This window comes from Liolophura sinensis, chromosome 2, assembly GCF_032854445.1.
Source record: "Liolophura sinensis isolate JHLJ2023 chromosome 2, CUHK_Ljap_v2, whole genome shotgun sequence".
Taxonomy (NCBI): domain Eukaryota; kingdom Metazoa; phylum Mollusca; class Polyplacophora; order Chitonida; family Chitonidae; genus Liolophura; species Liolophura sinensis.
In genome coordinates, this window is record NC_088296.1 from 26,058,186 (window position 1) to 26,130,274 (window position 72,089).

General features: G+C 42.6%; 1 protein-coding gene across 1 annotated transcript; it reads left to right on the forward strand.

Moving 5' to 3' along the window:
- Positions 1-5,437: 5,437 nt before the first annotated feature.
- Positions 5,438-45,640, forward strand: LOC135462616 (uncharacterized). Its single transcript, XM_064739839.1, has 22 exons — positions 5,438-5,494; positions 10,110-10,809; positions 11,141-11,266; positions 14,789-14,925; positions 16,310-16,451; positions 18,739-18,867; positions 19,122-19,230; positions 19,864-20,058; positions 21,035-21,280; positions 22,545-22,768; positions 24,222-24,318; positions 24,837-24,968; positions 25,594-25,701; positions 32,145-32,261; positions 33,929-34,014; positions 40,079-40,204; positions 42,318-42,413; positions 42,760-42,848; positions 43,054-43,142; positions 43,348-43,436; positions 43,642-43,730; positions 45,496-45,640. The coding sequence occupies exons 2-22, from the start codon at positions 10,138-10,140 to the stop codon at positions 45,638-45,640; spliced, it is 3,243 nt and encodes a 1,080-aa protein (XP_064595909.1). The 5' UTR covers positions 5,438-5,494; positions 10,110-10,137.
- The last annotated feature ends 26,449 nt before the right edge of the window (positions 45,641-72,089 follow it).

Consider the following 72,089-nt stretch of genomic DNA (forward strand, 5'->3'; position numbering starts at 1 on the left):
ACCAAAGACAATTATTTAATTATGCACGTCGAGGGAACTACTCTTAGTTTGTTTTTAAATTAAAAAGGGCATCTCCCTGAATCAGACTATGTATGTGTATTCAGAGTATAATGAAGTGACCTTTATGTACGTTGTTAGTGTCTGTCGATGTGCATATTAACAATATAATTAGCTCACAAATGCTAGACCACCTTTGGATGGAGTCAGGTATGTGTAAAGGAATCAGGTCTTCATCAGTAAAACCAAATAACTGCTATGAAAACTGCCGATCCTATAATATAGGCCTATCTTCATTTATATTGTAAAATCAAAGCTGTTGGCATGACAGCCAGCTTTGTCTCAAAACCAGAAGAAAGGAAATTAATGATCTCACTGCCTAGCATCGAATTGTTACCACCAGTAACTACCAACATGCATCTGTTCCTAGTTTTGTCCTGCCTTGCTTTTCTTATGGTTGATTGCAGTGGAAAAGGGCAACATTTATAACACTATACAACTACATTGAACATTATTGTTTTTAGAATACAAATTTATGGAGTTTTAATTGTGTAAATATCCAAAGGTAACTTATAAAGGTTTGCCCAGTTTTTGAAGATATGTCATCAGAGTGAATCCGTCACTTGTGTTTACAGTAGAAATATCATTGTCTAATTCTCAAATTTGCACTGTTTCATCGTGTTTCCCATCCAGTCATGATGAATCATTGGTACTGTTTGCTATTGAATTTAAATTTGTTCAATTTTAATATGTATTTATTATATGTACGATGTACATGTAGTCTTCACGAGCAGTGTATCAGTCCGCTTGTAAATAATTCTTCATATTTTTTCATTCATTTATATAATAAAGCCATGCATGTACATGTAATGTTTACAATGTCATTTATGTGAAGGCTTGTAGCATTTTCATAACTTCTCCTGTGTATGTCATCATTACATTATTCTGTTATTTATCATTGCAGAGCATATTTAGTGTTCTGCTTCTGCTTTGTTGACAGTAAACGGTGTAGTGTACATGTGTTTCTGTAGATTGTTGACCTTGACATGTCCTCTATTACCATCACTGACTTAATTTACAGTTGGTCGATTATATATAGGAAATGTACATCAGTGATGAAGTGGCTATCTTTTGTTGGAGCTAGCAAGGTATGGTGGGCCTTCATTTTGTCCTAATGATTGGCTTTAAAGTGGGATACATTAACATGTTTTCTAATGTAGAAACGAGTTAAAGTATGGAGTACTTCATGAACGAAAGACAAACTCAGAGATGATTCTCCTGAAGTGTGTTCATATCCTGGATTGAATCAGTCATTTCTCAAATGTAATCTGACTTAAAATTGTAAATGTCTTCTCACAAGAACCATAAAGTAAATAATTGTCTTTTTATCTGTTTTCACAATGTTTTAACAGCACACAGCTCAGAAAATATTAATTTATGAACTTAAAGGGACATACTGCCGAAAGAAATTCAGAATTTTTGATTTGGTTCAGCTTAATACAAAAATGAGTTGCATTTGAATCCTAACTAAAGCTTCTAGCCAGATATTTTCAAAAAAATGTCAAGAGAATTACAGGGAGGTTCCCACACTCCTGTGTAGCACATGTAATCAGTACAATGGATTGAAAGTGAATTACAAGTCTAGTAAACCATATACGAGCCTCCTTTCTGTCGATAGTGTTTTGTAAAGTATTTGTAATTCTCAATGATTTCTAAGGCAGAACTGCACTTAAATGGTAGACCACATAATTACAACACGGCTCTGTGACTGACAATTTCCATTTCGCTGAACATCTCCAGTCTAGACAAAATGAGGCTTGCTCATAAGTTTACAAAAGTTTTAGTCTCCAGTCTAGACAAAATGGGGAGGTAACTGACTCCACCCCCCCCCCCCCCCCAAAAAAAAAAAAAACAAAAAAAACTGGCTCTCTAAATACTTAAGTGAGTTGATGGTTGAAGGATTACCCTGGGTAAAACTGAGCATTTGATTGTTTACTCAAAGTCAGATACGTGACAGTAGACCTGTAGAAATCTGAACTTTATGTAGATGACGTCTGAAATAACAGCATAATTTTTTCGACGTCGGCAGTATGTCCCTTTAAGCTTGGTTGTACCAAAAAATTCAAATACAGTTGTATAAGGTTTAAAATATGGATAATTGGTATACAGCTTTTTGCCACACATGGCTTGTTTTGTTAAGGTATGTGAAGTGCATGGTCGGTTGGGGTACTGCACGAACATTGTGCTCAGCTGCCATGATGGATGCATGTATGGATGGCTTTCTGCAGTAGAATACCTATAATGAATCTAGACGTCCCTATGGCCAATGGATTCTGTATATTCCACATAGTTGTTCTTATTGAAGCCACATATTTATTCTGGTGATACCTAATAAACATTTTGCACCGGGTGAGCTCAGCATAATAAGTGAAAAGACCAGCAGTCATCTTTTCATACGTCTAGGTTTGTGATGTGCTTAATAATAAATTAATAGTAATGTACTACTTGAGCAAGCCCCTCTTATTTGTCTTGGTTTTAATCTAGAGACAAGAGCACTTGTCTTATTTTGGTGTCGTCATGGACGGTGTGAGCATTGCAATGTGTTGATGTCATCAGGGATTGTCTTGTGTTGGTGGCATCAGGGAAGGTATGAGCATTGCGTTGTGTTGATGTCATTAGGGATGGTGTGATTTGCCTTGTGCTGATGTCATCAGGGAAGGTGTGAACATTGCCTTGTATTGATGTCATCAGGGATGGTGTGAGCATTGCCTTGTGTTGATGTCATAAGGGATTGTGTGAGCATTGCCTTGTGTTGGTGTGATAAGGGACGGCGTGAGCATTGCCTTGTGATAATGTCATCAAGGACAGTATGAGCATTGTCTTCTGTTGATGTCATCAGGAATGGTGTGAGCTTTGCCTTGTGTTGATGTCATCAGGGACAATGTGAGCATTGCCTTGTGTTGATGTCATCAAGGAACGATGTGAATTGCCTTGTGTTGATGTCATCAGGGACAGTGTGAATTGCCTTGTGTTGATGTCATCAGGGACAGTGTGAATTGCCTTGTGTTGATGTCATCAGGGACAGTGTGAATAGCCTTGTGTTGATGTCATCAGGGACAGTGTGAATTGCCTTGTGTTGATGTTATCGCGGACAGTGGGCATTGCCTTGTGTTGATGTCATCAGGGACAGTGTGAATCGCCCTGTGTTGATGTCATCATGGACAGTGTGCATTGCCTTGTGTTGATGTCATCAGGGACAGTGTGAATTGCCTTGTGTTGATGTCATAAGGGACAGTGTGCATTGCCTTGTGTTGATGTCATCATGGACAGTGTGCATTGCCTTGTGTTGATGTCATCAGGGACAGTGTGAATAGCCTTGTGTTGATGTTATCGCAGACAGTGTGCATTGCCTTGTGTTGATGTCATCAGGGACAGTGTGCATTGCCTTGTGTTGATGTCATCAGGGACAGTGTGAATTGCCTTGTGTTGATGTCATCAGGGACAGTGTGAATTGCCTTGTGTTGATGTTATCGCAGACAGTGTGCATTGCCTTGTGTTGATGTCATCAGGGACAGTGTGAATTGCCTTGTGTTGATGTCATCGGGGTGGTGCTTTTACTACACCAGCTTTGTCCTGATGTATTTTGCCCTTTCTCTCGTTACGTGTAGGGTTCTAAAGCATCTAATCAAGTCTTTTCAGCGTATCATAGAGATTGGCCACGTTTTGTCTGTATCATATAGATTGGCCACTTTCATTTGGTCATAGTGTTTTGTATATGTATTACAATGATGTGTTCATTTGTCATACCATGCACCGGTACACCAGTTGTCATTTGGTGGAGTTATTTTTGTCTGGTGCGCTACGAGTAGTCGGCTTTTCCTGTCAGATTTTGACAAACCTTTCTACTACATTGAGTGCTGTGATCACTTTGGTTTATAAAAAAGACAATAAATTTGACATCTTCCCAACTCTTGTCACTGGTTCTTCACTTCAGTGTTCCTTCATTTCTCTGGGTCTTTACTCTGTCTGATAGCACCGTTGGTAGAGCGTCTGCTTCATGAGCAGTAGATCCAGGGTCAATCCTGGGTCATGTCACAAGTAAGACCTTAAAAGAGGAAGTTGTAAATTCCCCGCTTGGCATTTCGCATGAAGGGATAGTGCAACGACTGGTTGACCCGTATAATGACTTGGGCGGGGCGGCTTGCTTGCCTTGGGTAAATCCCCTCAGTGTAGCAGCACTAGAAAAAAAGAGGGGTGGAAATCCGTCTTGCAACAAGGAGGCACATTACATGCACTCTTAAAGATTCCTTCGTGGTCATATGACTGAAAAATTGTAAAGTACAACGTTAAACCTGAAGCACTCACTCACTTTCTGGGTCTTGGAATCACTGACCCAGTTTACTGTACGTAACGTAGTGTCAGGAAACTGGTGTCGTCATTAATGACCCTGATAGAGCCTGTGTTCAGGCCATTTGGCTTCATTTTGACACATATGAAACTCATGCCTGGCATGGCACCTTACACAGTTTGTCATGCAATCGCTGCCTTGCTGCTGATGAGACGCAGACATTCAAGCCCTGTACTGCTGACATAGTTCTGACTTTCCATGGCACCTTACACATTTTGTCATGCTAAAAGCTGCTGATGAGATCCAGACATTCAGGCCAAGCACTGCTGACTTAATTCTTTTTTCCCATGGCACCTTATACATATTCTCATGCTGCCTTACTAAAAAATACCAGTTACAGAAGTTGTTCCCTCCTGTAGTGGTAATTAGATGCACTAGCTAGATCTAAATGTCTGAATACATGCACTAGGCCTACATGTCTACAAGTAGGTTAACATGGATGTGACATCTGCCTGTCGTTTCCTCGCATGATTAGGCCTATATAGGCGCATGACATGCATGTATGTTGCCAGTTTAGATATGTTAAATGTTGAAATTTTCTTTCAGCAGTTTCTGAAATTTATCTGCGAGGCAGATAATGTCAGAAATTGTTTAAAATATTTATTTATTTGTTCATTTGATTGATGCTTTACGCCGTCCTCAAGAATATTTCACTTATATGACGGCGGCCAGCATTATATATGGTGGGAGGAAACCGGGCATGAGCTGGACAGCGACCGCATTGGTGAGAGGCTCCTGGGTCAAAGTGCCGCGCTGGCGGGCTAACCACTTCGGCCACCCAGGCCCTCTGTTTGAAATAGACCATGTTTATTTGTTGAGGTATGTGATTATTATATATTGTTGAAAAGATAGATCAGCATTTAATTTAATTGAACTACACTTTACACGTACATGTGTTCAGAATAAAAAAATAAGGTATTAAGGCATTTAACTTACTGAATTACCTGGCAATATGAAGATTTGTGTTTGAGAACAGATGAACGGCATGCTAATAAGAGTTATCTCCCGTGTCTTACTTCACTACGGTAAAGAGAAGAAGAGAGATGTTCGTCTGCAAGCCTTATGTAGTGTAAACATAAGTTGTAAACAGTAAGTCGTCGTCATGTCTTGTAAATTTGTGTCTTGTCATTGTTATTTTATAAACACAACCTTTTTCAACTTTTTGTTGCGTTATTGAAACGCGTATGAAAATAAGCAACTGACTCGCATAAAACTCAACATAGCAACGGGCACTTTTGAATAATGAAGGACTCCAGGGAATACCCAAATTTCGATACCTAACTGCCTAAAGCTCTGTCCCTATTGTGATCTGTTAATAAACATGCCGGCAATAAATAACTTCCTTCAGTAAGTTATTGCTCTGCACCTCAGTAAGTGCAGAGTTAAAGTCATCAACAAACAGGTATTTTAGGATATCTCTCTCTCCCTTTCTCTCTGCTGATATATTTCACAGACATCAAATGGTTTGATAACGATGTAAGAACCTACATCGAAACGTCAACAACACAATAAATCCAGGAGTTGTTAATTATAAGTAATGCCTCTGTCAAATGAGAAACTCTATCAAATAATCAGGCACAATAACTGTCAGACAGAGTAACTGTTAGACATAGTAACCACCAGGCACAGTAGCTATTAGGCACTGTAACTATCACACACTGTAACTATTAGACAGTAACTATGACACAATCAGGCACTTACTATCAGTCACAGTAACTATCAGACACAGTAACAATTAGGGACCCTATCTAGCACAGTAACTACATGTATCAGGCAATGTCACTATCAGACTAACCATCAGGCACTGTAACTATCAGCCTCTGTAACTATCAGGCACTATCAAACAATCAGGCACAGTAACTATCAAATACAGTAACTGTCAGGTATGATAACAGTCAGATGCAGTAATCATAAGGAACTCTATCAAACAATCAGGCATAGTAACTATCATATACACTAACTATCAGGCACAGTAACTGTCAGACGCAATGATCATGAGAAAGTCTATCAAACAATTAGACACAGTAATTTCCAGGTACTTTTACTACTAGGTTCTATAACTATCAGGCACTGTATCAAACTATCAGGCACAGTAACCATCAAGCACTGTATCAAACTCTTAGGCACAGTAACCATCCAGCACAGTATCAAACTATCAGGCACTGTAACCAAGCACTGTATCAAACTATCAGGTACAGTAACCATCAGGCAGAGTATCAAACTATCACACCCAGTAACCATCAGTCACCGTGTATGATTGGAGGTGACTAATACCGATGGATGCTGCATGGAAAGCCAATTGTGCACGTACCAGAATGTAACAGATCATCTACAGAACATCCATCATAATTGGAAAGTTACACTTGGCTGTCCCTAATGCATGTTAAATGTAAATGTAGGGTGATATCACTTCTACCACAAAGTGGAGTACACCATGTACACAGTGAGACAGTTTGCGAAATGAATTTTGTGAGTGTTAAGTTGCAGCTGTGTGTGTGTGTAGATGTGTGGGTGTGTGTGTGTGTGTGGGTGGGGGGGTGTGGGTGTAAATCTGGTGACGTCACTGAGCTTACATGTGCATGTCTGTAGCTAGTGTTATATGTACGTGTAATATGATTCCCATTGAACAAAATTACATACATGTGTACACCATAAAAACGAGCATTTGATTGACGTCAGACATACATGTGTACAGCATAGAAACGTGCATTTGATTGACGTCAGACATACATGTGTACACCATAGAAAGGAGCATTTGATTGACGTCAAACATACATGTGTACACCATAAAAATGAGCATTTGATTGACGTCAAACATACATGTGTACAGCATAGAAACGTGCATTTGATTGACATCAAACATACATGTGTACACCATAGAAACGAGCATTTGATTGACGTCAGACATACAGTGTACATGTGTACAGCATAGAAAGGAGCATTTGATTGGCGTCAGACATACATGTGTACACCATAAAAACGAGCATTTGATTGACGTCATACATACATGTGTACAGCATAGAAAGGAGCATTTGATTGACATCAAACATACATGTGTACACCATAGAAACGAGCATTTGATTGACGTCAGACATACATGTGTACACCATAGAAACAAGCATTTGATTGACGTCAGACATACATGTGTACACCATAGAAAAGAACATTTGATTGCCGTCAAACATACATGTGTACACCATAGAAAGGAGCATTTGATTGACGTCAAACATACATGTGTACAGCATAGAAACGTGCATTTGATTGACGTCAAACATACATGTGTACACCATAAAAACGAGCATTTGATTGACGTCAAACATACATGTGTACACCATGAAAACGAGCATTTGATTGACGTCAAACATACATGTGTACAGCATAGAAACGTGCATTTGATTGACGTCAAACATACATGTGTACAGCATAGAAACGTGCATTTGATTGACGTCAAACATACATGTGTACACCATAAAAACGAGCATTTGATTGACGTCAAACATACATGTGTACACCATGAAAACGAGCATTTGATTGACGTCAAACATACGTGTGTACAGCATAGAAACGTGCATTTGATTGACGTCAAACATACATGTGTACACCATAAAAACGAGCATTTGATTGACATCAAACATACATGTGTACACCATAAAAACGAGCATTTGATTGACGTCGAACATACATGTATACACCATAAAAACGAGCATTTGATTGACGTCAAACATAGATGTGTACAGCATAGAAACGAGCATTTGATTGACGTCAAACATACATGTGTACAGCATAGAAACGTGCATTTGATTGACGTCAGACATGCATGTGTACACCATAGAAACAAGCATTTAATTGACGTCAGACATACATGTATACACCATAAAAACAAGCATTTGATTGACGTCAAACATACATGTGTACACCATAAAAACGAGCATTTGATTGACGTCAAACATACATGTGTACAGCATAGAAACGTGCATTTGATTGACGTCAGACATGCATGTGTACACCATAGAAACGAGCATTTAATTGACGTCAGACATACATGTGTACAGCATAGAAATGTGCATTTGATTGACGTCAGACATACATGTGTACACCATAGAAAGGAGCATTTGATTGACGTCAAACATACATGTGTACAGCATAGAAACGAGCATTTGGTTGACGTCAAACATACTTGTGTACAGCATAGAAAGGAGCATTTGATTGACGTCAGACATACATGTGTACACCATAGAAAGGAGCATTTGATTGACGTCAAACATACATGTGTACACCATAGAAATGAGCATTTGATTGACGTCAGACATACATGTGTACACCATAGAAACGAGCATTTGATTGACGTCAAACATACATGTGTACACCATAGAAACGAGCATGTTACTTGTAGCTTAGATCAGTGGATTCCAATCTCAAGCTAGGACCTGGGTGAGAAGACATGTGTCCAGTCTCATTCCTGGGTGAGCAGACACGTGTCCAGTCTCGTTCCTGGGTGAGAAGACATGTGCCCAGTCTTGTTCCTGGTTGAGGAGACGTGCCCAGTGTTGTTCCTGGGTGAGAAAACATGTGTCCTGTCTCGTTCCTTGATGAGAAAACATGTGTCCAGTATCGTTCCTGGGTGAGGAAACATGTGTCCAGTCTTGTTCCTGGGTGAGGAGACATGTGTCCAGTCTCATTCCTGGGTGAGCAGACACATGTCCAGTCTCACTCCTGGGTGAGAAGACATGTGTCCAGTCTTGCTCCTGGTTGAGGAGACGTGGCCAGTGTTGTTCCTGGGTGAGAAAACACGTGTCCAGTCTTATTCCTGGGTGAGGAGACATGTGCCCAGTCTTGTTCCTGGGTGAGAAGACATGTGTGCAGTCTCATTCCTTGGTGAAAGGGGGGGGGGGGTTCTCTGTGGCTCAGTTAGCGCGCTAGTGCAGCGTAATGACCCAAAAGTCTCTCACCAATGCGGTCACTGTGAGTTCATGTCCAGCTCATACTGGCTTCCTCTCTGGCCGTACGTGGGAAGGTCATCCAGCAACCTGTGGATGGTCGTGGGTTTCCGCCGGGTTCCCGGCTGGCTGCCATCATATAAGTGAAACATTCTTGAGTATGGCATAAAACGCCCATCAAATAGATAAAAAAATAAATAACCTGGGTGAAAAGGCACGTGTCCAGTCTCGTTCCTTTTAATAGTGGACATCTATTAGCTATTTGTTGTCCAGGCCAATTCATATATAATTGAGTAAAAACGGCTGGCCTGGCATTTGGTGAACAGCAGTAAATAGGAACTCAAGCGACAAACCCCGAGTCTGCAAATGTTGTAGAAGCTAAGATCGTACTGTTCAACGGTGCTGTGGTACATGTCCATGAGATAGCTGTGCTGTGTAGATTTTGATGAAGGGTCCAGCAGGGTGGAGCCATGTAGGACGAGGGAACAAGTAATGGAAACCAGTCATTGCAATTTTCATAAACAATAACATTTACGTTTTTTTTTTGATTGTATATTCTTATTTGCCATAGTATCTGCTCTCATTCTCTGATATCACACATGGCCTCGGGGTGACTTGTGCCTGTTGCTAGCCAGGATAAGATAGCAGAATCTCAGTCCGTGCAGATCTCCTATAGTTGACACTTGTTTTTTTTTGACTGAAGTTTATGTTCCTTATATTATGGCATTGAGAATTGTTATGGACAATGTATGCTTGTTGTAATTTAGGAAAGGGGTCAGATGAGGTCTGCTTACAATGGGGTGCTCAGGTAGTGTACCAGCTGAGTCTGGCAGAGACCTACATGCACCTCGTCATGGTGATCAGGTGACAGAACAGGCAGAACGTGAGCGTGAGGACAGATACTCTGATGTGGGTTTACAGAATAGGAACAACAGTGGACTAGAGGGAAGAGAGGTTAAAGGTGACCCAAAACAGCAGTCCAGTTGTGCCAGTGGTAACTCAACAGATCATGTGACTCCTGTGCAGCAAAATGCACCAATCAGTATAGAGGAAAAACAGACAGCTTCTGTGAAAATTAAAGGCTGTATCAATACAGATCAAAACAGCACTGGAATTCCAAGGGAAGTAACTGCATCAGTAGGGTCTGAAGCAGACAGCACGCCAACAATACAGGCTGATGATAAAACCAGAACAGGTGAGAGCCTGAAGGAAAACTTCCACACAACAGTGATTTCTGATCCAACCATAATATCTAACAAAGAAATCAAACGAGGAGAAACTGTGCCAGTTGTGGAAGACAGAGATCAGACCATGTGTAACACTGGCATTAATGGACTGAATCTGTGTGTGAAACCTGAAAGTTTTATTGCCAGTGTGAAGGACACTGTGAGAAGTTTGACACTGCCCAGAGCACTGCCTTACACTGTGGATATATATAGGCTTATGAAAACACTAACAAATTTACAGGTAGGTTTGTAATCCACACAGGATCACACAAAATGTTTTCGACTGGAGTTATATATACCAGTATTTTTACTTTTTACACACAACATACCCAACACTCTCTTCAATGTAAAGAGCTTGGATGTAGTGCTTAAATAGGAAAGTTGATTAGTCATTGTCTCTCTGCTGAAGTGAATTGATTCAGTATTGGGTCTCTTTTGTAGATGTGTCAAACAACCAGCTCGGTCCTCAACCAATCTAGGTACGGATGCTAGCTGTATAGCATCAGAAACCACAAACACCAGTCACAAACACCATTCTGACAGCTGCCAACCAGTCCTCTTTCTGTCTGTAGGTGCTGGATGTGTCAAACAACCAGCTGGGTCCTCAGCCATTTCGGTTACTAATGCTAGCTGTGGCCACAAACACCAGTCTGATCAGTCTGAAAGCTGCTAACAATGGAGCTGACACAGACTCTGCGGTGAGTAGCACTGTGTAGATGTGGGTAGACATGGGTGGATGTGTGTAGATGTGTTTAGATGTGGGTAGATGTGTTTAGATGTGGGTAGACGTGGGTAGATGTGAGTAGATGTGTTTAGATGTGGGTAGACATGGGTGGATGTGTGTAGATGTGTTTAGATGTGGGTAGATGTGTTTAGATGTGGGTAGACGTGGGTAGATGTGAGTAGATGTGTTTAGATGTGGGTAGATGTGTTTAGATGTGTTTAGATGTGGGTAGACGTGGGTAGATGTGGATAGATGTGAGTAGATGTGTTTAGATGTGGGTAGACATGGGTAGATGTATTTAGATGTGATTAGATGTGGATAGATGTGGGTAGACGTCAGCAGATGTGGGTATGTGTGTGTAGATGTGGATAGGCATGGGTAGATGTGTGTAGATGTGGGTATGTGTTTGTAGATGTGGGTATGTGTTTGTAGATGTGGGTATGTGTGTGTAGATGTGGCTAGATGTGGGTGGACGTGTGTTGATGTAAATGTGGATAGATGTGGGTAGATGTGTTTAGATGTGGGTAGGCGTGGGCAGATGTGGATAGATGTTTGCAGATGTGTGTAGATGTGTGCAGATGTGTGTAGACATGAGTAGACGTGCGTGGATGTGTGTAGATGTGAGTAGACGTGTGTTGATGTGTGTAGATGTGGGTAGACGTGAGTAGACGTGGGTAGATGTGTGTAGATTTGTGTAGATGTGGGTAGACGTGAGTAGACATGGGTAGATGTGTGTAGATGTAAGTAGACGTGTGTAAATGTGTGTAGATGTGAGTTGATGTAGATGTGGGTAGACTTGACTACATGTAGATGTGGGTAGATGTTTGTAGATGTGAGTAGATAGGGCTAGACGTGAGTAGACGCAAGTACATGTAAATGTGTAGCCTATGGCAGGTTGATGTAATACTCAATCACAATATATGTGGACAGGTTGATGTAATACTCAATCACAATATAGGTGGACAGGTTGATGTAATACTCAATCACAATATATGTGGACAGGTTGATGTAATACTCAATCACAGTATATGTGGACAGGTTGATGCAATACTCAATCACAATATATGTGGACAGGCTGATGTAATACTCAATCACAATAAAGGTGGACAGGTTGATGTAATACTCAATCACAATATATGTGGACATGCTGATGTAATACTCAGTCACAATATAGGTGGACAGGTTGATGTAATACTCAATCACAATATAGGTGGACAGGTTGATGTAATACTGAATCACAATATATGTGGACAGGTTGATGCAATACTCAATCACAATATATGTGGACAGGTTGATGTAATACTCAATCACAATATATGTGGACAGGTTGATGTAATACTCAATCACAATATAGGTGGACAGGTTGATGTAATACTCAGTCACAATATATGTGGACAGGTTGATGTAATACTCAATCACAATATATGTGGACAGGTTGATGTAATACTCAATCACAATATAGGTGGACAGGTTGATGTAATACTCAATCACAATATATGTGGACAGGTTGATGTAATACTCAATCACAATATATGTGGAGAGGCTGATGTAATACTCAATCACAATATAGGTGGACAGGTTGATGTAATACTCAATCACAATATAGGTGGACAGGTTGATGTAATACTCAATCACAATATATGTGGACATGCTGATGTAATACTCAATCACAATATATGTGGACAGGTTGATGTAATACTCAGTCACAATATATGTGGACAGGTTGATGTAATACTCAATCACAATAAAGGTGGACAGGTTGATGTAATACTCAATCACAATATAGGTGGACAGGCTGATGTAATACTCAGTCACAATATATGTGGACAGGTTGATGTAATACTCAGTCACAATATATGTGGACAGGCTGATGTAATACTCAATCACAATATATGTGGACAGGCTGATGTAATACTCAATCACAATAAAGATGGAGAGGTTGGTGTAATACTTAATCCCACTGTAGGTGGACAGGTTGATGTAATACTCAATCACAATATATGTGGACATGCTGATGTAATACTCAGTCACAATAAAGATGGACAGGTTGATGTAATACTCAATCACAATATATGTGGACAGGCTGATGTAATACTCAGTCACAATATATGTGGACAGGCTGATGTAATACTCAATCACAATATATGTGGACAGGTTGATGTAATACTCAATCACAATAAAGGTGGACAGGTTGATGTAATACTCAATCACAATATATGTGGACAGGCTGATGTAATACTCAATCACAATAAAGATGGAGAGGTTGGTGTAATACTTAATCCCACTGTAGGTGGACAGGTTGATGTAATACTCAATCACAATATATGTGGACATGCTGATGTAATACTCAGTCACAATATATGTGGACAGGTTGATGTAATACTCAGTCACAATATATGTGGACAGGCTGATGTAATACTCAGTCACAATATATGTGGACAGGCTGATGTAATACTCAATCACAATATATGTGGACAGGTTGATGTAATACTCAATCACAATAAAGGTGGACAGGTTGATGTAATACTCAATCACAATATAGGTGGACAGGCTGATGTAATACTCAGTCACAATATATGTGGACAGGCTGATGTAATACTCAGTCACAATATAGGTGGACAGGTTGATGTAATACTCAGTCACAATATATGTGGACAGGTTGATGTAATACTCAGTCACAATATATGTGGACAGGCTGATGTAATACTCAATCACAATATATGTGGACAGGTTGATGTAATACTCAATCACAATATAGGTGGACAGGTTGATGTAATACTCAATCACAATATATGTGGACAGGTTGATGTAATACTCAATCACAATATATGTGGAGAGGCTGATGTAATACTCAATCACAATATAGGTGGACAGGTTGATGTAATACTCAATCACAATATAGGTGGACAGGTTGATGTAATACTCAATCACAATATATGTGGACATGCTGATGTAATACTCAATCACAATATATGTGGACAGGTTGATGTAATACTCAATCACAATATATGTGGACAGGTTGATGTAATACTCAATCACAATATATGTGGACAGGTTGATGCAATACTCAATCACAATATATGTGGACAGGTTGATGTAATACTCAATCACAATATATGTGGACAGGTTGATGTAATACTCAATCACAATATATGTGGACAGGTTGATGTAATACTCAGTCACAATATATGTGGACAGGTTGATGTAATACTCAATCACAATATATGTGGACAGGTTGATGTAATACTCAATCACAATAAAGGTGGACAGGCTGATAAATAGTTGTATAAATGTGGAAAGGACAGATACGAACAACAGTGAAGTAAAGCTTGATGGATGATTAAAAAAAACTGTTAAGATGGAAGTTCCGTGACTTAAGGCTTAAAAGTAAGTTTATGCTGCTCATGTAAATTATGTACATTTTCATCTAATTTTATGTTTCATTTTAGAAAAGATCCATGAATGTACAGTGATTTAAGCATTCATTTGTTTTCAGGCTTGTGTCGGTAAACTTGTCGCTTCCAACAGCTCGTTGTTATACCTGGATGTCTCAGGTAACCATTTAGGTAAGGATTACCTGTCCAGGTGTTTGAGCTCAGCTGTGAAGGTGAACAGCACACTTGAAACACTCAGGTGAGTATAATGACAAACTTGCTTTTTCTCATTACTATACCTGGATGTCTCAGGTAACCATTTAGGTAAGGATTACCTGTCCAGATGTCTGAGCTCAGCTGTGAAGGTGAAAAGTGCACTACAAACACTCAGGTGAGTATAATGACAAACTTGCTTTTTCTCATTACTATATCTTGATGTCTCAGGGAATCGTTTAGTTAAGTATTAGCTGTCCAGGTGATTGAGCTCAGCTATGAAGGTGAACAGTGCACCACAAACACTCAGGTGAGTATAATGACAAACTTGCTTTTTCTCATTACTATATCTTGATGTCTCAGAGAATCATTTAGTTAAGTATTAGCTGTCCAGGTGATTGAGCTCAGCTGTGAAGGTGAACAGTGCACCACAAACACTCAGGTGAGTATAATGACAAACTTGCTTTTTCTCATTACTATATCTTGATGTCTCAGGGAATCGTTTAGTTAAGTATTAGCTGTCCAGGTGATTGAGCTCAGCTGTGAAGGTGAACAGTGCACCACAAACACTCAGGTGAGTATAATGACAAACTTGCCTTTTCTCTTTACTATACCTGGATGTCTCAAGTAACCATTTAGGTAAGTATTAGCTGTCCAGATGTCTGAGCTCAGCTGTGAAGGTGAACAGTGCACCACAAACACTCAGGTGAGTATAATGACAAACTTGCTTTTTCTCATTACTATATCTCGATGTCTCAGGGAATCGTTTAGTTAAGTATTAGCTGTCCAGGTGATTGAGCTCAGCTGTGAAGGTGAACAGTGCACCACAAACACTCAGGTGAGTATAATGACAAACTTGCTTTTTCTCATTACTATACCTGGATGTCTCAGGTAACCATTTAGGTAAGGATTACCTGTCCAGGTGTTTGAGCTCAGCTATGAAGGTGAACGAATCACTACAAACACTCAGGTGAGTATAATGACACTCCTGACAAACTCGGGGACAGTTCATTATGTACTGTATAAATCAAGTGTTTAAATGTTTACAATTTCCATTTGAAAAGATTTTACATGTTTCCTTTTTTCCAAAACAATATTCTGGCTTAGCGCCAGCGCTGGCTTAAATTGTTGACACTGCGTGTCAGGCCCTTGATGAACAGTGACGTCATGTGCAGGCCTTAGGTGAACAATGATGTCATGTGCTGAACCCAAGCTCTCACTGGTTCAGTAACACCTTTGAGTGAAGAGTATTGTAAGGTACCTGATAAAGGTCAGGGGTTTATTCTGGCCAATACAGTTTTCTTCATACACAAAACTGACTGCCTTACATATGTAAACTATAAGACTAAATATTTTCCAGTCAGTCAGTCATATTAATGCTTTATGTTGATCATATTTGCCCAATGCACCATGACCCTTGCTGTCTTTAGGCTGGAGGGCACAGGTGGCACAGACTTAACAGATTTGCTGGAGGGATTAACCCACAACTCCACATTGACACACTTGGATATCAGCAATAACCACATTTCTGACAGGGTGTCTGTTGGAACAGCGTTGAAGAAATGTCTGCAGGTATGTGTTTTATGTAGGCTAAGTGAATAGAATACAGTAAACATGGGATCATTTTTCCAGCTATGTACTGAGTAAGCCCCTGGTGAGTACATGTACACGTAGACCATATTCATGGATGTTTATGATTTTATCTCCATGACTACACAGTAGTCAGCTGAAGGCATCCATGAAATATTATTTACAGCGCATGTACCAGTGTATGAGTTTTTAGCATCTTAATACTTTTTCAACAGCGAAGCAATCTTCATACTGATCTCATAATTTCATGTATGTGTTACCCTGAGAAGGGATGCTATGCCAAGGCAATTTCTGTAGACTCAACAATCAGGATAAACAATATATGTTTATATGTGAGTAACACATGCATGTACTGCATGTACCACATTGTAGCCTGTAATGTACCACATCGTAGCCTGTAATGTACCACATTGTAACATGTAGTGTACCACATTGTAAGATGTAGTGTACCACATTCTAACATGTAATGTGCCACATTGTAGTCTGTAATGTACCACATTGGAGCCTGTAATGTTCTGCATTGTGGCATGTAATGTACTACATTGTAGCCCACAATGTACCACATTGTAGCATGTAATGTACCACATTGTAGCATGTAATGTACCACACTGTAACCTGTAATGTACCACACTGTAGCATGTAATGTACCAAATTGTGACCTGTATTGTACCACATTGTAACATGTGATGTATCACATTGTAGCCTATTATGTACCGCATTGTAGCCTGTGATGTACCACATTGTAGCTGTAATGTACCACATTGTAGCCTATAATGTACCACATTGTAGCATGTAGTGTACCACATTGGAACATGTAATGTACCACATTGTAGCATGTAATGTAGCACATTGTAGTATGTAATTTACCATATTGCAATCCCATCACATGTATGACCAGATGTGTGTGTGTGCATCCCTGTCACTTGTATGACCAGATGTGTGTGTGTGTGTGTGTGTGTGTTCCTCCCTATCACATGTATGACCAGGTGTGTGTGTGTGTGTTCCTCCCTATCACATGTATGACCAGACGTGTGTGTGTGTGTGTGCACCCCTGTCACTTGTATGACCAGACGTGTGTGTGTGTGTGCATCCCTATCACATGTATGACATGGTGTGTGTGTGTGCATCCATATCACATGTATGACCAGGTGTGTGTGTGTGCATCCCTATCACATGTATGACCAGGTGTGTGTCTGTGTGCATCCCTATCACATGTATGACCAGATGTGTGTGTGTGCATCCCTATCACATGTATGACCAGATGTGTGTGTGTGTGTGTGTGTGTGCATCCCTATCACATGTATGACCAGATGTGTGTGTGTGTGTGTGTGCATCCCTATCACATGTGTGTGTGTGTGTGTGTGTGCATCCCTATCACATGTATGACCAGATGTGTGTGTGTGCATCCCTATCACATGTATGACCAGATGTGTGTGTGTGTGTGCATCCCTATCACATGTATGACTGGGTGTGTGTGCATCCCTATCACATGTATGACCAGATGTGTGTGTGTGTCTGCACCCCTATCACATGTATGAGCAGATGTGTGTGTGTGTGTGCACCCCTATCACTTGTATGACCAGATGTGTGTGTGTGTGTGTGCATCCCTATCACATGTATGACTGGGTGTGTGTGCATCCCTATCACATGTATGACCAGATGTGTGTGTCTGCACCCCTATCACATGTATGACCAGATGTGTGTGTGTGTGCACCCCTATCACATGTGTGTGTGTGTGTGTGCATCCATATTTTAAACATGTGTGACCAGGTGTACGAGTACATCTGTACAACATGTACATTATCAAGCACATTATGTATATGTGTACAACACATACATTATCAAGCACAATGTGTACATGTGTGCAACATGTACATTATCAAGCACATTGTGTACATGTGTACAACATGTATGTTATCAAGCACATTATGTATATGTGTACAACATGTACATTATCAAGCACAATGTGTACATGTGTACAACATGTACTTTATCAAGCACATTGTGTACATGTGTACAACAAGTACGTTATCAAGCACATTGTATACATGTGTACAACATGTTCATTATCAAGCACATTGTATACATGTGTACAACATGTTCATTATCAAGCACATTGTATACATGTGTACAACATGTACTTTATCAAGCACATTGTGTACATGTGTACAACAAGTACGTTATCAAGCACATTGTATACATGTGTACAACATGTTCATTATCAAGCACATTGTGTACATATGTACAACATGTACATGTATGTTGACAGAAATCTGACTGTGTTCTGCAGTCCATAAACCTGAGGAACTGTAACCTGAGTGCAGAGGGACTGGAGAAGCTAAGGGAAGGGCTGAATGCAAACACGTCTCTGGTGGAGCTCGTTGTCAGTGGTAATGAGGTAAGACCTACATACATGTATCACTGTCAGCAAAGGAAAAGAAAGAACTAACATGAAGTATTGATCAGATGAGGGAAAAGGGACCTGAGGCAAATCATGAATGCTGGAAAAAAAAATAGTATTGCTTATTGACGTGAAAGAAAATGTATCTTCTCCTAATACTGGAGTCTGGGAGATTTGGAGAAAATGTAATCCTAAACAACCAGATGTAATAAATGATCCAGCAAGTTAACTCTGTTTTGTTTCTGATTCAGTTCCAGGCCCTGGAGAACTTGGCGAGGTTTTTGCTGACCTGCTGTAGTCACACAGGTTTACAACAGTTGATGTGTGAGAATAGCAAGATATCTGAACACACATTGACAGGTAATTTCAGGAATATAGCTATTAACTTTTCTCCCATCATTTTTATTGTATACAGTATTTTAATGATTGAAATAGAATACCTCCACAAAAGATGAAGAAAAACAAAACCACACATTTCCGCTGGAAAATTTCTTCCAGTCATTTATTTTGGAAATTTGGAAGTATAGTACGTATGCCTGGGGAGAACACTGTGTGTGATTGGTGAATGTGTGATGGGTTATTTATTTGGAAGGTGTTGTATGCCTTACTGAAGAAAATTTCACTTGTACAACGGCACCCAGCATTATGGTGGGCGGGTTCTCAGGAAACCGGGCAACCGGAGAAAGCCCATTTTCATCCATGGATTGCTGGAAGACCTCCCCCATTAAGTGTACGAGTGGAGAGGAAGCTTGACAGGTGGGTGTTCAGTAGGCAGAGGGGGTGTTAAACTCATCTGAAGCATAAAAACTGAAAGTTATAAGAAAGAAATGAACTGTATATTTATATACATGTAAATAAAAAAGAAAATATGTAAGCAAATATAATTACTGCAGTGTTTACTCATATATTAGCTTGGATAAAAAAAAAAAGGGAAAGAAAGGTAGATGGAATTGTAAGTGTGTAGTTATATTATTTATACACTTGATTTTTCAGCGGCATGGCCCCCAGTGATGGTCTGTTCAAACTTAGGACTGATGAACCTATGTAACTCAGGAGTGACCACAGAATTATTGATGAAGCTGGAGACCGTGCTGAAGGGGAGACTACTTTGTCTGGAAGACATCAATCTTGGTGACAACCCAGCTCTATCACCTCAGTGTGTTTCAAATATTCTGGCCATGACAACTGGTATGAAAAAAAAAATTGTACAGCATTGAAGTCTCATGTCAATATTAAGTTTTAAAGTTTCTTTCTCATCCTATATTCTTGACACTGTTAATGTCAGTAATGAAATGAATATTTCTTTCTTTATTGCACGACTCTGGGTTAATGTTGAGTGTGGTAGTGAGCTAACCCTAACTCTGGGGTAATATTGAGTGTGGTAGTGAGCTCACACATGTACAACACAGAGGAATGTGCAACAGCAGCAGGGCAATAATGACAGTGTTCTTCTTTACCTCTGTTGTAATGATGAGTGATACTCCAAGTCACCTCTGTTACAGATGACTAATCTGCTGATTTACCTTTGTTGCTGATGAGTGATATTCTAATTTACCTCTGTTGCTGATGAGTGATATTCTAATTTACCTCTGTTACTGATGAGTGATATTCTAATTTACCTCTGTTGCTGATGAGTGATATTCTAATTTACCTCTGTTGCTGATGAGTGATATTCTAATTTACCTCTGTTGCTGATGAGTGATATTCTAATTTACCTCTGTTACTGATGAGGTATATTCTAATTTACCTCTGTTGCTGATGAGTGATATTCTAATTTAACTCTTTCATTGATGAGTGATATTCTAATTTACCTCTGTTGCTGATGAGGTAAATTCTAATTTACCTCTGTTGCTGATGAGGTGAATTCTAATTTACCTCTGTTGCTGATGAGTGATATTCTAATTTACCTCTGTTACTGATGAGTAATATTCTAATTTACCTCAGTTACTGATGAGTGATATTCTAATTTACCTCTGTTACTGATGAGTGATATTCTAATTTACCTCTGTTACTGATGAGTGATATTCTAATTTACCTCTGTTGCTGATGAGTGATATTTTATTTTACCTGGTTACTGATGAGTGATACTCTATTTTACTTGGTTACTGATGAGCGATACTCTAATTTACCTCTGTTACTTATGGATACTCACATTATGCTATAGGGGATTCAGGTCAGAGTTCCCTCACCCGACTCACCTTTGGCCTCAACAATGTCGAGGAATTACCAGATATCCTCACCAAAAGTTGTCTCCCTTTCCTCAACTACCTCAATCTAAGGAAGGCCAAAATCAGTGCTGCTGGTGTCAGCAAGCTTCAATCTCTGATCACACCAAAGGAAAAACCCATGAAGACCCTTGTCCTGGATGGACTGAAGTTAGCAGGGACGGAGGCTCTGAAAGGGTTACTTGGTGAGTTACTGTCATGATGCAGAAGTTAGCAGAGACAGAGGCTCTGAAAGGGTTACTTGATGAGTTACTGTCATGATGCAGAAGTTAGCAGAGACAGAGGCTCTGAAAGGGTTCCTTGATGAGTTACTGTCATGATGCAAAAGTTAGCAGAGACAGAGGCTCTGAAAGGGTTCCTTGATGAGTTACTGTCATGATGCAGAAGTTGGCAGAGACAGAGGCTCTGAAAGGGTTACTTGATGAGTTACTATCATGATGCAAAAGTTAGCAGGGACAGAGGCTCTGAGAGGGTTACTTGATGAATTACTGTCATGATTCAAAAGTTAGCAGAGACAGAGGCTCTGAAAGGGTTCCTTGAAGAGTTACTGTCATGATGCAGAAGTTAGCAGAGACAGAGGCTCTGAAAGGGTTCCTTGATGAGTTACTGTCATGATGCAGAAGTTAGCAGAGACAGAGGCTCTGAAAGGGTTCCTTGATGAGTTACTGTCATGATGCAGAAGTTAGCTGAGACAGAGGCTCTGAAAGGGTTACTTGTTGAGTTACTGTCATGATGCAGAAGTTAACAGGGACAGAGGCTCTGAAAGGGTTCCTTGATGAGTTACTGTCATGATGCAGAAGTTAGCTGAGACAGAGGCTCTGAAAGGGTTACTTGTTGAGTTACTGTCATGATGCAGAAGTTAACAGGGACAGAGGCTCTGAAAGGGTTCCTTGAAGAGTTACTGTCAGGATGCAGAAGGTAGATGGGAGAAGGGTGTTGAAAGGGTCACTGGGGAAGCTACTGACATGGTACAGAAGGTAAAAGGGAGAGGGGCTCTGAAAGGGTTACTAAGTGAGTTACTGTCATGATATAGAAGTTAGCAGAGGCAAAGGCTCTGAAAAGGTCACTAGGGGAGCTACTGACATGATACAGAAGGTAAAAGGGAGAGGGGCTCTGAAAGGGTTACTAAGTGAGTTACTGTCATGATATAGAAGTTAGCAGAGGCAAAGGCTCTGAAAGGGTCACTAGGGGAGCTACTGACATGATACAGAAGGTAAAAGGGAGAGGGGCTCTGAAAGGGTTACTAAGTGAGTTACTGTCATGATATAGAAGTTAGCAGAGGCAAAGGCTCTGAAAGGGTCACTAGGGGAGCTACTGACATGATACAGAAGGTAAAAGGGAGAGGGGCTCTGAAAGGGTTACTGAGTGAGTTAATGTCATGATGCAGAAGTTAAATCAATGAAAGGAGATCTATTATTTTGCATATAAGTCTTGATGGGTGTCATACAGGTAAACCATCTGAGTGCAGCCTGGATGCTCTGAGTCTCAGTGGTTGTCTGTTGAATGATGCTGACCTCTCACCCTTGATATCTGGCCTCGGAACTGGACTCTCACTGCACATGCTCAAGCTGTCAGCCAATAGAATCACAGACAGAGGTGTCAGTGATCTAGTGTCTGCTCTCCTGGGGAACAAGCATCACCCATTGGCTGTGTTGGACCTCAGCAATAATCAGGTTCATATACCATTTTTTTAGCAGATTTCATCGATTTTTTTTCTAATTAAAATCACTTTTAAAAAAGTGCATGTCTGAGAAGACTTATTGCACCTCCTCCACTTCTAGGATATTAAATAAGTTAAAATTTTCAACAATGTCAAAAGTTTAGAAGTTGTTTGCTTTCATTTGATACAGACTCCTCTCTGAGATACAACAGCAACTATGTACCCTCATTCTTCAACCTTTTCAACCACCTCTACAGCCAATATTTTGAATCATTCTGAGAGAAGTGTGGAGACATTTTGAGCAAAGTTTTATAAAGCTTACATCATAAGAGACACATACAAATGTCATTTTCATAATAAATTTATGCATAAATTGCACTGAAAAAAGTGCTTTAGTGGTTGAAAAAACTGAAGATGTACGGTAATGTTTTAAAAGTGAGCTAAATGATAGTTCATCTCATGCACTGGTCTGGTTTTCAGCTCATGCACTGGTCTGGTTTTAAGCTCATGCACTGGTCTGGTTTTCAGCTCATGTACTGGTCTGGTTTTCAGCTCATGTACTGGTCTGGATTTCAGCTCATGTACTGGTCTGGTTTTCAGCTCATGTACTGGTCTGGTTTTCAGCTCATGTACTGGTCTGGTTTTCAGTGCATGTACTGATCTAGTTTTCAGCTCATGTAATGGTCTGGTTTTCAGCTCATGTACTGGTCTGGTTTTCAGCGCATGTACTGGTCTGGTTTTCAGCGCATGTACTGGTCTGGTTTTCAGTGCATGTACTGGTCTGGTTTTCAGCGCATATACTGGTCTGGTTTTCAGCGCCTGTACTGGTCTGGATTTCAGCGCATGTACTGATCTCGTTTTCAGCCCAAGCCCTGGTCTGGTTTTCAGCTCATGTACTGGTCTGGTTTTCAGCGCAAGCACTGGTCTGGTTTTCAGCGCATGTACTGATCTAGTTTTCAGCTCATGTAATGGTCTGGTTTTCAGCTCATGTACTGGTCTGGTTTTCAGCGCATGTACTGGTCTGGTTTTCAGCGCATGTACTGATCTGGTTTTCAGCTCATGTACTGGTCTGGTTTTCAGCTCATGTACTGGTCTGGTTTTTCTCTCACTTAGTGTGTTACTCTAATGTTTTAATCACACTGCTGCATTTAAATGAGCGAAATTTGCAAGATATCATTTTGTAACAGTTTCCTGATGGCATGGGAGAATTTAGATTTTGCAACCCTACAACAGATGTATTGCTTTTTTTCCTTCAAAAAGTGGGGTGCCCCCATCTTGCGGGTAGAGCCTTAACTATTTTCTCTGGACCCTAACCCACACTCATGGCCAGTAAATGTAGTCTCTGATTACGTGAAGTACACATGTATCTCAGATCTCAGTGAGATCACAGCAATCAAAGTGCAAGCAGTCACAGTGCAGGCAGTCAGTGGGATCATGACCACACCTTGTTTTCCTCTCATACACAGGTAGGCCCTGAGGGTACACTCTCTCTGTGTGGACTTTTCTCTACCAAGTCTCACAGAAGTTGTCTTCACAGCCTCAACCTCAGTCACAACAATATAGGTTGGTAATCAGTTATTTATAATAATTATTTGATATAAACATTGTTTACTAACTCGACCTCAGCACAATGATCTACATGTAGAACTGGCCAGGTATTATAAAGTTTTATGGAGACTGATGCTCCTATTTTTTAATCATTAATTCAAACATCTTGTTGCAGTATATGCTGTAGTTACAGAGAAATTGATCTGCATGTAGCTTACAGGAAGATGTATTTTACATGTACATATGGAATCACTGGTGGAGAAGAGACATCCAGTATGTGCATTACCTCATTAACATGAGTGCTAATCTTGTAAATTTGATACCCTTCTACTCTTGTTGTTCCATGTAGATATTAAATGCTCCTGCTAATTGAAGTATAAATTACTTTATTATTTTCAAACCTTCGCATAAAATTTAATTATCCTGCTTCTGTGATTATAATCTTAAATAAATGTTCGAGAAATTATTTAACATTGTAAAACTTTATGAGTTGGTTGTCTCATCTATAAATTTACTTTCACTTCCATTTTCAGACAAGGCAGGTTTGGCTTGCTTAGTGAGCCATGTAGGTAGTCAGATTAAAACTCTGTATGTGAATAACCAGAGCGTCAGTCTGGAGGAAGACGAGATCTCGGAAGTATTGACACACCTGGGGAAGAAACTAGGTAAGATGAACTGTCATGATCAATACAACACACAAGGAAGAAACTACATGTAGTTTAGATGAACTGTCATAATACAACCGCTGAGGGAGGAACTAGGTAAGATGAACTGTCATAATACAACCGCTGAGGGAGGAACTAGGTAAGATGAACTGTAAGATGCTGAATTATGGGAAGATATTTGATTATTCTTGGCCACGCGACAATAGCTGAATTATGTGAAGTTATTTGACTGTTCTTGGCCACATGACAAATGCTGAATTATGTGAAGATATTTGACTATACGTGACAAATGGTGAATTATGTGAAGATATTTGATTATTCTTGGCCACATGGCAATAGATGAATTATGTGAAGTTATTTGACTGTTCTTGGGCATATGACAAATGCTGAAGTATGTGGAGATATTTGACTGTTCTTGGGCATATGACAAATGCTGAAGTATGTGAAGATAAACTAATGAATGAATGGATTACTTTAGAGATCATCTCAGTTTGGAAATTACAGCTTTTTGTACACCACAAGTATGTCCAAAATAAAATCAGTTATCAGGTTCATAAATTGCGTTAATTTACATGCAGAATATGTCCTTTTCTCTTATTTGCTAAATTTCTCCTCACCCTCTCAGGTTACAGCATTCAAGCAGATGATAGTGGAAAGTTAATAGAGAAATCTGGGGCTAACATCAACACTGATGGCATCTTTGTCAACCTGTCAGGACTGGGAGGACATTTTGGTAAGACTTCATGTATGCTGTCAACCTGTCAGGCCTGGGGAAACATTTTGGTAGTAAAGACTTCATGTCTGTTGTAAACCTGTCAGCCCTGGAAGCACATGTTGATAAAGACTTCATGTGTGCTGGCAGCCTGTCAGGCCTGGGAAAACATTGTGGTAGTGTGCTGTCAACCTGTCGGGCCTGGGAGCACATGTTGATAAAGACTTCATGTGTTCTGTCAACCTGTCTGTGAGGCCTGGGAGCACATGTTGATAAAGACTTCATGTGTGGTGTCAACCTGTCAGGCGTGGAGAAACATTTTGGTAGTAAAGACTTCATGTGTGTTGTCAACCTGTCAGGCCTGGGGAAACATTTTGGTAGTAAAGACTTGGTGTGTGCTGTCAACCTGTCAGGCCTGGGAGCACATGTTGATAAAGACTTTATGTGTGCTGTCAACCTGTCAGGCTTGGGAGCACATGTTGATAAAGACTTCATGTGTGCTGTCAGGCCTGGGAGCACATGTTGATAAAGCTTCATGTGTGCTGTCAAGCTGTCAAGCCTGGGAGCACATGTTGATAAAGACTTTATGTGTGCTGTCAACCTGTCAGGCCTGGGGAAACATTTTGGTAGTAAAGACTTGGTGTGTGCTGTCAACCTGTCAGGCCTGGGAGCACATGTTGGTAAAGACTTCATGTGTGCTGTCAACCTGTCCAGGCCTGGGAGCACATATTGATAAAGACTTCATGTGTGCTGGCAACCTGTAAGGCCTGGGAAAACATGTTGATAAAGACTTCATGTGTGCTGTCAACTATCATCTCAACTTTTTTTAAAAATTACTAGTGTTTAGGAGTTTGAATAATAGTGCTTTTGAAAATATGGATATCTTGTCCATGCATCTGTTCCTAAAGCACTGGACCTATTTCTGTGAGACTCAGCGTGCATCTTCCTATAGCCTAAACATGTGCATGCTTAAGGTTAATTACCGTCCAGGTTCCGTACTGCCCGGTCCTGGTTCCGTACTGCCCGGTCCTGGTTCAGTACTCCCCGGCCCTGGTTCAGTAATGCCAGGTCCTGGTTCAGTAATGCCAGGTCCTGGTTCAGTAATGCCCGGTCCTGGTTCAGTACTGCCCGGTCCTGGTTCAGTACTGCCCGGTCCTGGTTCAGTACTCCCCTTTCCTGGTTAGGTACTGCCCGATCCTGGTTCAGTACTCCCCTTCCTGGTTAGGTACTGCCAGGTCCTGGTTCAGTACTGCCAGGTCCTGGTTCAGTACTGCCCGGTCCTGGTTAGGTACTGCCCGGTCCTGGTTCAGTACTCCCCTTCCTGGTTAGGTACTGCCCGGTCCTGGTTCAATACTCCCCTTCCTGGTTAGGTACTGCCAGGTCCTGGTTCAGTACTCCCCTCCCTGGTTCAGTACTGCCAGGTCCTGGTTCAGTACTGGCCGGTCCTGGTTCAGTACTGCCTGGTCCTGGTTCAGTACTCCCCTTCCTGGTTAGGTACTGCCCGATCCTGGTTCAGTACTCCCCTTCCTGGTTAGTTACTGCCCGGTCCTGGTTCAGCACTGCCAGGTCCTGGTTCAGTACTGCCAGGTCTTTGTTTAGTACTGCCTGGTCTTGGTTCAATACTCCCCTTCCTGGTTAGATACTGCCCGGTCCTGGTTCAGTACTGCCAGGTCCTGGTTCAGTACTGCCCGGTCCTGGTTCAGTACTGCCCGGGCCTAGTTCAGTACTCCCCTTCCTGGTTAGGTACTGCCCGGTCCTGGTTCAGTACTGCCCGGTCCTGGTTCAGCACTGCCAGGTCCTGGTTCAGTACTGCCAGGTCCTGGTTTAGTACTGCCTGGTCTTGGTTCAATACTCCCCTTCCTGGTTAGGTACTGCCTGGTCCTGGTTCAGTACTACCAGGTCCTGGTTCAGTACTGCCAGGTCCTGGTTCAGCACTGCCAGGTCTTGGTTTAGTACTGCCTGGTCTTGGTTCAATACTCCCCTTCCTGGTTAGGTACTGCCCGGTCCTGGTTCAGTACTGCCAGGTCCTGGTTTAGTACTGCCCGGTCCTGGTTCAGTACTGCCCGGTCCTGGTTCAGTACTCCCCTTTCCTGGTTAGGTACTGCCCGATCCTGGTTCAGTACTCCCCTTCCTGGTTAGGTACTGCCAGGTCCTGGTTCAGTACTGCCAGGTCCTGGTTCAGTACTGCCCGGTCCTGGTTAGGTACTGCCCGGTCCTGGTTCAGTACTCCCCTTCCTGGTTAGGTACTGCCAGGTCCTGGTTCAATACTCCCCTTCCTGGTTAGGTACTGCCAGGTCCTGGTTCAGTACTCCCCTCCCTGGTTCAGTACTGCCAGGTCCTGGTTCAGTACTGGCCGGTCCTGGTTCAGTACTGCCTGGTCCTGGTTCAGTACTCCCCTTCCTGGTTAGGTACTGCCCGATCCTGGTTCAGTACTCCCCTTCCTGGTTAGTTACTGCCCGGTCCTGGTTCAGCACTGCCAGGTCCTGGTTCAGTACTGCCAGGTCTTTGTTTAGTACTGCCTGGTCTTGGTTCAATACTCCCCTTCCTGGTTAGGTACTGCCCGGTCCTGGTTCAGTACTGCCAGGTCCTGGTTCAGTACTGCCCGGTCCTGGTTCAGTACTGCCCGGGCCTAGTTCAGTACTCCCCTTCCTGGTTAGGTACTGCCCGGTCCTGGTTCAGTACTGCCCGGTCCTGGTTCAGCACTGCCAGGTCCTGGTTCAGTACTGCCAGGTCCTGGTTTAGTACTGCCTGGTCTTGGTTCAATACTCCCCTTCCTGGTTAGGTACTGCCTGGTCCTGGTTCAGTACTACCAGGTCCTGGTTCAGTACTGCCAGGTCCTGGTTCAGCACTGCCAGGTCCTAGTTTAGTACTACCTGGTCTTGGTTCAATACTCCCCTTCCTGGTTAGGTACTGCCCGGTCCTGCTTCAGTACTGCCAGGTCCTGGTTCAGCACTGCCAGGTCCTGGTTCAGTACTGCCAGGTCTTGGTTTAGTACTGCCTGGTCTTGGTTCAATACTCCCCTTCCTGGTTAGGTACTGCCCGGTCCTGGTTCAGTACTGCCAGGTCCTGGTTTAGTACTGCCCGGGCCTAGTTCAGTACTCCCCTTCCTGGTTAGGTACTGCCCGGTCCTGGTTCAGCACTGCCAGGTCCTGGTTTAGTACTGCCTGGTCTTGGTTCAATACTCCCCTTCCTGGTTCAGTACTGCCAGGTCCTGCTTCAGTACTGCCCGGTCCTGGTTTAGTACTCCCTTCCTGGTTAGGTACTGCCCGGTCCTGGTTCAGTACTGCCCGGTCCTGGTTCAGTACTGCCCAGTCCTGGTTTATTACTCTCCTTCCTGGTTAGGTACTGGCCGGTCCTGGTTCAGTACTGCCCAGTCCTGGTTCAGTACTGCCCGGTCCTGGTTCAGTACTCCCCTTCTGGGTTCAGTACTGCCCGGTCCTGGTTCAGTACTGCCAGGTCCTGGTTCAGCACTGCCAGGTCCTGGTTCAGTACTGCCAGGTCCTGGTTTAGTACTGCCTGGTCTTGGTTCAATACTCCCCTTCCTGGTTAGGTACTGCCTGGTCCTGGTTCAGTACTACCAGGTCCTGGTTCAGTACTGCCAGGTCCTGGTTCAGCACTGCCAGGTCCTAGTTTAGTACTACCTGGTCTTGGTTCAATACTCCCCTTCCTGGTTAGGTACTGCCCGGTCCTGGTTCAGTACTGCCAGGTCCTGGTTCAGCACTGCCAGGTCCTGGTTCAGTACTGCCAGGTCTTGGTTTAGTACTGCCTGGTCTTGGTTCAATACTCCCCTTCCTGGTTAGGTACTGCCCGGTCCTGGTTCAGTACTGCCAGGTCCTGGTTTAGTACTGCCCGGGCCTAGTTCAGTACTCCCCTTCCTGGTTAGGTACTGCCCGGTCCTGGTTCAGCACTGCCAGGTCTTGGTTTAGTACTGCCTGGTCTTGGTTCAATACTCCCCTTCCTGGTTCAGTACTGCCCGGTCCTGCTTCAGTACTGCCCGGTCCTGGTTTAGTACTCCCTTCCTGGTTAGGTACTGCCCGGTCCTGGTTCAGTACTGCCCGGTCCTGGTTCAGTACTGCCCAGTCCTGGTTTATTACTCTCCTTCCTGGTTAGGTACTGGCCGGTCCTGGTTCAGTACTGCCCAGTCCTGGTTCAGTACTGCCCGGTCCTGGTTCAGTACTCCCCTTCTGGGTTCAGTACTGCCCGGTCCTGGTTCAGTACTGCCAGGTTCTGGTTCAGTACTGCCCGGTCCTGGTTCAGTACTCCCCTTCCGGGTTCAGTACTGCCCGGTCCTGGTTCAGTACTGCCCGTTCCTGGTTCAGCACTCCCCTTCCTGGTTAGGTACTGGCCGGTCCTGGTTCAGTACTGCCCGGTCCTGGTTCAGTACTGCCCGGTCCTGGTTCAGTACTCCCCTTCCGGGTTCAGTACTGCCAAGCCCTGGTTTAGTACTGCCCGGTCCTGGTTCAGTACTCCCCTTCCTGGTTAGGTACTGCCCGGTCCTGGTTCAGTACTGCCAGGTCCTGGTTCAGCACTCCCCTTCCTGGTTAGGTACTGGCCGGTCCTGGTTCAGTACTGCCCGGTCCTGGTTCAGTACTGCCCGGTCCTGGTTCAGTACTCCCCTTCCGGGTTCAGTACTGCCAGGTCCTGGTTTAGTACTGCCCGGTCCTGGTTCAGTACTCCCCTTCCGGGTTCAGTACTGCCAGGTCCTGGTTCAGTACTGCCAGGTCCTGGTTCAGTACTCCCCTTCCTGGTTAGGTACTGCCCGGTCCTGGTTCAGTACTGCCCGGTCCTGGTTCAGTACTGCCCGGGCCTGGTTTGGTACTCCCCTTCCTGGTTAGGTACTGCCAGGTCCTGGTTCAGTACTGCCCGGTCCTGGTTCAGTATTGCCCAGGCCTGGTTTAGTACTCCCCTTCCTGGTTAGGTACTGCCAGGTCCTGGTTCAGTACTGCCCGGTCCTGGTTCAGTACTGCCCGGGCCTGGTTTAGTACTCCCCTTCCTGGTTAGGTACTGCCAGGTCCTGGTTCAGTACTGCCATGTCCTGTTTCAGTATTGCCCGGCCCTAATGATAGACTCTACACGTATCATCCGCCCATCCTACGGGCATCTTGATCGTGTGTGGGGTGGATCCTACACGGATCTTATGGCCATGACTGTAGGCCTGTTCGCTGATGTTGGCACCACCCTGATTGCATCTTACGTCGATCTTGATGGACTGATACATGTAGTCGCGTTCAGACTGTATTACGGCAGTTTAGCCTTTACCTACACACTAGCTGTACACGTGACACAATGTATCTTCAATCTGGTAAGGCAGGCATGGTGATGAGAAAAGTATTAGTGAATGATCTATCATTCACCTAACTCTCACTCATTGAAGGCAGGTTGATTTTCCCCTAATTATCGGCGTTTTTATTAGTGTCAGTGGAAAGGTAACATCGTAAACGCATTGCCAGTGCTTAAAATTGTCATGTGTAAGTCTGATGTACTATACACTATATTTAGCACTTAAATTGACTACCTCAGAAAACTTTTCATTGAAGAAATTTGTGTATTGTACGTGCAGGCTATGGTTTTGCATTTACCGAGTAATAACCTCAATCTGTGTATTATCATGATCATGTGTCATTTGGTAATCACACTGTCAATTAGACCATTTGTGAATAGTTTTTTTCTATTCTGAGAGAACAAACAAGTTTGGTGTTGATCAATACGGCATTTGTTATAAGTTAGATGAAGTTTATGTTTGAATGTTAGTGTATGACGTAAAATGTTATGTGTAGGAGGGTTGGATCTCGCACCCATCATATGACGATAATACACACCTATGTTGGCTGTATGACGGGCCTATGATGTGAACATCTTGCTCTGACATTGCACCCTTCCTTCCGTGTCAGATACATGTAAGTGTAGGACCCAACATAACACTGGTCACCACCATATACATGTAAGTGTATCGCCCAACATAACGCTGGTCACCACCGTATACATGTAAGTGTAGGACACAACATAACGCTGGTCACCACCATATACATGTAAGTGTATCGCCCAACATAATGCTGGTCACCTCCGTATACATGTAAGTGTAGGACCCAACATAACGCTGGTCACCACCATATACATGTAAGTGTATCGCCCAACATAACGCTGGTCACCACCGTATACATGTAAGTGTAGGGCCCAACATAACGCTGGTCACCTCTGTATACATGTAAGTGTAGGACCCAACATAACGCTGGTCACCACCATATACATGTAAGTGTAGGGCCCAACGTAATGCTGGTCACGTCCGTATACATGTAAGTGTAGGGCCCAACGTAATGCTGGTCACCACCGTATACATGTAAGTGTAGGACACAACATAACGCTGGTCACCTCTGTATACATGTAAGTGTAGGACCCAACATAACGTTTGCAAATGTCGAGTATAAATCCCAAATATCTATCACAAATGACATTTTTGTTTACAGGAGAAGTAGGCCGACTACTAGACTGTGTGTCGATTGTCACAGATTACAGGGCTAAACAGGTGCCTTTCCTTTCCTTGCAACATATCTGTCAGATAGCAGCTGTCCTTAGGAATTCAGGTAAGTCCCTCTGTCAGATAGGAACTGTCATGAGGAATAAAGATAAGTCCCTCTGTCAGGTATTAGCTGTACTGTTGAGTTCCGCAAAGCACATCTGTCAGATAGCAACTGTCCTGAGGAATTCCGGTAAGCTCCTCTGTCAGATAGCAACTGTCTTGAGGAATTCCGGTAATCTCCTCTGTTAGATAGCAACTGTCCTGAGGAATTTAGGTAAGCATATCTGTCAGATAACAGCTGTACTGGGGAATTCAGGTGAGCACATCTGTTAGATAACAGCTGTACTGAGGAAATTAGTTAAGCAAATCTGTCAAATAACAGCTGTACTGAGGAATTCAGGTGAGCACATCTGTCAGAGAGCAGCTGTACTGAGAAATTCAGGTAAGCAAATCTGTCAGATAGCAGCTGTACTGAGAAATTCAGGTAAGCATATCTGTCAGATAGCAGCTGTACCAAGGAATTAAGGTAAGCACATCTGTCAGATAGCAGCTTTACTGAGAAATTCAGATAAGCACGTCCGACAGATAGCAGCAGTCCAGAGATAAGCATGTCTGCCAGATAGCATCTGTTCTGAGGAATTCAGGTAAGCACGTGTCAGCTCAGACATTAACTGGAGAGAGCAATTTAGATAAGCGCATCTGTTAGGTAGTAGCTGTACAGAGCAATTAAAATATTTTTTAATTGGAACCGAGTTATATTGAAGACAAAAACTCATGTGTATGATTATGCCTAATGTCTTGTTTTGGAGATCCTCTTCAGCATGGTGGATATGCATGTATTCTCTAACATACATGGTGATGTTGATGACAGTCAAGCTTTTTAATGACATACATGGTGATGTTGATGACAGTCAAGCTTTTTAGTGACATACATGATTATGTCAAACTTTTTAGTGACACATGATGATGTTGATGACAGTCAAGCTTTTTAGTGACATACATGATGACAGTCAAACTTTTTAGTGACACATGATGATGTTGATGACAGTCAAACTTTTTAGTGACATACATGATGATGTTGATGACAGTCAAGCTTTTTAGTGACATACATGATGATGTTGATGACAGTCAAACTTTTTAGTGACATGATGTTTATGACATACTGGCTTTTTAGTGACATACATGATGATGTTGATGACAGTCAACCTTTTAAGTGACATACATTAGGATGTTGATGACAGGCAAGCTTTTTAGTGACATACATGATGATGTTTATGACAAGAAAGCTTTTTGGTGACATACATGATGATATTGATGACAGTCAAGCCTTTTATTGACATACATGAGGATGTCGATGACAGTCAAGCTGTTTAGTGACATACATGAGGATGTTGATGACAGTCAGGCTCTTTAGTGACATACATGATGATATTGATGACAGGCAAGCTTTTTGGTGACATACATGATGATATTGATGACAGTCAAGCTTTTTAGTGACATACATGATGATGTTGATGATAGTCAGGCTTTTTAGTGACATACATGGTGATGTTTATGACAGTCAAGCTTTTTGGTGACATACATGATGATGTTGATGACAGTCAAGCTTTTTAGTGAGATACATGGGGATGTTGATGACAGTCAGGCTTTTTAGTGACATACATGGTGATGTGCATGACAGTCAAGCTTTTTAGTTACATACTTGTAGTTTACTGTTTGTTGACTGGACAGGCACACAAACAGTGGTACTATCCTCAGAAGAGTGGAACATCATCACTGGCTGTAAGAAAGATCGAGAAATTCCATCCTGGCTCCAGGTAAGCTTCATCCACTGATGCCAGTGTAGTGTGTGCATTGTACATGTAAGGCTGTGCTGAACAACTAGTTACCAGTCATCATCTTGTGTTACAGAGCATGTTACTGTTTGTATACAACTGTGTATGGTTACATTTTAGCATGCCCAGTGTTGTGTACTGATACAGTCCTTGCGCACGTCTTTGTTGTGTACTGATACAGTCCTAGTACACATCTGTGTTATCTGGATAATCCATTATCCAGTTACAAGGTATAACACATATGATATGGCAGTCCGGGTGCACATCTATGTTGAGTTCTGACCCTCAGGTGCACGTCAATCTTAAATTCTGACAATCTGGTTACACATCAATGTTGAGTACTGACAATCTCATTACACATCCATGTTGAGTTCTGACAATCTGGTTACACAGGTTGAGTTTTGACAATCTGGTTACAATCCGGTTACACATCCGTGTTGAGTTCTGACAATCTGGTTACACATCTATGTTGAGTTCTGACAATCCGGTTACACATCTGTGTTGAGTTCTGACAATCTGGTTGCACATCCATGTTGAGTTATAACAATCTAGTTACAAATCCATGTTGAGTTCTGACAATCTAGTTACACATCCATGTTGAGTTGTAACAATCTAGTTACACATACATGTTGAGTTCTGACAATCTAGTTACACATCCATGTAGAGATCTGACAATCTGGTTACACATCCATGTTGAGTTCTGACAATCTTGTTACACATATATGTTGAGTTGTGACACTCCAGGTGCACGTCTATGTTAAGTTCTGGTAATCTGGTTACACAGCCATGTTGAGTTCTGACAATCTGCTTACTCATGTTGAGTTTTGACAATCTGGTTGCACATCTATGTTGAGTTCTGACAATCTAGTTACACATCTGTGTTGAGTTCTGACAATCCGGTTACACATCTATGTTGAGTTTTAACAATCTAGTTACGCATCCATGTTGAGTTCTAACAATCTAGTTACAAATCCATGTTGAGTTCTGACAATCTAGTTACACATCCATGTTGAGTTGTAACAATCTAGTTACAAATCCATGTGGAGTTTTGACAATGTGGTTACACATCCATGTTGAGTTCTGACAATCTGGTTACACATCAGTGTTGAGTTATGAAAATGCAGGTGCACATCTATGTTGAGTTCTGACAATGTGGTTACACATCAATGTTGAGTTCTGACAATCCAGTTACACATCTGTGTTGAGTTCTGACAATCTGGTTGCACATCCATGTTGAGTTCTGACAATCTAGTTACACATCTATGTTGAGTTCTGACAATCCACTTACACATCCATGTTGAGTTCTAACAATCTGGTTACACATCCATGTTGAGTTCTGACAATCTAGTTACACATCCATGTTGAGTTCTGGAAATGCAGGTGCACATCTCTTTTGAGTTCTGACAATCCACTTACACATCCATGTTGAGTTCTAACAATCTAGTTACACATCCATGTTGAGTTCTAACAATCTGGTTACACATCTCTGTTGAGTTCTGACAATCCGGTTACACATCTATGTTGAGTTCTGACAACCCACTTACACATCCATGTTGAGTTCTAACAATCTGGTTACACATCCATGTTGAGTTCTGACAATCTAGTTACACATCCATGTTGAGTTCTGACAATCTAGTTACACATCCATGTTGAGTTCTGACAATCTAGTTACACATCCATGTTGAGTTCTGACAATCTAGTTACACATCCATGTTGAGTTTTAACAATCTAGTTACACATCCATGTTGAGTTCTGAAAATGCAGGTGCACATCTCTGTTGAGTTCTGACAATCCTTGTGCTCATCTATTACATGTTTTCGTAAAGAATTTAAATAATATAAAAAATTCCAGTTCTTGAACAGAAAAAATGTACTGACATTACAGTGGATCATTTATCTCAGCTATTCCGTGTATCAGATTGGGAGGAGAGATGAATTTGGGTATGAATTATTTAAATTCCAATAATGTTGTCATCAGTTTTGAAGTGGGAGACAGGATGCCGAACAAGTTAAAGCTGAAGAGAAAATCAATTTCCTAGGGCTTTTTTCTAACTTTTATAGGCAGTTGATTTCTGATTGCTGTCCAGCTTTCTTTACAGAAATGTTGTTCCAACTTTGTAGAATTTTGATTTATAGTGTCAGAGAAGATCTTGATGTGCAAATGCTGCTAGATCGTGTTACATATATATGACTGTGACCGCATAGTGTGACCCCTATAATAAACTGTGGCTAATGGCAACACTCTTCAGAAAAAACAAATTTCCAGTTTTGGAGGAAAACAATTATAATGTGTCTGCAGTTGCCTTTGATGGCAACTATGAGATGAAGTGGAAGGCCTGGAGGGTTTTTCTGCTTGTTTCATGAACAACAGGCTCATGTCTGTTCTGGCTCATGACTTCATCTTTGCATTTGTTTCCTATTACAGTGATATCCCTTACTGTGATAATGTGCTGAAGGTATACCTGAGGTATACCAGTGAGGTGTAGCATATCTGATTTACAGATATGCTGATCTGAGGTATACTTCATTTACACACAGCTTGTTTTCTGGCAAGCAGCATTGTCATAATCAAGTCTAAACATGATTATTGCTACAGTAACTCCTACCCAAATTTTACCATGACAGCTTTATCTGTGTCATGTCACAAGCAGGAATTCGTAGAAAAGACGTCTTCCTCTTGCAGCACATACAGTGATGTCACAGCACCAAAGTATTATGGTTGTGTAATTCAGGTTACATGTCAGTGTGTGTGCAGAGTTATCCACCCTCCCGGTGCACGCTCTGGCCTTTTTTCTTTCTCTTCCTCTTGTGTTGTTGTACTGCGTTTGGTATTATGCATTGTGAACAAAAATACAGTTCAACCTTACTGATACAGGGTCATCTCGTTTGTCGTTTTATCGCTGTAATATTGGCACTCCTCCTTCCTCAACTGGCACAGTTACATGTGTATGCAATAGGAAGGCAAAATCACACTACTGTTTGCAATGACATAAGGCTTGCTGGATGAGCGTGCCCATTGAGATCATGATCATGCACTCGAATTGCAACATTAATTTCCCAGAAAAACAATTGGAAAAACGTGCTGCAAGAAATCAATTCCTTGTGTCCATGCATTTCCCCTGGAGTACCAGTGTGGCTGGTATGCCTTGCAAAATGATAATATTTTGACTGATCAGACAATCTGTGAGGTAGTGAACATAGTTGACATACATGGCAGGAGAATAAGGCAAGAATAGCCTCCAAGACTGAGAATGGCAGACCCACTGATGGCTCTTCTCTGTAGTAAAAAAGAGTATACCAACAGTGACAACAATTCACTGGCCTTTTCACTGTTCACACGTTGTACAATGACCTGAGTGGTGTTGCCAAAAAATGAACAACTCTCTGGCCTAGGAGTGAAACACATTAGAATGTTGTATAGAAAAGTAGATGATCACCTGGTTTCTCAGATTCTCAAAGGTAATTTACGTTAATGTCTTTGTGATAAACTAAAATGATCAGACGTACACATTTAAATGAGACTAAATGTGTTTTAAAGTTTATGGTTTGTATTTACAAGTAACAGGGTGAATGTAAACCCTACAGTCAGAGAAAGGCGTGTAGCATCATTGAAAAGGGTGAAAATAACTTCTTGTCTAAAACAGATACCCTTATGTTTGTTCGCTTACAGTTCTAACAAGAGTTTGGTAATTTTATTGGCTGGGGTTTTGTTGGATGTGGTTTGTTGAGAGGGTTTTGTTGTGTAGGGTTTTGATGGATGGGTTTTGTTGGGTGAGGTTTTGTTCAGTAGAATTTTGTTGGGTGTGGTTTGTTCAGGAGAGTTTTGTTGTGTGGGTTTTGTTCAATAGAGTTTTGATGGGTGGGGTTTTGTTGTGTACAGTTTTGTTGGGTGAGGGTTTGTTCTGTACAGTTTTGTTGGGTGAGGTTTTGTTCAGTAGAGTTTTGTTGGGGTTTGGTTCAGTAGAGTTTTGTTGTTTGAGGTTTTGTTCAGTGAAGTTTTATTGGGTGAGGTTTCGTTGGGTGAGGCTTTGATGAGTGGGGTTTTGTTCAGTTGAGTTTTGTTGGGTGAGATTATGGACTTGGAATGACCTTTACGGACTATGAATGTCATAGTGTCAGGCATGACACTTATATTTGTTAAGTAGACTTTTGTTGGGTAAGGTTTTGTTCTGTAGAGATTTCACGGGTGAGGTTTTGTTGAGTAGAGTTTTGTTCGGTGGCTTTTGGTTCAGTAGAGTTTTGTTTGGTGGTTTTTGGTTCAGAGTTTTATTGGGTAAGGTTATGTACAGTAGAGTTTTGTTGGGTAGGGTTTTGTTGAGTGGGGTTTTATTCAGTCGAGTGAGACTTTGTTCAATAGAGTTTTGTTGAGTGAGGTTTGGGTTCAGTAGAGATTTGTTGGGTGAGGGTTTATTCAGTCAAGTTTTTTTGGGTAAGATTTGTTCAGTTTAGTTTTGTTGGGTCAGGTTTTGTTCAGTAGAGTTTTGTTGGGTCAGGTTTTGTTAGGTGAGGTTTTGTTGGGTGAGGTTAGGGTTAGTTGAGTTTTATTGGGCGAGGTTTTGTTCTGTAGAGTTTTGTTGGGTGGAGCTTTGCTGTTTTGGGTTTTGATGGATGGGGTTTTGTTGAGTAGGGTTTTGTTGGGTGGGGGTTTTGTTGGGTCAGGTTTCTTGGAGTGGGATTTTGTTGAGTGGGGTTTTGTTCAGTCGAGTTTTGTTGGGTGAGGTTTTGTTTTGTAGAGTTTAGTTGGGTGGGGTTTTGTTGTGTTGGGTTTTGTTGAATAGGGTTTTGTTGGGTGGGGTTTCTTTGAGTGAGGTTTTGTTGGATGGGGTTTTGTTGGACTGTGTTTTTTGGGTGTGATTGTTTGACAGGTCTCCCTAGCTGCAGTTTCGGTGTATGAGGTTTTGTTGTGGAGGGTTTTGTTGTGTATAGTTTTGATGGATGGGTTTTGCTGGGAGGGGTTTTGTTGTGTTGGGTTTTTATGGATAGGTTTTGTTGGGAGGGATTTTGTTCAATAGAGTTTTGTTGAGTGAGGTTTTGTTGTATGGAGTTTATGGTAGTAGAGTTGAGTAGAGTATTGTAGAGTAGTGGTTTGTTGCATGGGTTTCGTTGGGTGCAGCCTTGTTGTATAGGGTTTTGTTGTGTATGGTTTTGATGAATGGGTTTTGTTGAGGAAAATTTGTTGGATGATTTTTTTTTTCAGTAGAGTTTTGTTGGGTGACGTTTTGTTGTGTTGGGTTTTGATGGATGGGGCTTTGTTGTATGGGGTTTTGTCAACATTGCGGTCACTGTGAGGTCAAGTCCAGCTCATGCTGGCTTCCTCTCCCGGTGTAGGTCTGCCAGTAACCTGCGGTTGATCGTGGCTTTCCCCGAGCTCTGTCCGGTTTTCTCCCATCATAATACTGGTCGTCGTCATATAAGTAAAATATTCTTAAGTACGGAGTAAAACACCTATCAAATAAATAAATAAAAACAATATTATCCATGTGCCCTGGCTATCTGATACAAGGGTAGGAGGGCCTGTATGATCCAGTAAATGGCAAAGTCACATAGGACAACTATTAACTGCTGAATAACTATCTTCTGTCTGGGTTACTTAAAGGTTCCACAATTTATTGCTGTGGATGTACGTGAACTGTGTCTGCCTGTGCTTCAGGTCAGGCCAGCCTGGTGTGTCTGACAACAGTAGCAGTAATGGTAAAGTTCATGGCTAGACAAGTGCTTGTTCATGCCACACCGTGATATAACGTGTAAACCTGCTGTAATGACTTCTTCGTCTAATGTTCACCATTTATTGCATTTACAGCCTGTGGTTAAGGGAGGTTGTTCTTCTTATATTCTGACCATGTCTGCAATCTTCTGGGGCCAAATTAACAATCAGGAACCATCAGCCACAAATCATAATATTGGTCACGTCAGTCCCTGTGTTATTTACAAGCAGCACAGACATTTGTACATGTATGACTCTTGTAGATTGGCCAGTGCAGCAAGCAAACTGTCTGCCTGACACTAGTTATTTACAAACAACACATACATTTGTGTGACTGTTGTAGGTGGACGAGTGCCGTAAGCGAGCTGTCTACCTGACAAATCTCCCTGGTACCACAACCACACGGCGCCTTGAAGGATTGTTTGAATCTGAGGCTGATTGTGAAATTGATGAGATTTGCCTCCTTAAGGTGAGTCTGTTTTTTAGTAAATAAAAAGTACTTTAAGAATAAGCAAAGTCTTTAAGAATTTTATGATGTGTGAAATTGTGTAATGGATAACATACTTTTTATTTTTCAATTATATTCCCACCTGGCCTATTCCTGCCCTGGCCTATTTCCTGTAGTGACCTATTCCTGCCCTGGCCTATTCCTACAGTGACCTATTCCTGCTGTGACCAATTCATTCCCTGGCCTACTCCTACGATGACCTATTCCTGCTTTGGCCTATTCCTACAGTGACCTATTCCTGCCTATTCCTTCCCGGTCCCTGTCCCTGCCTTGGCCTATTTCTACACTGACCTACTCCTGCCCATGCCTATTGTGGCGTATTCCTGCCTTGGCCTATTCCTACAGTGACCTATTGCTGCTCTGACCTACTCTTGCCCTCTCCCTACCCTGACTTATTTCTGCTGTGACCCATTCCTGCCCAGACCTATTACTGCCCTGATGTGTTTCTGCTCAGGCCTACATGTATTGTATTCCTGCCTTAAACTCTTCCTTCCCTCTCTCTGCCCTGACCTTCCCGGCCTGACCTATTTCTGCTCTGCCCCATTCATGTCCTGGTCTATTCCTGCCCTAACCCATTTCTGCTCTGGCCTATTCCTGTCCTGGCATCTTCCTGCACTGACCTGTTCCTGCCCTAACCTATTCCTGCTCTGGCCTATTCTTGCTCTGAGCTATCCCTGCCCTTATCTATCTCTACACTGACCCATTACTACCCTACCCTATTCGTGCACTGGCCTGTTCCTGCTCTGACCTATTTTTGCTCTGACTTATTCCTGCTCTGAGCCATTCCTTCCCTAAGCTATTTCTGACGTAACCCATTTCTACCCTGACCTATTTCTGCCCTAACCTATTCCTACCCTGATCTACATATATTCCTGCCCTAACCTATTTCCATTCTGACCCATTACTGTTCTTACCTATTGCTGCACTGGCTTATTCCTGCCCTGACCTATTCCTGACCTAACCCATTTCTGCCCTGATCTTTTCCTGCCCTAACCTATTTCTGACCTGGCCTATTCATGTCCTGATCTTTTCCTGCCCTAACCTATTTCTGACCTGGCCTATTCATGTCCTGACCTTTCCCTGCCCTGACCTATTTCTGACCTGGCCTATTCATGTCCTGACCTGTTCCTGCCCTGACGTATTCCTGCTTTGGCCTTTTCCTGCTCTGAGCTATTTCTGCCCTAACGTATTTCTGCTCTGACCCATTAGTACTCTAACCTTTTCCTGCCCTGGCCTATTCCTGCTCTGAAGAATTTTTGCCCTGATATATACCTGCTCTGAGTTATTTCTACCCTAACCTATTCCTGCCGTGTCATGTTTCTGACCTGACCTGTTCCTGCCCTAACCTATCCCTGCCCTGACCCATTCCTGCCCTAACCTATTCTTGTCCTAATCTCTTCCTAGCCTGAGCAATTCTTGTTCTGGCCTATTCCTGCCCAGACCTCTTTCTGCCCTGGCCTATTCCTGCTCTGACCAATTTTTGCCCTGACATATTCCCGAACTATTGCTGCCCTGGCCTATTCCTGTCCTGATCTATTTTTTTCCTGGCCTATTTCTGCTCTGAGCTATTCCTGCCCTGACCCATTCCTGCCCTAATCTGTTCCTGCTCTGACATGTTGCTGCCCTAACCTATCCCTGGACTGAATTATTCCTGCCCTTACCTATTCCTGTCCTGTGCAGTTTTTGTTCTGGCCTGTTCCTGCTGAAAACTATTGCTGCCAGGCATAGACCTACTGCTGCCATACCTAGACCAACTGCTGCGATGCCTAGACCTATTGCTGCCATACCTGGACCTATTGCTGCCATGCCTAGACCTACTGCTGCCATGCCTAGACCTATTGCTGCCATGCCTAGACCTATTGCTGCCATGCATAGACCTATTGCTGCCATGCATAGACCTGCTTTGATCTATACCCCTGACATATTCCTGCTCTGGAATATTCCTGTTTTACCTTTTGCTTTCCTGATAGTGATGTCCTGATCCATTGCTCCTCTAATTCTAAGAGTGGCATATTCCACACATTGCCTACATGTACTGATATTTCTGATTTGACTGAAATGTGTTCCTCCACAGGATCCTGTCAGTAGTAAGATGAATGGCTTGGCGTGGAGCCTGATGTCAGACATTGATTCTGTCCAACGTCTCATGGAATACTTTCATCGTGGCGAGGTGTGTGCTTGGTGTAGGGAGGCACAGTGATGTTTGTTGCTCACATATGTGTTATTCTACAGTTGCATTTACTGTCTGGGGCATCGGGATTGGTGTATCTGCCAAGGGTATAAAGTCAAAAATTAGTTATATCTGGCTCCAACATTATCATTTGTGCTAATCCCATTTGCTAAACAAGGATATATAAAAAAAAACTGTATTTGTTTAATAAATAATCGAAGTGTAACCAGTTCTGATTTAACCATAAACACCCTTCTATCAGCAATGATTTATTTTTAGTGCTGTCAAAAGTGTCAACAATTTTAGGTGCGCTAATTTATCAACAGATTTTGTTGTACTTTGCCAGGCCCAGGTGTTTGGCCAGCCTTTCCTCATCTCTCCCCTCCTGGTCAGTGTGGATGATGTTGCCAGCACAGAAGTCGAGCAGCAAGTCAGGTGAGTGAAGAGCGTGGTACAGGTGTGTTTTAGCTTGTTGTGTACTGTACTTTGCCAGGCCCAGGTGTTTGGCCAGCCTTTCCTCATCTCTCCCCTCCTGGTCAGTGTGGATGATGTTGCCAGCACAGAAGTCGAGCAGCAAGTCAGGTGAGTGAAGAGCGTGGTACAGGTGTGTTTTAGCTTGTTGTGTACTGTACTTTGCCAGGCCCAGGTGTTTGGCCAGCCTTTCCTCATCTCTCCCCTCCTGGTCAGTGTGGATGATGTTGCCAGCACAGAAGTCGAGCAGCAAGTCAGGTGAGTGAAGGGCGTGGTACAGGTGTGTTTTAGCTTGTTGCATACTGTACTTTACCAGACTCAGGTGTTTGGCCAGTCTTTCCTCTTCTCTTCCCTCCTGGTCATTGTGAATGTTGTGACGAGCATGGAGGTGGAGCAACAAGTCAGTTGAGTGAAGGGCGTAGCACAGGTGTGTTTTAGCTTGTTGTGTACTGTACTTTACCAGACTCAGGTGTTTGGCCAGTCTTTCCTCGTGTCTTCCCTCCTGGTCATTGTGAATGTTGTGACCAGCATGGAGGTGGAGCAGCATGTCAGGTGAGTGAAGGGTGTTGTACAGGTGTGCTTTTGCTTGTTGTGTACTGTACTTTACCAGACTCAGGTGTTTGGCCAGTCTTTCTTCGTGTCTTCCCTCCTGGTCATTGTGAATGTTGTGACGACCACGGAGGTGGAGCAACAAGTCAGATGAGTGAAGGGCGTAGCACAGTTGTGTTTTAGCTTGTTCTGTACTGTACTTTACCAGACTCAGGTGTTTGGCCAGTCTTTCCTCGTGTCTTCCCTCCTGGTCATTGTGGATGTTGTGACCAGCACGGAGATGGAGCAGCATGTCAGGTGAGTGAAGGGCGTAGTACAGGTGTGTTTAAGGTTGTTGTGTACTGTACTTTACCAGACTCAGGTGTTTGGCCAGTCTTTCCTCGTGTCTTCCCTCCTGGTCAATGTGGATGTTGTGACCAGCACGGGGATGGAGCAACAAGTAAGGTGGGTGGAGGCCATGAAATGTCAATGTGGATCAGGTGGGTGAAGGACGTGAAATGTCAATGTGGATCAGGTGGGTAAATGGCATGAAATGTCAATGTGGATCAGGTGAGTGAAGGGCATGAAATGTCAGTGTGGATCAGGTGGGTGATTGGCGTGAAATGACATTGTGGATCAGGTGGGTGATGGGCGTGAGATGTCAATGTGGATCAGGTGGGTGAAGGGCGTAAAATGTCAATGTGGATCAGGTGGGTGAAGGACGTGAAATGTCAATGTGGATCAGGTGGGTGATGGGCGTGAAATGTCATTGTGGATCAGGTGAGTGAAGGGTCTGAAATGTCAGTGTGGATCAGGTGGGTGATGGGCATGAAATGTCAATGTGGATCAGGTGGGTGAAGGGCATGAAATATCAAAGTGGATCAGGTGGGTAAATGGCATGAAATGTCAATGTGGATCAGGTGAGTGAAGGGCATGAAATGTCAGTGTGGATCAGGTGGGTGATTGGCGTGAAATGTGAATGTGGATCAGGTGGGTGATGGGCATGAGATGTCAATGTGGATCAGGTGGGTGAAGGGGGTGAAATGTCAATGTGGATCAGGTGGGTGATGGGCGTGAAATGACATTGTGGATCAGGTGAGTGAAGGGCGTGAAATATCAGTGTGGATCAGGTGGGTGATGGGCATGAAATGTCAATGTGGATCAGGTGGGTGAAGGGCATGAAATATCAAAAGGGGATCAGGTGGGTGAAGGGGGTGAAATGTCAGTGTGGATCAGGTGGGTGATGGGCGTGGAATGTCAATGTGGATCAGGTGGGTGAAGGGGGTGAAATGTCAATGTGGATCAGGTGGGTGAAGGGCATGAAATGTCAGTGTGGATCAGGTGGGGGAAAGACGTGAAATGTCAATGTGGATCAGGTGGGTGATGGGCGTGAAATGTCAGTGTGGATCAGGTGAGTGAAGGGCATGAAATGTCAAAGTGGATCAGGTGGGTGACGGAGGTGAAATGTCAATGTGGATCAGGTGGGTGAAGGGGGTGAAATGTCAGTGTGGATCAGGTGGGTGAAGGGCATGAAATGTCAAAGTGGATCAGGTGTGTAATGGGCATGAAATGTCAATGTGGACCAGGTGGGTGAAGGGCGTGAAATGTCATTGTGGATCAGGTGAGTGAAGGGGGTGAAATGTCAGTGTGGATCAGGTGGGTGAAGGGCATGAAATGTCAAAGTGGATCAGGTGGGTGATGGGCGTGAAATGTCAGTGTGGATCAGGTGGGTGAAGGGGGTGAAATGTCAGTGTGGATCAGGTGGGTGATGGGCGTGGAATGTCAATGTGGATCAGGTGAGTGAAGGGCGTGAAATGTCAGGGTGGATCAGGTGAGTGAAGGGCATGAAATGTCAGTGTGGATCAGGTGAGTGAAGGGCATGAAATGTCAGTGTGGATCAGGTGAGTGAAGGCATGAAATGTCAGTGTGGATCAGGTGAGTGAAGGGCATGAAATGTCAGTGTGGATCAGGTGAGTGAAGGGCGCACATAATTATTTCTGTATACACATCATAAATTACGTGAACCACGTGGACATTATGTACAGAAAATTCGCAAGATTGTCTGCTGCACTTTCTTCTTCAGACAAGACAGAGAACGTCGGACAAAAGAGAGGAAATCTGATGACGTCAGCCATAGGAACCTCATACGTCAGAGCGCCGAGGAGTCATGGAAACGGCACGCTTATCGCTTGGCTCATCCCGCGTATGCCGACGGAAGGGTTTGGTGATTTGGTCAGATTTTACCACAAAAACATTGTTTTTCCAGCTGTAGTTTGCACGTTTTGTCCTGTACATAGAAATGTTGGCAGTGATTTGTTGTTCGGGTGAAATAAATGGAATCTAGTAAGGAATCTCCAAAGTATAATATAACACCTCCCACTTGTGTATTTGAAAACTGGACCGTATAGAGAAAACTCAGTCAAACACGCAGTAATAGAAGTATTAAGCCAAGATACATGTATCCTGAAGAGCAGCATTGTTACACATTTGCATGGTGTACTTTGACTGTTGTCATTTTTACAGGTTACTCTATGAAAGAGTCACTAAGTGAACATTCCTGCACATCAGTCAGCTAAACCATGTGTATGGAAAGATAATCAACCTTTCTGATCGCATTGCCGTCTCTCCTACATGACCGTGTAGAGACGATGTTGACAACCTTTCTGATTGCATTGCCATCTCTCATACATGTATATGTAAAGGTGATATTGATGACCTTTCTGATCGCATTGCCGTTCCTCCTACATGTACATGTAGAGACGATATTGACAACCTTTCTGATCGCATTGCCGTCCCTCCTACATGTAGATGTAGAGACGATATTGACGACCTTTCTGATGATATTGCCGTCTCACCTACATGTATATATACAGATGGTATTGACGACCTTTCTGATCGCATGGCCGTCTCTCCAACATGTATATGTAGAGACGATGTTGGCAAGCTTTCTGATCGCATTGTCGTCCTTCCTCCATGTATATGTAGAGACGATGTTGACAACCTTTCTGATTGCATTGCCATCTCTCATACATGTACATGTAAAGGTGATACTGACGACCTTTCTGATCGCATTGCCGTCCCTCCTACATGTACATGTAGAGACGATATTGACGACCTTTCTGGTAGCAATGCCATCTCTCATACATGTACATGTAGAGACGATATTGACGACCTTTCTGATCGCATTGCCGTCCCTCAAACATGTAGATGTAGAGACGATATTGACAACCTTTCTGATAGCATTGCCATCCCTCCAACATGTATATGTAGAGATGATATTGACGACTTTTCTGATAACATTGCCGTCCCTCCAACATGTATATGTAGAGATGATATTGACGACCTTTCTGATAGCATTGCCGTCTCACCTACATGTATATATAAAGATGATATTGACGACCTTTGTAATCGCATTGCTATCTCTCCTACATGTATATGTAGAGATGATATTGACGGCCTTTCTGATCGCATTGCCGTCCCTCAAACATGTATATGTAGAGATGATATTGACAAGCTTTCTTATCGCATGGCCGTCCCTCCATGTACATGTAGAGATGATATTGACGAGCTTTCTGATCGCATGGCCGTCCCTCCAACATGTATATGTAGAGATGATATTGACGACCTTTCTGATCGCATGGCCGCCCCTTATCCATGTACATGTAGAGACGATATTGACGACCTTTCTGATAGCATTGCCGTCCTTCCTACATGTACATGTATAGATGATATTGACGACCTTTCTGATCGCATTGCCATCTCTCCTACATGTACATGTAGAGATGATATTGACAGCCTTTCTGGTCGCATTGCGGTCTCTCCTACATGTACATATAAAGATTATATTGACGACCTTTCAGATCGCATTGCCATCTCTCCTACATGTACATGTATAGATGATATTGACGAGCTGTCTGATCGCATTGCCATCTCTCCTACATGTACATGTAGAGATGATATTGACAGCCTTTCTGATCGCATTGCGGTCTCTCCTACATGTACATATAAAGATGATATTGACGACCTTTCAGATCGCATTGCCGTCTCTCCTACATGTACATATAAAGATGATATTGACGACCTTTCTGATCGCATTGCCGTCTCTCCTACATGCACATGTAGAGATGATATTGACAAGCTTTCTGATCGCATTGCCGTCCCACCAACATGCAGATACCAGACCTTAGTTGTTAATAGAGTTAAGGCCATATGGTAACTTCTCCATTAGTGTATATTAATTTAGGCTGGTGTACACGTATTTGGATGTACATGTGAATGATTTGTTACTGTTTGGTTTGCCTTGTTTCTGCTGTATATTTATTATGTTGGATATGTATGTGAACTGTTAAAACGTTATGTATCACATGTTTATTAAATTGTTTTCGAAACTCATGTGATCATTGTATTTGTCTAACTGAAAACCATTTGTTTACAGTTACGTTGTCTTGTAACAAGCCCTGGAGGCCTCTGTGACCTAGTCGTTAGCGAACTAGTGCAATATAATGACTCAGGTGCCAATACTGTCCCTGTGAGTTCAGCTTCAGTCCATGCACTGGGCTCCTATCGTACCTGGGAAGGATATGGGTTTCCCCCGAACTCTACCTGGTTTCTCACAACCATTATGCTGACCACTGTCGTGTAAGGGAAGTATTCTTGAGTAGGACGTAAAACACGTGCAGGAATATTGGCATACTGTAGGACGTAAAACACGTGCAGGAATACCGGCATGTAGTAGGACGTAAAACACGTGCACGAATACTGGCATGTAGTAGGACGTAAAACACGTGCAGGAATACCGGCATACAGTAGGGCGTAAAACAGGTACAGGAATAGTGGCATACAGTAGGGCATAAAACACGTGCAGGAATACCGGCATGTAGTAGGACGTAAAACGCGTGCAGGAATACTGGCATACTGTAGGGCGTAAAACACGTGCAGGAATACTGGCATGTAGTAGGACGTAAAACACGTGCACGAATACTGGCATATAGTAGGACGTAAAACACGTGCAGGAATACCGGCATACAGTAGGGCGTAAAACACGTACAGGAATACCGGCATACAGTAGGGCGTAAAACACGTGCAGGAATACTGGCATACAGTAGGGCATAAAACACGTGCAGGAATACCGGCATGTAGTAGGACGTAAAACGCGTGCAGGAATACTGGCATACTGTAGGGCGTAAAACACGTGCAGGAATATCGGCATGTAGTAGGACGTAAAACACGTGCAGGAATACCGGCATACAGTAGGGCGTAAAACACGTACAGGAATAGTGGCATACTATAGGACGTAAAACACGTGCACGAATACTGGCATACAGTTGTGGGATCGAGTATGTGTATGTTGTCCAGTGCTGACAGCATCCTGCCAGCTAGTTGACCGTGTCATAATCCTGGATGAGCTTTAATCCTGTCGACGACTTCGTATCTTTCCCTCAAAGCCGTCAGCACGGTGCTTCAGTGATGCATCGCCATGTCCTGGCTGGTTTCGCGTCACATTCTAGACCCTGCTACATGTGTCGTCAGCGTCATGTACAAACTGCTCTCACTTCACAACCTGGACCCTGGTACACGTATCGTCAGCATCATGTTCTGCCTGGTCTCACATCACACCCTGGACCCTGCTACAAGTGTCGCCAGTATCATGTTCTGACTGGTATCACATCACACCCTGGATCTTGCTACAAGTGTCGTCAGCATCATGTTCTGACTGGTCTCACATCACACCCTAGACTCTGTTACAAGTGTCGTCATGAGCATGTTCTGACTGGTCTCACATCACACCCTGGATCCTGCTACAAGTGTCGTCATGAGCATGTTCTGACTGGTCTGACATCACGCCCTGGATCCTGCTACAGGTGCCGTCAGCATCGTGTTCTGACTGGTCTGACATCACACCCTGGACCCTGCTACAAGTGTTGTCAGCATGATGTTCCAATGAGGCTACATCGTTTTCTGACTCAAGTCTCACGGTTCCCCCAAACCATCACTACACACCAACACAGCATTAATTCTGGCCTAAATTGTTTGAGACTGTAGACCCTGTTTGACAATCTCTGTGGCCAAGGTTTACACGTCTGGTGGAGACTCCAGATACAGAGCGCACTGTTTGACGGCTGTCGGAGTCGTTTGTGATGAGGAATAGCAGGTGGATGTTTTGGATGAGGAGAATCCCAGGCAGACGGGGTTCCAGCTCGCCCGTCCCTAACCCTAGGTAACATGAACCAAATACGCGTTGGCTGCTTAACTCCCTTTAGGACTGAAGCGAAACATTCCTTACCTTTTTCCGACGGGGCCATTACTATTTTAAACTACTAAAATCAAAGAAAAAATATCTATGGGAAGAAATCTGTGGTTGGATAAATATTTAGCAACTAAAAGACTAACTAGCTGTGTTAGCCTTCAAACTATGAAAATTGTAAACTTAGTAGGCCAGATTGTTTGATGTAATAAAACAACAATACTGAGATGTCACAGGTGGGGCATTGTCCAGACCAGATTGTATGATGTAACAAAACAGCAACACTGCCATGTCAGATGTAGGACATTGCCCAGACCAGATTGTGTGACCTAACAAAACAACACTGACATGTCAGAGGTAGGGTATTGTCCAGACAAGATTGTATGACCTAACAAAACAACAATACTGAGATGTCAAATGTAAAGCATTGTCCAAATGTGTATAAGGGTAACTACTCATCAGATGACTTCAAAAACTCTTCATCTAGTACATGGATATGTTGCTGTGGTACACTTGCCTCTGATACCTGTTATTTAAAAAAATACGCGTTGACCGCTTCGCAAGCGTAATAATTAGAGCGTCTGCCTCGAAGTCGGGAGAACATGGGTCAAACCTGGGTCGAGTCACACCAAAGACTTTATAAATGGTACTTGTTGCTATCTAGGTTGGCGCTCAGCACTGAGAGGTTCGAGAAAGGAAACAGGTCTGGTTGGCCCAGTGTAAGTATAATGTGACTGGGTGGGGTGTCCTATTTGGTGTCTTCGGCCAACCATGATACCTCATCAGCGGCATGGACTTGCCCTTCCACAAGAAGACAACGTAATGACTTATCCTCTCCGTGTGTCTGTATATCATCGCATGTTCTCACGCGTATACAATGGCTACATATAATTGCGCTCGTCTTATAATAAACACGTTTTTGTGCTTATATAAAACTAATAAACGATAGGCTGAACAATTGTGAAATTGGGGATACAATTTACAGACCATTATACGTGCCCATGGTTCGAATTTTATAGGTTGGAGGCCTTGTGCGATGCACCGATATGACTCATTACATATACATTTTCAATATAGGCTTTTTTAAGCGTATATAAGCACGCAGGCTGACACACATCGCATCCAACAAGAAACAGTGATAAATGTACTGACAAGCCAAAGTGCTTGAGCCCGCTTCCAAATTCTGAAACATCACCACGGTTGTATAGAGCCGTGATGTACAGCACGGACATCAGAGAAAGTAATGAAATTCGTGTCCAAGTAAACATGCTGCGGACCATCACGTTGTTCATAACAGACATAACGGTTTACAGGAAATCGGTCCGTATTTAGCGTTAAAACATTTAATAATCATGTGCCGACGGTCTGAGCACTATGGCCGGAGGATTGCGTCAAGGTACGCGTATGAAGGTGCATGGTCGTCGTATCATTCACTTACCGTCAGCGTATCTTCCGGCCACAGTGGGCGTAGGATCGATGGTTAGAATCCGGCTGTACTGCACTTTATCCGTATAAATAGTTTCACGACCGTGATGACAAATAAGATGACAATATTTTCCCCCAAATCTGACATGGAAAGGTCCAAGCTCTCAACACGGTATGGACGGGACCGTGGCAAAGGCTTGTGGACAAGTAGTATTCACACAATACACCAAACGTAGCAAATCGTACACCAACTGCATGTATATGTATGCGTATTAGTTTCGCATGGTACAGAACAATGCACCAATAAAGAGCATTGTCAAAGTTTTTTCCAGTATTTATCCGCTAATGTGGCAACGCCAAAAAAGTAAATAAACAATAAACAGTGTCGGAAAGAAAAGTGAACGGGGGTGCAATTACCAAATCTATGCTCTACCCGAAACTAGGTTAACTCATACACGAGTACACTAATGGCTCTAACCAACACTTGTAATCTCCGTGATACACATGTACAGTACAGGTGTCTTAAAAACTAATCATAATATCGAGATACTCTCCTTAGCTTCCATCACGTTTTGAATTTTAAGCCAATCCCCCACCTCTAATGCGCTTGTTAAATGTAGCTCAAACTTTCTGAGGATGGCAAGTTTGTCAGCACAGGTTCGGTTTGTGAAGGTTTGGTATGTGAAGGTTTGGTTTGTGAAGGTTTGGTGTGTGAAGGTTTGGTTTGTGAAGGTTTGGTGTGTGAAGGTTCGGTTTGTGAAGGTTTGGTGTGTGAAGGTTCGGTTTGTGAAGGTTTGGTGTGTGAAGGTTCGGTATGTGAGGGTTTGGTTTGTGAACGTTCGGTATGTGAGGGTTTGGTTTGTGAAGGTTTGGTGTGTGAAGGTTCGGTTTGTGAAGGTTTGGTGTGTGAAGGTTCGGTTTGTGAAGGTTTGGTGTGTCAAGGTTCGGTATGTGAAGGTTTGGTTTGTGAACGTTCGGTATGTGAGGGTTTGGTGTGTGAAGGTTCGGTTTGTGAAGGTTTGGTGTGTGAAGGTTCGGTTTGTGAAGGTTTGGTGTGTGAAGGTTCGGTTTGTGAAGGTTTGGTGTGTGAAGGTTCGGTATGTGAGGGTTTGGTGTGTGAACGTTCGGTATGTGAATATTTGCAGGAATTCTACACAAAGAGAACTGAATGCCTTCAAACGAACAAGCCTAACTTATGAACATTATCCAATCACCTTGATTGATTTACTGTTCACCATGATATCTTAAGTGGCTTAGTTGGTCATATGATAAATCAGTCGGGAAACTGATAATGTCGCTATAAAGACAAAGGTACAAGCTGACTAGTGGCGCCTGTACATAATTGATAAGAAGTCACACTAACAGACAGCAAGTTAGTGAGTATTGCTAATGAATCCAATTCACACTCCCGATACGCACAGTGACATATACAAATGTGCCAATTGTCTTGTAGAGTCACGTTTCCTACTCAATTTGTCTTCTGAAGTCGAGCTGTAAGTGTTAAGTAAAAGTGTGACCGAGGCTAGCCAGAATCTTCTATGGATTTCCAAGGTAAAGTATAACGATACGAAGAAAGATTTTATCGAGAAAACCAGCTTCAGCTGAATGAGAAAATCTGCTACCAAGGTACATCGGCGATATTTAATGCGTCCTAGAAGGAGGGTTGTCATATAGTTGTGTAAGGACACTTGTTCAGGTAGGAGGAAAATTATCAACGTACCAGAAGACTACGCGGGAATCGTTTGTAGCTGTAGATGTACAAGTAATCCTGTTACAGGTGTACGAGAAAATCGTTTATACATGTAGCTATACAAGGAATCATGTTACAGGTGTACGAGAGAATCGTTTATACATGTAGCTGTACAAGGAATCATGTCACAGGTGTACGAGAGAATCGTTTATACATGTAGCTGTACAAGGAATCATGTTACAGGTGTACGAGAAAATAGTTTATACATGTAGCTATACAAGGAATCATGTTACAGGTGTAGAAGGAAATCGTTCATACATGTAGCTGTACAAGGAATCATGTTACAGGTGTACGAGAGAATCCTTCATACATGTAGCTGTACAAGGAACCATGCTACAGATGTAGAAGGAAATCGTTTATACATGTAGCTGTACGAGTGAGTGAGTGAGTGAGTGAAAGTTTTAACGTCGCTTTCAACAATATTTCAGTTTTATGGCGACAATAAAACGTCAAGTAGTCGATCTACTACGGGTAATTCATTTACCATTCAGTCAAAAAAGGACACCAGAAGTCACATAACAAACACAGACGGTAGTTTAAAATCACAGCTTTCCTGCCATACCAATGGTAGAGAGAAAATCAAAAATAGTATCATTTTCTACAGAATTGAAAAGTTCTGAAAGAGAGCTCACGTGATAAAAGGAATCTCGTACAGGAGCAAAGTCGCCACAGTCAAGCAATATGTGCTTGACTGTGAACCGTTGATCACAAGCAAAGCAATGAGGAGCATCTTCTCCTTTCAACGAATTACCATGTGTAGCACGTGTGTGACCGATACGACACCTCCTCAAAATGCAAGAGCGGAGACGATGCCGTGAAAGGGAAGGCGCTGGACCAACAAACTGACGAATATCATGTAGTTTCTTGGTTGTCTGGTCATCCCATTGAGCCTGAAACAAGCGCTTGATATAGGAGTAAATAAGTGAACGCAAGTCCGAATATGGAACGTCAGTTTGGGTAATAACGGAATGCAAAGCCACCTTCGCGGCTTCATCTGCAGCAGTATTCCTTGGGATACCCGTATGCCCGGGCACCCAACAAAAGACAATGATAAAATCTTCATTAAGTCGTTTAAACATCGCCCTGATAGACACAATGTCTGGATGTACAGGTGAACTAGCCCGAATTGCCTAGAGGCAGAAAAGGGAGTCAGAGCAGATGAGAAATCTGCTACCTCCTAGCTCTGGAATGGACCGAAGTGCGTACAAAATTGCCTTGGCTTCCGCAGTAAATACAGAACAGGAATTTAGAAACCGAGTTGAAATGATTCTGGGCACAAGGACAGCGGCAGAAGCCACGCCATCATCATTCTTGGAACCGTCAGTGAATATGCGGTGATAAAATGGATACTTTGAATGAATGAATGATTATGGCTTAACGCCACATCGGCAATATTTCAGCCATACCGTGGCGATGGATACTTTGAACACATATTACTAAACTCCTGCTGGTATACTAAAGGGTTGGTGAAAGATTTCTTCAGGGAGGAGAGCGAGGTATCAACCTGAGGCTCAGGACAAGCTGTACGAGGAATCATGTTATAGGTGTACGAGGGAGTCGTTTATACATGGAGCTGTGCAAAGAATCATGTTACAGGTGTATGATGGAATAGTTTATTGTTGCACAAGGAATCAAATTACAGATAAACAAGGGAATCATTTATACATGTAGCTGTACACGGAATCATGTTACATGGGTACAAGGGAACCATTTATACATGTGGCTGTACAAGTAGTCATGTTACATGGGTACAAGGAAATCATTTATACATGTGGCTGTACAAGGAGTCATGTTACATGTTTACAAGGGAATCATTTATACATGTGGCTGTACAAGAAATCATGTTACATGTGTACAAGGGAATCATTTATACATGTAGCTGTACAAGGAATCATGTTACATATGTACAAGGGAATCATTTATACATGTAGCTGTACAAGGAATCATGTTACATATGTACAAGGGAATCATTTATACATGTAGCTGTACAAGGAATCATGTTACATGGGTACAAGGGAATCATTTATACATGTGGCTGTACAAGGAGTCATGTTACATATGTACAAGGGAATCCTTTATACATGTGTCTGTACAAGGAATCATGTTACATGGGTACAAGGGAATCATTTATACATGTAGCTGTACAAGGAATCATGTTACATGTTTACAAGGGAATCATTTATACATGTAGCTGTACAAGGAATCATGTTACATGGGTACAAGGGAATCATTTATACATGTAGCTGTACACGGAATCATGTTACATGTGTACAAGGGAATCATTTATACATGTAGCTGAACAAGGAATCATGTTACAATCATTTGAGACTGCCACAAAACCTGAAAGCCGGAATCTAACTGGTTGTCCATGTACTTAGACAAATTACCGTTACCAGTATAGCTTGACCATCTCATTTCGGACCGGTTCTAACCTGAAAATCTTCCAGTGAAGCTTTAGGTATTAAAACCTAATCTGTGAAAACTAGACAAGCTTTGGTGGCTTGAAGTGTCAGTACAAGTCAAGCTTTCGGCTGCCTGATGTTTCACCACGAGAAGCTTTCCGTAGCCTGGGATGTCAGTACAAGTCAAGCTTTCGGTAGCCTGATGTGTCTGTACCAGTCAAACTTTTGGCAACCTGATGTCTCAGAACCAGTCAAGATTTTGGTAGCCTGGGGTGTGAGTACCAGTCAAGCTTTCGGTAGCCTGAGGCGTCAGTACGTGTCAAGCTGTCGGTAACCGTGGTGTCAGTACGTGTCAAGCTTTTGACAGCCTGCGGTGTCAGTACCAGTCAAGCTTTCTGTAGCCTAGGGTGTCAGTACGAGTCAAGATTTTGGTAGCCTGGGGTGTCAGGACGAGTCAAGCTTTCTGTAGCCTGGGGTATCACTACGAGTCAAACTTTCTGTAGCCTGGGGTGTCACTGCCAGCCAAGCTTTTGGTAACCTGGGATGTCAGCACCAGTCAAGCTTTTGACAGCATGGGGTGTCACTACGAGTCAAGCTTTCGGTAGCCCGGGGTGTCAGTACCAGTCAAGCTTTCTGTAGCCTAGGGTGTCAGTATGAGTTAAGCTTCGGTAGCCTGGGGTGTCAGTACGAGTCAAGCTTTCTGTAGCCTGGGGTGTCAGTACCAGTAAAGCTTTTTGTAGCCTGGGGTGTCAGTACGAGTCAAGCTTTTGGTAGCCTGGGGTGTCAGGACGAGTCAAACTTTCTGTAGCCCGGGGTGTCAGTGCCAGCCAAGCTTTTGGTAGCTTGGAGTGTCAGTGCCAGCCAAGCTTTTGGTAACCTGGGATGTCAGCACCAGTAAAGCATACGGCAGCCTAGGGTGTCAGTACGAGTCAAGCTTTCGGTAGCCCGGGATGTCAGTGCCAGCCAAGCTCTTGGTAGCCTGGGATGTCAGCACCAGTAAAGCATACGGCAGCCTAGGGTGTCAGTACGAGTCAAGCTTTCGGTAGCCCGGGATGTGTGTACCAGTCAAGCTTCGGTAGCCTGATGTGTCAGTGCCAGTAAAGCCTTCTGTAGCCTAGTTCGTGAGGACAACTCAACTTCTTGGACACGTCCATCCTTGGAGTAGCATTTTATTACCTATAGCTGTATAGGCCTATGTGTACTCTGTAACATAGAACCATTACCGCTACTCTGGTCACCCCGATTTATCCGGTATTTATTTCCAATTAGAGTATCTCTGTTCCACTTTTAAAACTCAATGGTTTTGCTGTAGTCGAGGCCTAACACTGTCCGAACTCTCCATGCCATCACCTCGACGCTCCAGCACTGTATCCAGCAGGCCCCTGACAAATGACCACTTCTAGAGATCCTGGACTCAATTACACTTAGGTCTACATTGTGCTGTACGCTTTCATCGTGTTCATCCCCAGGGCTGACCACCAATGGGGACGACAGCAAATATGTTTTACACGCAAGGGCCAAAGGTACTTGTGGATTATTATCCCCAGTATACCCAAGTTAGAGTACATCGAATTAAAATTGATACCTCAATGCAACGTGCTGTACTTTGAGGGAATGTACAGCATAATTCGATGTGTTTGGCACATTTCTAAAAAATCAAACAATTTTCATACTAGCGAGTGAAAATCACATAGGAAGACACTGGGTATATCTGTAACTAACCCAGTAGGTATAGTTAGCTAAATCACATAGGAAGACACTGGGTATATCTGTAACTAATCCAGTAGGTATAGTTAGCCAAATCACATAGGAAGAAACTGGGTACATCTGTAACTAACCCAATAGGTATAGTTAGCCAAATCACATAGGAAGACACTAGGTATATCTGTAACCAACATAGTCGATATACTTAGTCAATTTACAAAGGAAGACACTGGGTATATCTGCAACTAACCCAGTCGGTATACTTAGTCAATTTACATAGGAAGACACTAGGTATATCTGTAACTAACCCAGTAGGTATAGTTAAACAAATGGCATAGGAAGACACTGGGTATATCTGTAACCAACACAGTCGACATTCTTAGTCAATTTACACAGGAAGACACTGGGTATATCTGTAACTAACCCAGTAGGTATACTTAGTCAACTTACACAGGAAGACACTGGGTATATCTGTGACCAACACAGTCGGTATACTTAGTCAATTTACACAGGAAGACACTGGGTATATCTGTAACTAACCCAGTCGATATACTTAGTAAATTTACACAGGAAGACACTGGGTATATCTGTAACCAACCCAGTGGGTATAGTTAAACAAATGACATAGGAAGACACTGGGTATATCTGTAACCAACACAGTCGACATACTTAGTCAATTTACACAGGAAGACACTGGGTATATCTGCAACTAACCCAGTAGGTATACTTAGTCAATTTACATAGGAAGACACTGGGTATATCTGTAACTAACCCGGTAGGTATAGTTAAACAAATGACATAGGAAGACACTGGGTATATCTTTAACCAACACAGTCGACATACTTAGTCAATTTACACAGGAAGACACTGGGTATATCTGTAACTAACCCAGTAGGTATACTTAGTCAATTTATATAGGAAGACACTGGGTATATCTGTGACCAACACAGTCGATAAATTTAGTCAATTTACACAGGAAGACACTGGGTATATCTGTAAGTAGCCCAGTCGATATACTTAGTCAATTTACATAGGAAGACACTGGGTATATCTGTAACTAACCCAGTAGGTATACTTAGTCAATTTATACAGGAAGACACTGGGTATATCTGTGACCAACACAGTCGATAAATTTAGTCAATTTACACAGAAAGACACTGGGTATATCTGTAACTAGCCCAGTCGATATACTTAGTCAATTTACATAGGAAGACACTGGGTATATCTGTAACCAACCCCGTGGGTATAGTTAAACAAATGACATAGGAAGACACTGTTTATATCTGTAACCAACACAGTCGACATACTTAGTCAATTTACACAGAAAGACACTGGGTATATCTGTAACTAACCCAGTAGGTATACTTAGTCAATTATACAGGAAGACACTGGGTATATCTGTGACCAACACAGTCGGTATACTTAGTTAATTTACACAGGAAGACGCTGGGTATATCTGTAACTAACCCAGTCGATATACTTAGTCAATTTACATAAGAAGACACTGGGTATATCTGTAACTAACCCAGTCGATATACTTAGTCAATTTTCACAGGAAGACACTGGGTATATCTGTAACTAACCCAGCCGATATATTTAGTCAATTTACATAGGAAGACACTGGGTATATCTGTAACCAACCCAGTGGGTATACTTAGTCAATTTACACAGGAAGACACTGGGTATATCTGTAACTAACCCGGTCGGTATACTTAGTCAATTTACAAAGGAAAACACTGGGTATATCTGTAACTAGCCCAGTCGATATACTTAGTCAATTTACATAGGAAGACACTGGGTATATCTTTAACCAACACAATCGAAGATACTGGGTATATGTGTAGCTAACCCAGTCGGTATACTTAGTGAATTTGCATAGGAAAAAACTGGGTATATCTGAAACTAAACCAGTCGAAGACACTGTGTATATCTGTTACCAACACAGTCGATATACTTAGTCAATCTACATAGGAAGAAACTGGGACTATCAGTAACTAACCCTGTAGAAGAAACTGGGAATATCTGTAACTAACCCTGTCAAAGACACTGGGTATATCTGTAACCAACCCAGTCGATATACCTTGTCAATTTACACAGGAAGACGCTGGGTATATCTGTAACTAACCCAGTAGGTATAGTTAGCCAAATCACATAGGAAGAAACTGGGTACATCTGTATCTAACCCAGTAGGTATAGTTAGCCAAATCACATAGGAAGACACTGGGTATATCTGTAACCAACACAGTCGATATACTTAGTCAATTTACAAAGGAAGACACTGGGTATATCTGCAACTAACCCAGTCGGTATACTTAGTCAATTTACATAGGAAGACACTGGGTATATCTGTAACTAACCCAGTCGATATACTTAGTCAATTTACACAGGAAGACACTGGGTATATCTGTAACCAACCCAGTGGGTATAGTTAAACAAATGACACAGGAAGACACTGGGTATATCTGTAACCAACCCGGTAGGTATAGTTAAACAAATGACATAGGAAGACACTGGGTATATCTGTAACCAACACAGTCGACATACTTAGTCAATTTACACAGGAAGACACTGGGTATATCTGTAACTAACCCAGTAGGTATACTTAGTCAATTTATACAGGAAGACACTGGGTATATCTGTGACCAACACAGTCGATAAATTTAGTCAATTTACACAGGAAGACACTGGTTATATCTGTAACTAGCCCAGTCGATATACTTAGTCAATTTACATAGGAAGACACTGGGTATATCTGTAACCAACCCCGTGGATATAGTTAAACAAATGACATAGGAAGACACTGGGTATATCTGTAACCAACACAGTCGACATACTTAGTCAATTTACACAGGAAGACACTGGGTATATCTGTAACTAACCCAGTAGGTATACTTAGTCAATTATACAGGAAGACACTGGGTATATCTGTGACCAACACAGTCGGTATACTTAGTCAATTTACACAGGAAGACGCTGGGTATATCTGTAACTAACCCAGTCGATATACTTAGTCAATTTACATAAGAAGACACTGGGTATATCTGTAACTAACCCAGCCGATATATTTAGTCAATTTACATAGGAAGACACTGGGTATATCTGTAACCAACCCAGTGGGTATACTTAGTCAATTTACACAGGAAGACACTGGGTATATCTGTAACTAACCCGGTCGGTATACTGAGTCAATTTACAAAGGAAAACACTGGGTATATCTGTAACTAGCCCAGTCGATATACTTAGTCAATTTACATAGGAAGACACTGGGTATATCTTTAACCAACACAATCGAAGATACTGGGTATATGTGTAGCTAACCCAGTCGGTATACTTAGTGAATTTGCATAGGAAAAAACTGGGTATATCTGAAACTAAACCAGTCGAAGACACTGTGTATATCTGTTACCAACACAGTCGATATACTTAGTCAATCTACATAGGAAGAAACTGGGACTATCCCTAACTAACCCTGTAGAAGAAACTGGGAATATCTGTAACTAACCCTGTCAAAGACCCTGGGTATATCTGTAACTAACCCAGTCGATATACCTTGTCAATTTACACAGGAAGACGCTGGGTATATCTGTAACTAACCCAGTAGGTATAGTTGGCCAAATCACATAGGAAGAAACTGGGTACATCTGTAACTAACCCAGTAGGTATAGTTAGCCAAATCACATAGGAAGACACTAGGTATATCTGTAACCAACACAGTCGATATACTTAGTCAATTTACAAAGGAAGACACTGGGTATATCTGCAACTAACCCAGTCGGCATACTTAGTCAATTTACATAGGAAGACACTGGGTATATCTGTAACTAACCCAGTCGGTATAGTTAAACAAATGACATAGGAAGACACTGGGTATATCTGTAACCAACACAGTCGACATTCCTAGTCAATTTACACAGGAAGACACTGGGTATATCTGTAACTTACCCAGTAGGTATACTTAGTCAATTTACACAGGAAGACACTGGGTATATCTGTAACCAACACAGTCGACATACTTAGTCAATTTACGCAGGAAGACACTGGGTATATCTTTGACCAACACAGTCGACATTCCTAGTCAATTTACACAGGAAGACGCTGGGTATATCTGTAACTAACCCAGTAGGTATACTTAGTCAATTTACACAGGAAGACACTGGGTATATCTGTGACCAACACAGTCGGTATACTTAGTCAATTTACACAGGAAGACGCTGGGTATATCTGTAACTAACCCAGTCGATATACTTATTAAATTTACATAGGAAGGCACTGGATATATCTGTAACTAACCCAGTCGATATACTTAGTCAATTTACATAGGAAGGCACTGGGTATATCTGTAACTAACCCAGCCGATATATTTAGTCAATTTACGTAGGAAAACACTGGGTATATCTGTAACCAACCCAGTTGGTATACTTAGTCAATTTACACAGGAAGACACTGGGTATATCTGTAACTAACCAAGCCGATATACTTAGTCAATTTACATAGGAAGACACTGGGTATATCTTTAACCAACACAATCGAAGATACTGGGTATATGTGTAGCTAACCCAGTCGGTATACTTAGTGAATTTGCATCGGAAAAAACTGGGTATATCTGTAACTAACCCAGTCGAAGACACTGTGTATATCTGTTACCAACACAGTCGATATACTTAGTCAATCTACATAGGAAGAAACTGGGACTATGCGTAACTAACCCTGTCGAAGAAACTGGGAATATTTGTAACTAACCCTGTCAAAGACACTGGGTATATCTGTAACTAACCCAGTCGATATACTTATTAAATTTACATAGGAAGAAACTGGGACTTTCCGTAACTAACCCTGTCGAAGAAACTGGGTATATCTGTAACTAACCCAGTAGGTATAGTTAGCCAAATCACATAGGGAGACACTGGGAATATCTGTAAGTAACCCAGTCGAAGACACTGGGTATATCTGTAACTAACCCAGTCGGTATAGTTAGCCAAATCACATAGGGAGACACTGGGTATATCTGTAACTAACCCAGTCGGTATAGTTAGCCAAATCACATAGGAAGACGCTGGGAATATCTGTAACTAACCCAGTCGAAAACACTGGGAATATCTGTAACTAACTCAGTCGAAGACATTGGGTATATCTGTAACTAACCCAGTCGAAGACACTGGGAATATCTGTAACTAACCCTGCCGAAGACACTGGGTATATCTGTGACTAACCCAGTCGAAGACACTGGGAATATCTGTAACTAACCCTGCCGAAGACACTGGGTATATCTGTAACTAACCCTGCCGAAGACACTGGGTATATCTGTAACTAACCCAGCCGGTCATGTGGATATACTTAGCCAAATCGCATATGAAGACATTGAGAATATACGTAACTACCTGATATACGTATACGCACAAATTAATTATTGCTACAATTTATTAAGAACCTTCCAGCTGACAATCGGTTAAAAGCAGTTGTACAATTGTAAATTTTTGAAATCACCATTGCGATCGTAGGCTAAATTTGACTCGTGCATGAAGGTAGCCTGTGTCATTGGAAAATGTACCAGTTGACACTTTTTCTTGCCTTTATTTTCACGAGAGTTCTACGTCATGATGAATCCACAGGTATAAAACATGTGTGAACTTTTTCAAAACATCTTTTTCAGACAATTCAACTGCATATCTTTGGAAGCCGAGTTAAAAAGCACTTTATCTATGGGAATTATTTGTACTTATCTTTAAGTTGCGGGCGAAATAAATATTTTTAATAGGTTCAACCCGATTGTAATTTCTGATTGTAAATTACAACTATCGCAGCTTGCAATCCCTTGGGGCAGAGGGCCCTGATTGTAGGCTAAGGCTACGATCGAGATCTTAGTGATTTACGATAAGTTTAGGCCCACGGTCCCTTTGTGCAAGCGGCTCGCGATTCCATTACCTTGTTTTCACGTTACTGTTTGAGTAATTCTAGACCAGGTAAATCCCTATTAACATCATTGCATCTTTTCTACCTAATTCTGCTTAAACCATGGTACTAGTTGTCTAAGTTGCTATTATTTCAGCATTTGCATTAACTATTGAAAGGAAACCTTAACTGAATTAAACGAAGAAGAGGCTGAACTTCAGTGATTGCTTGAGACCTTTTGGTAACTATCACGCTGACGTCTTTGTTCCGGTTTTAACCGTTCGGTAACTATCACACTGACGTCATTGTTCTGGTTTTAACCGTTCGGTAACTATTACACTGACGTCATTGTTCTTGTTTTACCGTTTGGTAACTATCACACTGACGTCGTTGTTCTGGATTTACCGTTTGGTAACTATCACAATGACGTCGTTGTTCTGGTTTTAACCGTTTGATAACTATCACACTGTCTTCGTTATTCTGGTTTTACCGTTTGGTAACTATCACACTGACGTGTTCTGGTTTTTACACGAACTGGCTATGTTGTAATCTTTGTCATAATGCTTCCTACAAGCAGTAGGGCCTACTGTAAATATCAAACCAATGCAAACACTCAGTGAATTCACCTTTCCCATCAGTTTGACTGAGGACGCGAGACGTCTCGTTGTAGGACGTGTAGATTTTCACAGGATAATATAATCACTAAATTTAATAGGCAAGTGTGTCATATCTGAGAAGAATCGTGTACAATGTGCTATCAGCATCGCTTGTTTGTGCTCTGGGATTGTTTCCGGCTGCCTTCTCGACGGAATTCTGCCTCTAGAAGAAACTCTCAGCCGGTAATTTACAGTCAGTTGAGGGTAAACTCTCCCATACATCACGACATGTTCGTGGTAGCCCAGGGACGAAACAAAGCTAAATCTCCATGTTGATTGCCTTTTATTTAGACGTTTAATAATTAACTGTCTTTCGTTGCTCACGTCTGGAGTAGTGCGCTCAGCCAGTGTTTATAGCTCTCTGCCGCCTCAACAACCGCATGGTGGAGTACGTCGAGGAGGCCCGCTCAGCTGTCAAGTATTCCCTGGGTGGTCAGGGTTCTAGCCGATTTAGGCTGTGTACAAAACTGAAATCATACCACAGGTGGTTAGGGAATGCTGAAATTAAGGAACGGCCGTAGATTGACCAGTAGTTAAATACAGGCGGCAGATGTATATTCTGCAGTCAAGGCTCATAGAGTCCACACGGGATTTTAGTGGGAAGAGAGTGGCTTGTAATACATTTCCAGCCATTAACTGTTCTTGTTCCAGAGAAATTCTGTGGAAGAGATTTGGAGTGATTTGATCCTCACAGGTGAGATTAATATTTGTTTTCCAGTGCATGATATTTAAAGCTGATCAGTCTGTCTCTTCGGAGGAAGCGATAGTGTCATCAAGTGATGAACAGAATCCGTGGCATGATATACATGCACATGTGCATTGAGATAACGTCACCGAGCCTTTTCCTTTATGTCAGTCCACTGTTTTAGTCCAGACGGCATAGAGAGTAGCCCTTTAGGTCAATCCACTGTTTCTAGTTCAGACGGCGCGGTGTCTTGTCCTTTACGTCAATCCACTGTTTCTAGCTCAGACGGCGCAGAGTCTTGTCCTTTACGTCAATCCATTGTTTCAAGCTCAGGCGTCACCTTGTTTCTAGCCCAGACGACGCCGAGTCTTGTCCTTTTTGTCAATCCACTGTTTCTAGCTCAGACGGCGCAGAGTTTTGTCAATACACTGACACTGCAGATTTGCCGGGTTCATCAGCATGACAGTGTTTGGAGGACACTTCTGTGTAGACTTCTCTGGCACATACTATGTACACGGATAAGTTTAGCAATTGGAAATTTTAGATTGAAGTTTAATAATGTGTAATAATTTAATACGGTCGTCTCGTAATCTCATACATCAGGTCTCTTCGTCACCGGTCACATCTGGCGCCTTGTGACCTGTTACATCTTGTCCTCTCGCGATTTCTTATATCTGTTCCCTCGCGACTGCTTGCATCCGGTTGTTTCGTGACCTCTTATATAAGGTCACCTCGACCTCTTACATCCGATGCCTCGTGACCTCTTACTTCTGTCGCCTCATGACCTCTTACATGTACGTCTGGTCCCCTCACGACTTCTTACATCCGGTTGCTTGGTGACCTCTTAGATCAGGTAGGCTTGACCTCATACATCAGTTCGCCTCGACCTCTTACATTCGGTCGCCTCGTAACCTCTTACTTCTGATTGCCTCGTGACCTCTAATTTCTGTCGCCTCGTGACCTCTTACATCTGGTCCTCTGGTCCCCTTGCAACTTCTTACATTCAGTCGCCTCGTGATCTCTTACATCTGGCGTCTCGTCAGCTGCATCAAACTTCACTTGCAATTTTGTAAATAATAACGGGAAAGAAGTGAAGGAACGAAAAACTACACCTTTATTGTTCTTAGTTCTGAAGATTGGCTTGAATTGACTGGAAAAACCGGTTGTACCATCATGAGACTTTTGTGCCTCAAATATCAGAGGCGAACGGCAATTTTAACAGTTTAAATAACGGTAGACTACACTCTACATTACGACAAAAAACCGTAGACCACATTGTGTTGGACGACGGAGAAACGATGGATTAGACTCTACTGGACGATAAAGGAACGGTAGATCACACCGTCCTGGACAATAGATAAACGGCTAACCACACTCTACAGGACGAGAAACGGTAGACCACACTGTCCTGGGCAATAGAGAAACTGTAGACTACACTCTACAGGACGATAGAGAAACCGTAGACCACACTGTCCTGGGCAATAGATAAACGGTAGACTACACTCTGCTGGAGGATAGAGAAACGGTAGACTACACTCTACAGGACGATGGATAAACGGTAGACTACACTCTACAGGACAATAGATAAACGGTAGACTACACTCTACAGGACGATAGAGAAACGGTAGACCACACTGTCCTGGGCAATAGATAAACGGTAGATTACATTCTACAGGACGATAGAGAAACGGTAGACTACACTCTACAAGAAGGACGTACTGGACTTTAGTGGACGACAGACAAGCGGTGGGCTAGACCCTGCAAAAAGAGAAACAGCAGTTTACATTCTACTGGACGCCATCAAAACAGTAGAGTACAATCTACCGGACCATAGAGTAACGATGGGGTACACTCTACTAGACGACAGTTAAGCTGCAGACTGCACTCCACTTTTCGATATAGAAAGGGCACATTACACTCTTCTAAATGCCAGAGAAACAGGACTACACTTTACTAGACGCTGTGGAAACGACAGACTACAGTCTACTGGACACTAGAGACACGGGTCTACACTCTACTGGGCAACAGAGAAACGGTAGATCATATTCTAATGAACGATACGTAAATAGTAAAATTGACTTCACTGGACGACACAAAAACGATAAAGTATACTTTACTGGACGATACACGAACGGTAAAATTTACCTTACTAGACGGCGCAGAAACGGTAAACCATTCTTTACTGAACAATACAGAAATGGTAAACCATACTTTACTGGACGATACAAAAACGATAAAATTTACTTTACTGAATGATACAGAAACGGTAAACTATACCTTACTTGATGATACAGAGACGGTAAACTATACTTTACTGGACGACGCAGAAACGGTAAATTTTTCTTTACTGGACGACAAAGAAACGGTAAACTTTACTTTACTGAACCATACAGCAAAGGCAAACTTTACTGGACAATACTGAAACAGTAAACTCTACTTTACTGGACGATACAGAAATGGTAAAATTTACTTCACTGGACATTACAGAAACGGCAAACTTTACTTTACTGGTTGCTACAGAAACGGTAAACTATACTTTACTGGACGACACAGAAACGGTAAACTATACTTTACTGGGCGACACAGAAACGGTAAGCTTTACTCGACGACACAGAAACGGTAAACTTTACTGGACGACACTGAAACGGTAAACTATACTTTACTGGACGACACTGAAACGGTAAGCTTTACTGGACGACACAGAAACGGTAAACTATACTTTACTGGACGACACAGAAACGGTAAACTATACTTTACTGGACGACACAGAAACGGTAAGCTTTACTCGACGACACAGAAACGGTAAACTTTACTGGACGACACAGAAACGGTAAACTACACTTTGCTGGGGATTCAGCAAAGGTAAACTATACTTTACTGGACCACACTGAAAGGGTAAACTATACTTTACTGGACGACACAGAAACGGTAAACTATACTTTACTGGACGACACAGAAACGATTGAGAATCAGCTCAGCTTCTGGAGACATATTTTACAACGTGGTTTCCATACCCCCGTAAATAAACCATCCATAAAGTCAGCGATCCCGCCTTTCTAGTTAGATAGGGGGAGGTAGACCAGAATTATCTGATCAAGGAAACTGGCATTTAGATGGTATTTATTAGTTTAATGGAATATCTAACTTCAAGCATGAAAGGGTTCAGAAGAGTTGTGAACCGGTCATATTCTGTATGGTCTAAAATCTAGGTCTAAGACTATTTGGCCGCAATGTAGCGGAGTACAGATCAACGGTTTCCGGTTTAGTCCCACACTGGCACTGGTTTAACCATATCGTGGGGACCTGCCCACAACTGAATCTTACAATCCGTGACAGGAAGCCATGTCTGAAGGTGAGGTTGTTATCTGCCGGCTGCTCCCGCCATCTGCAATCTCTCCGGCATAACTGTGTAATGAGTATCACCGCGCAATGGGCCAATCCAGTCGCTTCTAATGAGAGAACGTCCGGTTAATGTAAACCCAGTCAATTGCGGATGATAAGGGAAGCTAAACACATGTCTTATAACACGCTGATGTATGGCGGCTTGTTGACATCAAGTGGTCTTAGGTATTTTAATGTTAATGTGTATAAGGATCCAGTAGAGGGCATCAAGTCGGTAACATCGATGTGCGAAGTATCAAAGCTCACATCGTTGATCTGTACACACGCTGCTACATGTATACCAAAAAAAAGGGGGGGGGGGCTCCGTGTAAAGAGCCCCGGTATATAGAGAAACCTAGGGGTCTCCGTGGCTGATGTGGTAGCGTACTGGCGCGGCCCAAACTGTCATCAACTTGTGGAAGGGCGTGGGTTTTTCGCTTTCGCTGCCCGGTTTCCTCCCATCATAATGCTGGCCGTCGTTGTATAAGTGATGTAAAACGGCGTAAAACTCCACTCAAATAAATAATAAATGTAGAGAACGCTGGAGTGAATATTATAGATCACCTCACCTGGCACAGAACAGCTCGGGTAGAACCTGTGTTGTTCACTATCGTGAATCCTGGATCATGGAAACTGTGACAGTCACTATAAGTACATTTACATGTACACAGATTTTCGGCAAAGGGTTTTTCTAATGTCAGAGTCTCGGACGTATACATATCTGCTTAAGAACGTAGAGTGTTTGTAGCTTTGTCCACTTTGTCCTGTAGGAGAATAATGGTGTTTCGAATTCCATCCATTACTGAGCACCAGGGTGTCATGAGAAATAAATGCTTCGTATTGTCATTTTGTCCACGCAGATTTATATTTAGTATTTGTAGTAAATTCTAAGTAACCTTATCACTCTATAAATAAAATAGCCTACCACATAAGACTAACCGAGTCTTTCCGATATCATTCCGGAGGAGAGTCACGGAGCGCATCATCACCAGACCTCGTCTACCCACAAGCGTCGATACAAAGGCTGATAACCTAATGTTACGGACTGATTGTGCATGACCACAATGATTTATGTACAAAGTGTTCGACTTCACTGTAATCTGCGCCGGACCATCGGGTACATGTGCAAATCATTTACGCATAAAAGTGAATTGGAACTGTAATAGCTCATGCTCCTATACTACAATTATGTTTTGTGACTTATTAACGACATACATTATATTCCATCACGTTCTTAACATCATCGGGTATACCTCACAATGCCATCACGTTCTTAACATCATCGGGTATACCTCACCATGCCATCACGTCCATAACATCACCGGGTATAAAACACCATGCCATCACGTCCATGACATCATCGGGTATACCTCACAATGCCATCACGTCCATAACATCACCGGGTATACCTCACCATGCCATCACGTCCATGACATCATCGGGTATATCTCACCATGCCATCACGTTCATAACATCAGCGGGTATACCTCACCATGCCATTGCGTTCATATTATCAGCTGGTATACCTCACCATGCCATCACGTCCATAACATCAGCGGGAATATCTCACCATGACACAGGACCACACAGCCTCCAGGCACAGGATCACAGAGTCTGCTGGTAACACATTCCCTTGACAAATTAGGACAGGACAACAAGCACAGAACCACACAGCCTTCAGGTACAGGACCACACAGACTCCAGGCACAGGACCACACAGCCTTCAGGCACAGGACCACACATCGTCCAGGCACAGGACTACACAGCCTCCAGGCACAGGACCACTCACACTCCTAGCACAGTACCACACAGACTCCAGGCACAGGACCACACAGCCTTCAGGCACAGGACCACACAGCATCCAGGCACAGGACTCCACAGCCTCCAGGCACAGGACCACTCACACTCCTAGCACAGTACCATACAGACTCCAGGCACAGCACCACACAGCGTCCAGGCACAGGGCCACACGTAACACATTACATTGACAAATTAGAGCGGGAGACCAGGCACAGGACCACACAGCCTCCTGGTAACACATTACCTGAAGAAATTAGGACGGGAGACCAGGTACAGGACCACACGCCCTCCTGGTAACACATTACCTTGACAAATTAGGACGGGGGGCGATGGACAGGACCGCTAAGCCACCTGGTAACACACTACCGTGACAAATTAGGACCGGAGACCGGGCACAGGACCACACAGCATCCTGGTAACACATTACTTTGACAAATTAGGACGGGAGACCAGGCACAGGACCACTCAGCCTCCTGGTAACACATTACCTGAAGAAATTAGGACGGGAGACCAGGTACAGGACCACACAACCTCCTGGTAACACATTGCCTTGACAAATTCGAAGGCGACTAAGCACAGAACCACGCTACCCTCTGGTAACATCTTGCGATGACAAATTAGGTTGAGACACCAGGCGCGGGACCACGCTATCCCCTGGTAAGACATTCCTTAGGACGCGAGTCCTGACAAATTAGGACGCGAGTTCGATTCATGAAGGGATATGTTAAAAGCTCATATTCGTGCAAACAAAAAATTAGAACACTTTTCCTAAATCATAATGTTAAACTGCTCGGATTTGATGACAAAACTATTGCCTCGTCACAGTTATTAAAAAAAGAACAGTACGCTGGATACTGGGCGGAGTTTAACGTGTTTTGACGGGGGCATCGCCAGTTACCTAATCTGCGATCGACTTTGCTTTAAACCCTGCTTTCGACAATGCCACATTTGAAATTGTTTACATGTTTCGGTATAATATAACCTTAAGAAATGAATCATTGTTGGATGTTTGGAAATTCTGTTATAGGTATGATAGAAGAGAATGTGGTTTCTTGGCAGAAACAGTAGTTTGGAATTCGTGAAGTTTGTTTTACCCGCGTTTTGATGCAGCCCTTCACATCAAATTACTCTCCGCGTCCATTGTCCAGCATGCCAGTTGCTTTTAAAACATTATGTTGTCACCCGAGGCAATGAGTTCTTAGTGTCGACACCAAGCTTATGGAGATTAACATTTTGAATTAGAAAAAGTATTCTAGCTGCATTTTCTTTGCAATATTATGGACTTTTAAGATGAACATACAGAAATTGTGTTGCTAAGTGTCGCTTGCAATAGGCAATTTTGGTAGCAAATATGGCTGATTACACAGAGAGCTGAATATAGGCGACTGGTTAACAGAATATTCTTGAGTACGGCGTAAAACACCAATCAAATAAATAAATAAATACTGGTTCACAGAACGGACTCCTGTATAGCAGGTGACGGATTCTGACTTCTCATCCTGCCCAGAGGCGCATCACTACGGTTAGCGGGACAAACCTACCGCCTTTACCCGTGTGATTTCGTGCGTTGTCACTGAGTCTATGAGTGACCACTTCGTTTGCTTGTATCTTGGCGCTTGTTATCCAAGAGGCAAATCGTTGATGGAGCCAGCTGAGACCACCACCTCCATCACCCGTAACTCCATTCATCTCTCCCCACTGACGTGTAGTGATATGAAGTTACGTTATTTAAGGAAACATAATTTAGCTACACGGCTTTCCATTATAGAATCTGGACACTTTGGATACTTTAATGGGGTTGTCATGTTAGGTTATTATGCTGTGTTCTGATCGAGGACTAAATGGGCTACCCGTATCAGAGAGAAGTCAATGGTATAGCGGGGAGATGGGCTACCTGTTCAGTTGGCCACCTCGGCCTCACATAGTTACAGGAGGATGGGGTAAACCCGGGAAAGAACTGGCTATTTCGCTACATAGATGACAACTTTTAAGTACAGCCGCACCACAAGGAGACTGGTCGCCGTCGCCATATTAGAAAAGTCATATACATGCAACTATGTCATATTACATCGTTATATTACACCGCGAGTTCCCCCAGGCTTTGCCTGGTTTCCACCCATCATAATACTTCTCGCCGCCATATACGTCTAAGTGAAATATTTTTGAGTGCGGCGTGAAACACCAATCAAATAAATAAGTAAATATCAAGGAAATATTGTTGAGTGCGGCGTAAAACATCAAATAAATAAATAAATAAATAAATCATGGCATCATATTTTATGATTTTATTAAATCAGTGATGTAGAGACAGGTCAGCTCTCGAGAAAAGGTACATATGTATTACCATATGTTCATCATCAGTCTAAGGCGACATGCACATGTACGAATACACGCTGCGACCCTTCAAGTGTTAACCAGTGAGGTGCACGCTCCAACATTAGTCCGACAGCGGCCGTAAGACAGGATTTTAGTCACGTGACTGGAGAAGGACGCTGAATTTCCCGGTTTGCTTCCGAAATATTGCTCATGACGCTATCGTGTAATCAGACAACGTCCAAGGTTGGGTATTTTTAAAGTGTGTATGTCAGCACATGTATGGAGTCTCACTAGATGGGTTTACTAAATGTTGATTAAACTCGCTGCCAGTTCGACTTACAATACATTTCCCTTAGATAAACAGAGCTCCTCTGGCTGTAAATGATTAGCCAATCGTACATTAGCATGGGCATGGGGTTCAAGGT

Bases quoted from the DNA above. Each gene is read 5' to 3' on its own strand.
- LOC135462616 (XM_064739839.1), top strand. From the start codon at position 10,138: ATGGGGTGCTCAGGTAGTGTACCAGCTGAGTCTGGCAGAGACCTACAT. The intron at 21,281-22,544 runs GTGAGTTACTGT...GGTGTCATACAG, and splicing joins GGCTCTGAAAGGGTTACTTG to GTAAACCATCTGAGTGCAGC. The intron at 40,205-42,317 runs GTGAGTCTGTTT...GTTCCTCCACAG, and splicing joins ATGAGATTTGCCTCCTTAAG to GATCCTGTCAGTAGTAAGAT.